The sequence below is a fragment of the Macaca thibetana genome, chromosome 1 (genome assembly GCF_024542745.1).
Source record: "Macaca thibetana thibetana isolate TM-01 chromosome 1, ASM2454274v1, whole genome shotgun sequence".
Taxonomy (NCBI): Eukaryota; Metazoa; Chordata; class Mammalia; order Primates; family Cercopithecidae; genus Macaca; species Macaca thibetana.
The window spans coordinates 144816479-144888567 of record NC_065578.1 but is presented as its reverse complement, the minus strand read 5'-3'; the positions used below and the strand labels follow the sequence as shown (position 1 = coordinate 144888567).

General features: G+C 38.6%; 1 protein-coding gene across 1 annotated transcript; it reads left to right on the top strand.

Annotated features, from left to right (window-relative positions):
- The first annotated feature begins 23603 nt into the window (after positions 1–23603).
- On the top strand, positions 23604–67972 carry RRP15 (ribosomal RNA processing 15 homolog). The gene is made up of 5 exons (XM_050780386.1): positions 23604–23797; positions 39054–39328; positions 41790–41887; positions 44192–44393; positions 67345–67972. Exons 1-5 carry the CDS (start codon positions 23659–23661, stop codon positions 67486–67488), a joined length of 858 nt encoding a protein of 285 aa, XP_050636343.1. The 5' UTR covers positions 23604–23658; the 3' UTR covers positions 67489–67972.
- Positions 67973–72089: the final 4117 nt, after the last annotated feature.

The following is a 72089-nucleotide window of genomic DNA, read 5'->3' as shown; positions in this document are numbered from 1 at the left end:
ACATTGTTTGCATTTTCTTTTGAAGTGAAACCCAGGCTAAATGTGTCCCTTTTGGTTATCTACCTGTTTTTCCTGAGAGCAGGATTACCAGAAGCTTGTCAAAGCAGTTCCTATAATTCCGCTGATCTTTATTTGACAAGAAAAACTTAGGGAGAAATCTCAAGTTTAAAGGAAAAATCATCATTGTTGAGTCTTCCAGAGTCTGAGCATCTGCTGAAGTTGAAAGAATAGTCTTTTGGTTATCTCACAGAAAAAATCAACAGTGGTCAGAATATATGTATTGCTCTATTTAGTGGGTTGCAGTACAATTTTATTATGCCCACCCTCACACAGTACAAGGCCTTTTCCATTAGTAAAAGAAGGAACAAAAGGTCATAGCTTCCCTGCAACTTTTATCCACTAATTAGAGAGACCTTTTACTAGAGAACATAATTGGGCCATTACTAAATTTCTCTGTAAAGTAAAAAATACACTATTTCATTCTTGTTGGCTGTCTTGTGAGTGAGACACAGATCATCAATGGATGCTCAAAAATTAGTAAGAATATTACTGGTGGTTTTCTAAATGTGAGATTCCAGCCCCAGGGATTCTATTAGTGTTCTTTGTATTTAAAAGTCTATTGGCTAGGTAGACATTTAGAAGCTGCTTCTTATCCAAAGCCATCCCAAATATATAATTTTACAATAGTTAATCATATTAAATGTCAAGTGCAGAAATAATATTGGCACTGAGACAAAAAATCTTTCATTTAGCAAGAACACTAAGGTTTCCTTAAAGCCAGCAATGTTTCATAAACAACATAAAAAGACCCCCTCATAAACATATGTGAGTAGACACATATAGTAACAAAATCAGTGGTACCCATTACAACCAAGTCTTGTAGGTACGTATCTGGATCAGCACATCCGAATCCAGCCTCTGAGAGCCAATTGCTTCATAGAGACATCTTCTTTAAGGTGAATCTTGCTCTAAATTCTATTGCAAATGTCAACATTCTTCTTCCATTTTATCCCGTACAGTGCCAAGGCCCTAGTGCAATGAGTTTGATGAAGTCAATACCCAATTGTGTCTAGTTTCCTTCTTAAGAAAATTAAATTTTAGGTTTTCTACTTTCATTTGAATAACTTTATCTTAAATGGCAAAATGACCAAAGTTTTTTTTTTTTTTTTTTTTTTTTTTTTTTTTTTTTTTTTTTTAAATTAGGCAATGTGCTATAGCTTACTTTGAAAGTATTTGTTGTATAATAGCTGGGCACAGTGACTCATGCCTGTAATCCCAGTACTTTGGGGGGTCGAGGTGAGAGAATCACTTGAGCTCAGGAGTTTGAGACCAGTCTGGGCAATATAGCAAGAAACCATCTCTACAAAAAAATTAAAAATTAAAAAGGTATTTATTGTAATAATGCCCATTTTTCATGTGTTGTAATAATGCCTATAATGAGTCTTGATGAAACACATGACTATCGCCATTTTTCTTTTCTTTTTTTTTTTTGCCCAGACTGGGGAGCAGTGGCATAATCTCTGTTCACTGCGACCTCTGCCTCCTGGGTTCAAATGATTCTCGTGCCTCAGCCTCCCGAGTAACTGGGATTACAGGAATGCACCACCATGCCTGGCTAATTTTTATATTTTTAGTAGAGATGCGTTTCGCCATGTTGACCAGGCTGGTCTAGAACTCCCAATCTCAGGTGGTCCACCCGCCTCGGCCTCCTAAAGTGCTGGGATTACAGGCGTGAGCCACCTCATCCATCCTGTATTTTGCTTGAGGAAAGTTCTTCCTATCAATACCACAACAACTCCTCAAGATAGTGAAGTTCAAGAAACTGGAAAGTTAATATGTCATTAGAGGCTGGAAGAAAGTCTGAAAAGGCTAAACTTGTTAGCCACAGAGAGGCAATATGGTGCAGAGGAAAGAGCTCAGACATACGAGTTAGACATGTGAGTGCTGGACAGTTCCTCCTAGGTGGCCTTGGGCATATTTGTCTCAACCCACCTGAGTCTCTTATTAATATATAGCTAAAGACTTCTCAGACATTAAAATTCTATACTTATAAGAAAGAAATCCACAAGATTACATATTTTCGTTTGGTCTTCTCTGACTTTAGTATGGTCATAAGAGGGAACAAAAAAATAAATTCCCTTGTTAAGAATAAACAAGTTTGTCTTTTGGTGATTAATTCCCTAATCTCTTTCTCACCTCAGGAGCTGCTTAACTAGATGCACTGCATGTTGTGATCCCTTTCTGTTCAGGTCAAGGATTATTCTGAAAATAGAAATGTTTTTATCTTACTCCTAGGCAGCAAGTGTTCAGATCAAGCCTGGGAAGCTAAACAAATTTCTGAATTGTCAAAACTTCAAGTTTCCTGTCACTACCCATCTGTGAATCAGAAATTCCGCCAACAGAATACCGACTTTCTTAGACAAAGAACGCTGAGGGCTGAGTGGTGCATGGTGCTTCTTGTTGAGTTGATATTTTGATCCTAGTAAGTGTAGCCAATACTCACAAATTAGATAAGAAAAAAAAAAACTGAAAAACATCTGTAGGGTAATAGCATTAGTCCTCTGTGCTTACCATCCTCTCCAGGTACTGAGAGAAAATCATACTTTAGTTTGGGCAATACTGCAGTAAAAGGGAAGAAAATCTAATGACATAAGTCCTCATCCTTATGTCGTGGTATAATGGACATTGGAGACCCAGAAGCAGGGAGAAGAGCAGGCGTGATGGTTCATGCCTGTAATGCCAGCACCGTGGGATGCCAAGGGGGCAAATCACTTGACCTCAGGAGTTCCAAACCAACCTAGGCAGCATAACAAAAGGCCTCCTATCTATTATTATTATTATTGTTAGAAGAAGAAGAGAAGCTGGGAGGGTGAGAGAGACGTGAGGGATTAAAAAAAAAATCACCTATTGGGTGAGGTCTGACGGCTCACACCTGTAATCCCAGCACTGTGGAGGCCGAGGTGGGCAGATCTCTTGAGCCCAGGAGTTCAGGACCAACCTGGACAATATGGCAAAACTCTGTCTCCACAAAAAATATGAAGACATTAGCCAGGCATGGTGGCATGCACCTGTAGTCCCAGCTACTGGGGGCTGAGATGGGAGGATGACTTGAGCCTGGGAGGCAGAGGTTGCAGTGAGCCAAGATTACACTACTGCACTCCAGCCTGGGTGACAATGTGAGACCCTGTCTCACACATATTTTTTGTCACAAAAAAAAAGAGAAAAAAAAAAGGAAAGAAAGAAAGAGAAAAAAAAGAAAAAAGAAAGAAAGAAAGAGAAAGAGAGAAAGAGAGAGAGAAAGAAAGAAAGAAAGAGAGAAAGAGAGAAAGAGAGCGAAAAGGATCACTTGTTGGGTACAATGTACACTATTGGGTTGACATTAAAAGCCCAAACTTCACCACTATATAATTCATCAGTGTAACTAAAAATTACTTGTACCCCTAAAGCTATTGAAAAATAAAATAAAATAAAAATTCTCATGTCACAATATTTAGGATATAAGTAGTATACCACAATTATGATCCATGTTATATTTAAATATAAATAAATGTAAAGTTTTTTTCTCCATAAGCAACTTTTTCAAAATTCTTATAATGAAAATTTATTATTTTATTGTTAAAAAAAATACAATAAAGGCCGGGAACCATAGCTCACACCTGTAATCTCAGCACTTCAGGAGGCTGAGGCAGGTCAATCACTTGAGGCCAGGAGTTCAGGAGCAGCCTGGCCAACATAGCGACATCCTGTCTCTACTAAAAATACAAAAAAAAAAAAAAAAAAAAAAAATTAGCCAAGCATGGTGGCACACACCCGTAATCCCATTTACTCAGGGTCTGAGGCAGAAGAATCACTTGAATCCAGGAGGCAGAGGTTTCAATGAGCCAAGATTGTGCCACTGCACTCCAGCCTGGGTGACAGAGTGAGAAAAAAAAAAAAACAATTAGTTTGTCTCAAGCTCATCTGTGGTTGGGCTCTGTGTCCTCACCTAGAATAGTGTCTGGCATATAAAAGGTACCCAACAATTTCTTTTTATTGAAAGATATTAACAAGTACATAAGATGATTTCAAATCCCAGTAATGCTGTAAAGATTCCTTATAATAACTATGGTTCTCAACACTTGCCTGAACTAAATATTTCCTGCAAGAGGAGTCTGGATAATAATTTGGAGATATGAATTTGTATTTTGCTCTCTAACCCCTCCCTCCTTTTCAGTTTTAAGTAGATAACTAGGCCTTTGTACTTCCCTGACCTTGTGACTTGTGCAGAGTTGTAAATGAGCTGTCTGAAATCTGGTACTCTTCAAGTTTTTGTAAAATCATGAACTCACTGTAAGAGATTATGTGTATGAGAGGTTTTGGAAGAGAGAAGAATGCCTTTAAGAGTGACAAAGGAGAGGAGAGAAATTTCCTGTGGACTGAGAACAGGGAGAGGGGGGTTACTCCAAGGCTGCAACACAGGGAGGCCAAGAACGTGTGGAAAAGTGCCACCCCCAAGTCATCACACCATCTTTCTCAGGTGAGGTGGCCTGGCCCATAGGCTACCATAGGATTTCATAGTTGCTTCAAGACCTCATATCTCCCAAAGAAAGATGTTCAACTGTATCTGAATTTTGATCACGTTCCACTAACTGATGATGAGATGAACTCCATCATTATTGCATTGTATTAGTCAGGGTTCTCTAGAGGGACAGGACTAATGGAATAGATATATGTATATAAAGGGGAGTTTACTAAGTATTAACTCACATGATCACAAGGTCCCACGATAGGCCATCTGCAGACCGAGGAGCAAAAAGAGCCAGTCAGAGTTCCAAAACTGAAGCACTTGGAGTCTGATGTTCCAGGGCAAGAAGCACCCAGCACAGGAGAAAGATGTAGGCTGGGAGGATAGGCCTGTCTCTCTTTTCACATTTTTCCCCCTGCTTATATTCTAGCCATGCTGGCAGTTGATTAGATGGTGCCTACCCACATTAAGGGTAAGTCTGTCTTTCCCAGCCCACTGACTCAAATGTTAATCCTCTTTGGCAACACCCTTACAGACACACCCAGGATCAATACTTTGTATCCTTCAATTCAATCAAGTTGACACTCAGTATTACCATCACATGCATCTCCCAGTTTCCGTAAATCACCACTTGAAGTCTCCTAGGTCATCCATTTTCACCCAGACACTTGTCCTCTGCTGCTTGGAAAAATCTCTAATGTGATCCAGTATTTCTACTCCCTGTCCTTGCAAACTCATCTACTATTTCCTACATCAACCAAAATCTTCCATCGGCAAATTCCCAACCTCTTCTTTCAGAAATCCTTCCACATCCTTGTTCAACTGGAACTTGGTTGGCCTTAGAGCTCTTTCACAGGTAGGCTGTTTTTTCTTTTACTGCCACACCTAAGATAGATCAACTATTCTTCATGTTTCTCTTTGCCAATCTTCTCCTCTTTGAAAACCAAGGCTTCTCTGAAGTGTCTAATCCATATTTGTCTTATAGTATCATCCTTCAGTCTCAGCACCTATTCATTAGGAATACTAGCACCTGTTGTCCACTTCGAAGACTTCAGCATTCATGTAGACCTAGGGTTCTCACCCTCACTGTACATTAGAATAAGCTGGGTTTTTTGTTTGTTTGTTTTTGTTTTTTTTTAAATACCAGTGCTAATACTCTATCCTCAGAGATTTAGACGTGGTTATTCATGAATAGGACTTGACTCTCAGTAGGAAGCAGATCTTCTCTCTGACCCATCCCCATTCTGTCCCACAGAAGCACTCTAATTTCCCTGCCCAGAAGTATTCAGGGAGAATAGATAATTGATTTTCAATTCACTGCCTAATAGAAGCAGGTAGTGCTTTGATGCTTTGATTACCCTGCCAGGTGATGTAAAAGACTGAATGGGGAGCAGTCTTCCATGCCTTGCTCTGCCAGGTGGCGCTCTAATTCCCTCACCAAGATAGTGTCAGTAGAGCCCAGCAAATAGCTGAGCCTCCACCCCACCTGGCAGCAAAAAGGCTTAGTATCACTTGGGCCTTGCACAACAAAGCTTGTGTCAGATCACCATGTCTTTCCTCCTTGGAGTCAGTATGGTCCAATAGGAAGCTGAGCTTACCCCTCTACTCAGAAGCATTTGGTGGTATGAGTCAGTGTTCTAATTGCTAGGGTGGTATTAGTAAAGTCCAGTGGGTAAATGAGCGCACACAGCTACTTGGCTCTTATGTTCCACCTTAACAGGGGGACTGTCTGCTAACGAAAGAAAATTAAATAGGATCCAGAATCTCATAATATGACATCCAAAATTTTTAACAGGGTCTAGAGTCATCATATCTAAGCAGTCCAAAATACAATTTAGAAAATCACCTGCCTGGGTGCAGTAGCTCACACCTGTAATCCTAGCAGTTTGGGAGGCTGAAGCAGGAAGATAGTTTGAGCTCAGGAGTTCGAGACCAGCCTGGGCAACGTAGTGAGACCTTGTCTCTACAAAAAAAATTTATAAATTAGCCAAATGTGGTGGTAGGAACCTGTGGTCCCAGCTACTCGGGAGGCTGAGGTAGGAGGATCACTTGAGCCTAGGAGTTTGATGCTGCAGGTGACCTATGATTGTACCACTGCACTCTAGCCTGAGCAACAGAGAGAGATCCTGTCTCAAAAAAAAAAAAAATTTTTTTTTAAATTACTCATTGTCTTAGTCTGTTTTGTTCTGTTTAACAGAATACCTGAGACTGGGGGATTTATAATAAACAGAAATTTATTGGCTTACAGTTTTGGAGACTGGGAAGTCCAAGATTCAGGGGCCAGCATCTGGCATCGGTCTTCTTGCTGTGTCATCACATAGCAGAAGGCAAGAGGGAAAGAAAGGGTGACAGAGAGAGCAAGAGGGAACTAAACTTATCCTTTTATAAGGATCCCATGCCCATGATAATGGCATTAATCCATTCGTGAGGGCAGTTTCCTCATGACTCGAAAACCTCCCGTCAGGCCCCTTCTCCCAGCACTGCCACACTGAGGATCAAGTTTCCAACACATGAACTTTGGTGGACACATTCAAACCATAAAACTTGTCATAGCACAAATGAGTGAAACCACAATTTGAATGAAAAGAGGCAGTCCATAGACTCCAACACCAAAAACCAGATGTTGGATCATCCGATAAAAACTTTTAAAAGAGGCATTATAAAAATGCTCAAACAAGTATTTATGATTTTTTGAAACAAATGAAAAAATAGAAAAATCTCAGCAAAGAAATAGAAGTTACAGAGAGAGAGAGAGAGAGAGAAATGGAAATTATAGAACTTAAAAATACAATAGCCAAATAAAATCCCAAGAAATTGTCTGGATGTGTTCAATAATAGAATAGAAGTAACAGAAGATGAATCATTGAACTTGAAAAAAAAGGAGAGAAAGGGAAGGAGATTGAAAAAAAAATTCAAGAAAATAATGGCTGAAAACTTTCCAAATGTAGTGAAAGACTTAAATCTACAGATTCAAGAAGGTGAGCAAACCCTAGTAAGGATAAACCCATAGGAATCAACTCCAAGAGACATCATAGTTAAATTTGAAAAACTAAAGACCAAAAATTTTTTTAATCTTAAAATCAGCCAGAGAGAAATTACTCATTCTATATACAGGAACATCAATTCAAACAACAGCAAGTGTCTCATTTCAAACCATCAAGGCCAAAAGGTAATGGCACAACACTTTTTAATAACTGAAGAAAAAGAACTGTCAGCTGCAAATTCTGTTTCCGATGAAAACATCCTTTAGAAATGAAGGGGGAATAAAGACATTTTCAGAATAGAAACTTAGAGAAATTGTTTCTAGCAAGTCCTTCTTTAAAGAACAGCTAGAGGAAGTTCTCTAAACAGAAAGAAAATGGTAACACAAGAAAGCCTGAAATTTTAGAAAGGGAAGAACATTGGAATGGCTAAAATAGGAGTAAATATATTAGACTATCCTCAGGAGTTTCTTAAATCATATTTTATGGTTGAAGTACAATTTTTTAAAATGTTATATGATATGGTGCTCAATGAGTATAAAGGAAATACTTAAGACAATTATACTTAAAAAGTGTGGCAGGTAAAGAAACCTAAGTGGAAGTAAGGTTTCTACATTTCACTCCAAGTGGTAAAGTTTCAATATCAGTGGATAGGGAAGTTATGTATGTCTGTTATAATACCTTGAACAAGCACTAAGAAAACTATATAATATGATATATCCAAAGTACTATAAAAAAGTCAGGAGGGAATCCCCAAAAATTTTAAAGTAACCCACAGAAAGGTAAGAAAAGAGAAATAGAAAAAAATAAGAAACAAAGAGAAAACAAATAATAAAATGGCAAATGTACACCTTTGCATATCAATAGTTTTTTTTTTTTAATTTCTTTGAGACACGGTCTCACTCTGTTGCCCAAGCTGGAGTACAGTGGTATGATCATAATTCACTGCAACTTTGAATTCCTGTGCTCAAGCAATCCTTCTGCTTCAGCCTCTTGAGTAGCCAGGAATACAGGCACGTGCCTCAATGCCTGGCTAATTTTTAAATTTTTTGTAGAGATGGGGTCTCACTATGTTGCCCAGACTGGGCTCAAACTTCTGACCTCAAGTGATCCTCCTACTTTAGCATCCCAAAGTGCTGGGATTGCAGGCATAAGCCATGGCATCCAGCCAATAGTTACTTTAAATACAAATGGTCTAAATAAACCTATTTTAAAAACAGAGGTTGACAGAGTAGGTTTAAAAATGTGATTCAATAATATACTGGCTACAAAAAATCTCAATTCAAATACTTCATATGTAGGTTGAAAACAAAAGGAAGGAAAGAGGTATACTATGTAAATATTTTTGAAAAAACCCAAAGGAGCTCTATTAATATCAGGTAAAGTAGACTTCAGAACAAAGAAAATCACTAGATATAAAGAAAAGTATTATGTAATGATAAAATAATTAATTCACCTGGAAAATATAACAATCTTAAATGTGTCTACACCAAACAACAGAGACTCAAAATAAATAAAGGCTGGGTGCAGTGGCTCACACCTGCAATGCCAGCACTTTGGGAGATTGAAGGTGGCAGATCACTTGAGCTCAGGTGTTCGAGACCAGCCTGGGCAACATGAAGAAAACCCATCTCTACCAAATAATAATAATAATAATAATAATAATTAGCCGAGTGTAGTGGCACATGCCTGTAGTCCAAGCTACTTGGGAGGCTGAGGTGGGAGGATCGCTTGAGCCTGGAAGGTGGAGGTTGCAGTGAACCGAGATTGCATCACTGCACTGGTGCACTGGGTGACAGAGTGAGACCCTGTTTCAAAAAAGAAGGAACGAAGGAAGGAAGGAGGGAAGGAAGGAAGGAAGGAAAGAAGGAAGGAAGGAAGGAAGGAAGGGAGGGAGGGAGGGAGGGAGGGAGGGAGGGAGGGAGGAAGGCAGGAGGGAAAATAAATGAAGCAAAAACTGATAGAACTGAAATCATGGCTCGGGGCATCTCACTCTTTCTGACCCAAAATATATCCTCATCTGTAAAATGAGGATATTAAGAACCTATGTATATTTCCTGGTATAGTAAGTACTCAGTAAATGCAGCACTGACAATCTTAGCTTCTGATGGCTATTGAGAAGTGTTACAAAATGGTCTAGCCCACCCGATCTGCTTTACTCAAGAAAAGCCTCTCCTCTCACCATTGCAGCAGCTAATGATTTAGGCTGCAGCTCATCAGAAAACTCAGGGCTGCTCTAGCCAGAAGCTTCGTGGGACTCCACAAAGTTGAGTTTTGGGTTCCTGGCATAGCCAAGCAAAAACAGGGCTCTATATACCCGTAAGGAGATATAAGCGCCCAGCAGACTGCCAGGTTTAGCAGTGTAGTCTCTGATCATGACAATGTGGACTTCAGAGAGTATCATGTCTGCGAAATAAGCCACCTACCACTCATAAGCTTCTGAGATAGATGAGGTCATCCCCCTTTTACAGGAGAAGAAACAGAGATTCAGAGAGATTCAAAGAATTATGCAATTCAGGAGAAGGGACTGAAAGCCTGATGTAACTCTAGGTCTGTGTTTTTAACGAACCCATAGAGGTTGACAAAAAGAGAGGAGCTGGGCATTAGATGTTGTGCTTACTTCAGTACATCTGGCAAAGCCTGGAGCCATTCATTTTATTCAATACATGACTATTGAGCACCACCCCATCCCCCAAGAAAAGCTAGGCAACTATTTATAGGTGTTCCATATCAAGAGGCTTTTCTTTGCACATCTGGTTCATTATATTGTTGGAAACTGAAGGTTTTATTTATTGTTTAGCCCTTCTACCATAACTTTCTTTCCCATTATTCTACCAGACATTTGACAAATTCCTTAATAATCTTCACTTAAATAAAATCTCATGGACACACCCCTATCCTCGCCTAGCTTGGCCTCACAATAGCATTTAACAAAATCTTTGCTTCCTTTTGAAACTTGTTCTCTGGCTTCCCTTATGTCATAATTCGTTCTGCTCTTTATGTACATTTTCATATGTTGTCTCCTCTACTTCTAAATATTGCAGTTCCTGCTAACTGGACTTTGGCTTCTTTTTCTTCTTCTTCCTGTAAAACCTCATTCATTTTCTCAGCTTTAAAAACCACCAATATGGAGGTGTCATCTTTTATACCTATTATCTCTAGCCCCGGTCTCTCCCTTGGGATCCAGTTACTTAATCAATATCTTTACTTAGATGATTCTATAGACTATATGTTTATGTCCCTCCTAAATTCATATGTGGAAATCCTAACTCTCAATGTGATGGTATTTGGAGGTGGGGTTGTTGGTAGGCAGAGCCCTTACAACTGGAATAAGTGCCCTTATAAAAGAGACCCCAGAGAGCTTCCTCACCCCTTGTGTTATGTGAAGACACAGCAAGAAGACAGTTGTCTATAAACCAGGAATTGAGCCCTCCCCAGACACTTTGATCTTAGACTTCTCAGCATTCAGAATCGTGGGAAAAATGAAAAATGTCTGTTGTTTATAAGCCACCTAGTCTATGGCATTCTATTGTAGTAGCCCAAGCAGACTAAAACAGATGTCAAGACCTTAAACCTAACAAGTCAGACACTTTTCCTTTTCCTCACAAAAGCTGTTCTTCTCTGGCCTTTCCCATACTAGCAAATTCACCATCATCCACCTAGCTGTAAAATCAAAAACCTAGGTGTCATTTTTAATTCTTTCCTTCTCATATTCAACCCATCAACAACAGTTTGTGTCAGGTTTCCACATCTAAAACATACCCTGAGTGTGTCCACTTTTATTTATCTCTGCCCTAGTCTAAGCCACCATGGTCTTCCACATTAGGCTTCCACAATGGCCTAACTGGTCTGTGTGTTTACACTCTGACCCCCACATTCTCCAACAAAACTAAGAGCCTTTCAGAAATGAGTTCTTTCCTGTCATTACCCTGTGTAAAATAGTTCCATGGCTCCCTAGGTCTCTTGGGGCAAAGTTGAATGTCCTTACCAGGGCCCTCAAGAGCACACTGGCCGTGGACTCTCCTCTCCCCTTTCCCACCAATGTGCACCCCACTTCTCCTGCTCACTATTCCTTACGCTGTCTTTTCCTCCTTAAAGGGATTCATTGCCTTCTCTTGGAAAATTCTGTCCTAGATTTTCACATGGCCATTTCAATCACACCACTCCTGTATCAGTTCAAACGTCACCTCCTGAGAGCATCTCTGACCTCCATCTAGAGCAAGAGTCCCCAACCCCAGGGTAATGGACCTCTACTGGTCTGTGGCCTGTTAGGAACTGGGCTGCACAGCAGGAGGTGAGCAATGGGTGAGTGAGCATTACTGCTTGAGCTCCAGCTCCTGTCAGATCAGCTGCAGCATCAGATTCTCACAGGAGCAGGACCCCTATTGTGAACTGTGCATGCGAGAGATCTAGGATGTGCTCTCCTTATGAGAATCTAACTAATGCCTGATGATCTGAGGTGGATCAGTTTCATCCTGAAACAATCCCTCACCAGTGGAAAAACTGTTTTCCATGAAACCAGTTTCTGGTGCCAAAAAATTTGGGGACCACTGAGCTAAAGTGTCCCACACTATTCACCCTTCAGTCCACGAAACATTCTCTATTCTACTACTCTGTTTTATCTTCCTGATACTGCTATCTGCAGCAATTTGTTCTATTTTTAAAATTTACTTGGTTATTTGTTGTCTCCCTCAAACATAGAAGCTAAGCATCATAAGAACAAGGAATTGTCTGTCTTGCTAGAAATTCTCAGTGCCTAAAAATAACTTAGCACTAGGCATATACCCGAAAGAAAGGAAATCAGTATATTGAAGAGATATCTGCATTCCTATGTTTATTGTAGCACTATTCACAATAGCCAAGATTTGGAATCAACCTAAGTGTCCATCAACAGATAAATCGACAGAGAAAATGTGATACATACACGTAATCGAATACTATTCAACTGTAAAAAGAACGAAATCCTGTCATTTGCAACGATATGGATGGAACTGTAGGACATTATGTTAAGTGAAAGAATCCAGGTACAGAAAGACAAACTTTGCATGTTCTCACTCATCTGTGGGAGCTAAAAATTAAACAGTTGAACTCATAGACTTAGAGAGTAGAACGATGGTTGCCAGAGGCTGGAAGGATTTGGGGTAGGGGAGAAATGGGGGTGGTTAATGGGTACAAAAATATTGTTAGATATAATGAATAAGATCTAGTATTTGATAGCACAACAGAGTCACTACAGTTAGCAATAATTTGTTGGACATTTCAGAATAACTGAAGGAGTACAATTGGAATGTTTGTAACACAAAGAAATGATGAATGCTTGAGGCGATAGAAACCCCATTTACTCTGATGTAATTATTACATACTGTAGGACAGTATCAAAATAGCTTATGTATCCCATAAATATATATACGTACTGTATACCCAAAAGAATAAAAAAGTAAACAATAAAGAGAACTTGGCACAAGGCTCATTGAATATTTGTCAAATGAATGAATGGCATTTTGAGGAAGGCTGGACCGTGAGACTTTATCACTGGACAAATAATCACTGGTCCTGGATCACGTGGCCACTCGACTTCAGAAGAGTGGAATAAAAAGACTGCACTCTTGAGGCCTCTTTCAGTTGTGTCTGTGGTCTATTAGGGACACAGGTTGGGGTTAACTGTCACAATGAAATGAAGTGGTAGTTCCTCATACACAACTTGGGATACACTTTCTACTGGCAGAAAGAAAAGTCTGAAAGTCTGGCGGGATAAAGGTAGTCCACTTTTCTCCTTTGTTCGCTTGGTCATTCAGAAATGCTGGGCAATCTTGTCATTGCTGATGAATACTGCCTAAAAGACAGTTAAGTCCCATAGCGAGGTGAGTTTTTAATGGAAGGGTTTTATGCAAGGTGGAATATGTCTCCTCGATGCATGATAGTACCAGTGTCACTAATGCAGGCTCTGAGACCAGGAGTCCAAGAGTAATTTGTTCAAATGAAATAAAGCCTATTAGTCTTGCCAGTATTCACCTGTTCCGTTGTTTAACACCAACCAGATGATGTCATCTGTCCCTTTCTTATTTACAGGGATGTTTCTAAAGAGGCAATCAAATATAGTACAAAGGGCTCAGTGTGGTTAGTAATAATGAGGCCACTGCCTGGGTCTTAATTATATCACACACAGGAGTTCAGTGCCAGAGGAAAGTAAAGGTAAAGAAGAAAGATATCTTTTTTTTTTTTTTAATGTTCCAAAGGGGCTTTTTTAAAACACTGTCCCTAAAACTGAGCAAATTAAAACAAATCATAGTAAACTGAATAATAGCCCCAAAGACTCCATGTCCTAATCCTTGGAACCTGTGAATGCTACCTTTTACAGATGGTCCCAGATTTACAGTGGTTCAATTTAGGATTTTTCTGCTTTATGATAGTGTGAAAGTGATATGCATTCAGTAGAAGCTGTACTTCAAGTACTCATATGCTATGGTTTGAATGTTTATCCCCTTGGAAACTCATGTTGAACCTTAATCCCCAATGTGGCAGTATTGAAAGGTGAGGCCTTTAAGAGATGATTGGGTCATGAGGTCAGAGCTCTCATAAATAGATTAATCCACTTATGACTTATTGGATTAATAGATTATTGCTTTCATGGATTAATGGGTTTTCATGGGAATGGGACTGATAGCTTTCTAAGAAGAGGAAGAGAGACCTGAGCTAGCCTCCTCAGCACGGGATGCCCTATGCTGCTTTGGGACTCTGCAGAGAGTTCCCAGCAGTATGAAGGCCATCACCATATATATCCCCTTGACTGTGGACTTCTCAGCATCCATAACTGTAATAAATAAATCCCTTTTCTTTATACATTAGTAGATTTCAGATATTCTGTTAAAAGCAACAGAAAATGGACTAGGACCCCATAGAACCATTTTGTTTTTCACTTTCAGCACAGTATTCAGTAATTTACCTGAGATTATTCAACACTTTATTACAAAATGGCTTTGGTTAGATAATTTTGCCTCACTGTAGGCTAATGTAAGTGTTTTGAGTATGTTTAAGGTAAGCTTAAACATAAATCTGTGTTGCTTTAAGCAACACAGATTTAAGCCACCAAGTTTGTGTTAATCTGTTAGAGTAGTCATACAGTTTTCTCATACTTGGTTCACGTTTGTATTTCTTATTTTGTGTAGTTCCCTAATCAATTGTATATTTTTTTACCAGCTATATTAAGGCATAACTGACTTATAGTAAAGTGCACATATTAAAGTATGCTATTTTATATTTCCTGGTATCTATCTATCTATACCGGGAAACTATCACCACAATCTAGATAACAAACATGTCCATTGCTTCAAAAAGTTTCCTTGTGCCTCATAACCCTGCCCCTTCGTAGCCCTTCTAACCCTCCACCCCTCCAGCAGCCATTGATCTTATTTCTGCCACCATAGAATAATTTATATTTGTAAAGAGTGTAAGGCCAGGTGCTGTGACTCATGTTTGTAATCCCAGCACTTTGGGAGACAGAGGCAGGCAGATTGCTTGAGCTCAGGAGTTCAAGACCAGCCTGGGCAACATGGCAAAACTCTGTCTCTGCAAAAAATACAAAAATTACCTGGGTGTGGTGGTGCATGCCTGTAGCACTGCTGTAATCCCAGCTACTTGGGAGGCTGAAGTAGGAGGATCACTTGAGCCCAGGAGATCAAAGCTGCAGTAAACCATGATCATGCTACTGCCTGGGTGACAGAGTGAGACCCTGTAAACCTCCCCCCCCCAAAAAAAGAGTTTAATACAACTGGAATCATACAGTATGCACTCTTTTTTTTTTCCTGGCATAATTATTTTCAGATTCACCTGTAGTTCCTTTAGATCAATAGTTGGTTCCTATTTATTGTTGGGTATAGCTCTCTACTGCTCTCTACTGCATGGTCATACCACAATTTATTTATTCATTCACCTATTGATGGATATTTCAGTTGCTTTCAATTTGGATGTATTATAAGTGAAGCTGCTATGAACATTTACGTGGAAGTCTTTACATGAAACTAAGTTTATGTTTCTCTGGGTCAGTAACTAGGGGTGGAATGGAATGGCTAGATCATGTGGTAAGTGTATGTTTAATTTTTTTTTTTTTTTTTTTTTTTTTTTTTTTTTTTTTTTTTTTTTGAGACGGAGTCTCGCTCTGTCGCCCAGGCTGGAGTGCAGCGGCCAGATCTCAGCTCACTGCAAGCTCCGCCTCCCGGGTTCACGCCATTCTCCTGCCTCAGCCTCCCGAGTAGCTGGGACTACAGGTGCCCGCCACCTCGCCCGGCTAGTTTTTTTGTATTTTTTAGTAGAGACGGGGTTTCACCGGGTTAGCCAGGATGATCTCGATCTCCTGACCTCGTGATCTGCCCGTCTCGGCCTCCCAAAGTGCTGGGTTTACAGGCTTGAGCCACCGCGCCCGGCGAGTATGTTTAATTTTTTAAGAAGCTGACCACCTGTCTTCCCTTTGGTTGACCATTTTGCATTCTCACGAGCAGCCTATGAGAGCTCTGGTTGTTCCACATCTTCATCCATGCTTAGTGTAGTTAGTCTTCTTATTTGTAAAAGGTGTATGGTCATATCTGATTATGTGGTTTTCTTTTTACATTTCCTTAGTGACTTACAATGTTGAACATCTTTTCATGTGTTATCTGCCATTGGTATATCTTCTTTGGTGAAGTGTTAATATTCAAGTGAATATTGAATTTGAGAATTCTTTATGTATCCTGGACACAATCTTTTATCAGATGTAGGCTTTGCAAATATTTTCTACCGTCTGTGGCCTGTCTTTTCATTCTTTACACTTTGTCTTCCAAACAGCAGTTTCTAAATTTTAATAAAGTTCAATTTAACCAGTTGTTCCTTTATAGATCATGCTTGTGGTGTTGTACCTAGGAAATCTTTGCCTAACCCAAGGACACAATGGTTTTCTCCAGTGTTTCTTATAGAAGCTTTATAGTTGCACGTTTTTTTGTTTAGGACTATTCCATTTTGAGTCAATTTTTATGTATGGAGTGAGGTATAAATTGAAATACAGTTGTTTGTAAATAGATATCCTATTTTTTTCTCTTTTCTTTTTTTTGGTATATGGATAACCAATTGTTCCAAGAACATTTGTTGAGAATACTATCCTTTCTCCATTGTATTGACTTTATACCTTTGTCAACAATCAGTTTTTCATAGATAGATGTCTTTTCTTGATGCCCTATTCCGTTTAATTGTTCTGTTTGTCTACCTTGATTTAATACTACACTGTTTTAATAACCACAGGCTTAGCATAAGTCTTGAAATCAGGTAGTGTTAGGCCTTCAAATTTGCTCTTATTTTTCAAAGTTGTTTCTTTGCTATTCTAGATCATTTAAAATTCCATATAAATTTTAGGATAAACTTATTAACTTCTACAAAGAAGTCTGATGGAATTTTTATAGGGATTGCATTGAATCTATAGGTCAATTTGGGAAGAATTAACATCTTAATAATTTTAAGTCTTCTGACCCATGAACATGGTATATCTCCATTTAGTTTGGTCTTCTTTAATTTTGCTAAGCAATGCTTTTTATTGTTTGGTGTACAGGTATTTTATGTATTTTATCCCTAAGTATTTCACATATTTTTAATGCTATTGTAAATAGCTTAAAGTTCCTCTCCTATAAGGCAACCTACTGCCTTAGTTTTCTGATGTTAGTTATCTGAAGTGGTGTTACCTGATCCTCTTTGTGTAACTGTGGGAATTGCTGACGTGCTTCTACTGCTATTGTCCAGAATAATAAATAAATTGCCCTTTATCTCCTACTCGAGAGTCTTATATCTCCTATGATATGATATAATATCATGAAATTATGGCAGGCTATCTGTTAGTTTGCAAGTATGATAAAAATCTCACACCTTCATAGTTTTTCACAGGTACCCTAACCAGTGCCTAGTGGGAATGGAGACTAGAATCAGCCCTGTGTATGCATAGATAACAACTGTTGCCTTTAATCTTTCCTCATGGTTCTTTCTCTGGCCTTGTGTAGTTTTCTCACATGTGTGCACGGGTCAGTAATCACCTAAATTTCAAAGGGAGCCTCTTTGCAGATCTCTTGAGTTCTCTCTCTCTCTCTTCTCTAGTATTCTGCCCTTCCAACTCTAGTCACCTTGGTCTCTCCTGACTCTCAGCTATATCTTTTCAACTTGGAGAGGCTTCCAGGCTCAGCTTAGGTCCCTGCTTTCTCTGCTAGGGTCTGGAAATTTTCTCAAAGCAGTATGCTGGGGTAATTGTGGGGCTCACCTGATTTGCTTTCCATCTCTCAGTGATTATTATGCTTCATTATCTAATGTCCAGTGTCTTGAAAACTGTTGTTCTATAGGTTTTGTCTATTTTGGGTTGTTTCAAGTGACAAGGTAAATTTGCTCCCTACTACTCCATCTTGATAAAGAAGTCCTATCCATGCCGAAGTCCCATTAATTTGTTATGTAGTTATTTCAAACTTGATGTTCTGTCTTATATTCGTTTATATTCTATTTACCTTTAACTTGGAAAGTTGTTTCTACAATCCAGATAAATCAGATTGTCACTCATTTTTCTTTTTTTCATACAGCTTATTTTCATAATCCTGAAATTAATTTTAGGGTAAGACATGAGGATCTAATATTTTTCTCTTTTTTTACGTGTGTTCCTAGTCCCTCGATTAGTTAATTAGTTCATTCCTAATCAACTTTTCGTTTTTTATTATTTTTTAGAAAGGTTCTGGCTTTGTCACCCAGGCTGCAGTGCAGTGGCATGATCTCAGCTCTCTGCAACCTCTGCCTCCTGGGCTCAAGCCATCCTCCCACCTCAACCTCCTGAGTAGCTGGGACTACAGGTGCTCACAACCGCACCTGACTTATTTTTTGTGTGTTTTTTGCAGAGACAGGGTTGTGCCATGTTACCAGGGTAGTCTCGAACTCCTGAGCCCAAGCAATCCTCCTGCCTAAGCCTCCCAAAGTTCTGGGATTACAGGCATGAGCCATCATACCCAGCCTCTTTCTCTTCTAATCATCAATTTTGCTAACACAATTTTTGCATAATATATTCTTTTACGTGTAATACTTCCTTTATAATATTTTAAGATTTTACATATTCTAGGATTTATTTCATCTCCATTTCTTTTTTGTTTTGATCTGTATATTTTAATTGTTGTAGCTTTATAGTATATTCTAATACCTGAATGGGCAAACTTTGCCTCAAGACTCTTTTTCTATTTTTTTAATTATCCTTTACTTATTTTGTACCTGACAATTATTTTAACAAGACCTCTCTCTCTGCTCCTTCCCTCTCAAAATTAATTCCAGTGAAATTTTGGTTGGAACAAACATCTTTAGAATATCTGGTCTATACTTCAGAAAATATCTTTTTTTTTAAAGTTTTCTCTATGTCTCCCATTATAGCGTCAAGTTAATTACATGTAAGATTTAATTAATGTATGTTAATTGTGTATGCTTCCTTTGTCTCTGAGACTATGGAATTTTTTTTTTTCTCATTGAGATGGAGTCTTGCTGTGTCACCCAGGCTAGAGTGTAGTGGCCAGATCTCGGCTCACTGCAAGCTCCGCCTCCTGGGTTCACGCCATTCTACTGCCTCAGCCTCCCGAGAGTAGCTGGGACTACAGGCGCCCACCACCACACCAGGTTAAGTGGACAGGGTTTCACCGTGTTAGCCAGGAAGGTCTCGATCTCCTGACCTTGTGATCCGCCCGCCTTGGCCTCCCAAAGTTCTGGGATTACAGGCATGAACCATCGTGCCTGGCCGATTATAGCAGAATTTAACATCAGTGATAATCTCTTTTTTGGGGGACTTTATTTCACTAGTGTTTAGGGACTTAGCACTGCTCTTCTCATAACTCTCTATCCTGATCTCTCTTTCTTGTTCCTTCTCAACTAGGAGCTCTATAATTCTGAGATGTCTTCTTTCTCTTTACTCTCTCCCTTCATAGATCCTATGTATATAGAGAATCCCAAGAATTATTCTGTAACCAGAATCTCTGTCCAGAGCTCCTATCAAGTTAGCTTTATGCTCAGACCTTCCTAGAGGACCACCCTCCTGCTCTGGATACACTGGGCAATTACCCCCTCTCTTTTCTGTTCCATGTCTATTAGTTTAGACCTCTTCGAGGCACTCTTATCAGCCAAGCTGCACAAATTATTCAGAAGAAAAATATTTTATCTGTTATTCTTCTATAAATATTGGCATTTCAATAGGAAACTCTCATACCCACCCTGCCTCTGGCCTTTCCCAAAATGAGAAACTCCCTGTAAAACTTTCTAACCATGCTGTAGGCAGGCAAAGAAGGTATGTGGGCACTGATATTTTCATTACAACACCCCTAGATTTATATCATTCAGGGCCACTTAGGAGACAGAAACTGCTCTAGTAATTTGAATAGGATAATTTAATATAAAGAATCATTAGCTATATCAGAAGGTTGAAGTAACAAGGGATTGTTAGTAAGAGGTTAAGTAAACTCTACAGAATATAGTAATAGCAGATATAAGGAGCAGTGACTATGTAACATGCAGCATGCAAGGAAGAGGCCTATCTTCCTACCTACAGCTGAGATACAGCTCTCATGGAAGAGCACAGCTGTGGTTCACGGGGTGGCAGAGGAGTTGCTGTGATACTGCCCTGTCAGAACTTGTTGAAAATTGCCAGTGGGGTGACTTGCACCTGTGGTCCCAGCTACTCAGGAGGCTGAGGTGGGAGGATCACTTAAGCCCATAAGGTTGAGGCTGCAGTGAGCCAAGATCATGTCACTGCACTCCAGCATAGGCAACAGAGTGTGATCTCATCTCTAAGAAACAAAAGCAAAACCAAAAAACTCGTTCAAAAATCCGCCTTCCTGAAATTTCCCTTTGAGGTGCTAGAAAAAGCTGTGGATGGGCAGGTGTCTTATTAGAGGCATTCAGGAGTCAGATGCTGGAGACGCCATCTGTGCTACAGGAGAGCACAAGTACACTTCAGCACCCTGATGCTGGGGAAGTTTCCACAGGAGTCTGTAGAGAAAAGCACATAGGAAGCAGGAAGATGACCGCTTTCTCTTATAATGTCACTCTAATGCCCTCTACTGACAAAGCTGAACATCTGACCTTCAGGCAAATAAAAATATTTAAGAGCCCAGCTTAATTTTCACAGAGCAGCCAAAAAGGATGAATTTAGAGCCAAGAGGCAATAAGCTGATAACTAGCATAGGTTTGTCTGTAAAATTCTCACACAAGCATATAGGTGACTTCAGTTATTTCCGGCATACAGTGGGCATTCTGTTTGAATCTTGTCAATTATTTTGGTTCATTGTAAGAGCAGAAACTATGTATTTTTTATTCATGAATTCCAGTGTTTGTTAGAAATTTCTGTTGCCTAAATCAAAACCACAATGTGATACCATCTCATGCAAGTCAGAATAGTGATTAGTAAAAAGTCAAGAAACAATAGATGCTGGAAGAGGCTGTGGAGAAATAAGAATGCTTTTACACTGTTGGTGGGAATGTAAATTAGTTCAACCATTGTGGAAGACAGTGTGGTGATTCCTCAAGGATCTAGAACCAGAAATATCATTTGACCCAGCAATCCAATTACTGGGTATATACCCAAAGAAATATAAATCATTCTACTATAAAGACACATGCACACATATGTTTATTGCAGCACTATTTACAATAACGAAGACATGAAACCCATCTAAATGCCCATCAATGATAGACTGGATAAAGAAAATGTGGGTACATATACACTATGAAATACTATGCAGCCATAAAAAGGAATGGGATCATGTCTTTTGCAGGGACATAGATGAAGCTAGAAGCCATCATCCTCAGCAAACTAACACAGGAACAGAAAACCACATACTGCATATTCTCACTCATAAGTGGGAGCTGAACAATGAGAACATATGGACACAGGGAGGGGAACAGCACACACCAGGGGCAATTGGGGATGGGTGGGGTGACAGGAGGGAGAGCATTAGGACAAATAGCTAATGCATGCAGTGCTTAAAACCTAGATGATGGGTTGAAAGGTGCTGCAAACAACCATGGCACATGTATACCTATGTAACAAACCTACACGTTCTGGACTTGTATCCCGGAATGTAAAGTAAAATTTTAAAAAAGAAAAAACAGAAAGAAAAAAGGAAATTTTTGTTGCCTATTCTGACTGTATGCTGAGTGCTAAAGCACAACCCTCTGAATAGGCAGTGCAACTCAGTGGTTGAGCAGACTCTGCAGTGGAGTGCTTGGGTCTGAATGTGATTCTGCCATGTACTGGTTGTGTGACAGTCAGCAGTTATTTACTCTGTGCCTCTGTTTCCTCATCTATAAAATGGAAAAAATAATAGTACTTAACTCATTAGTTTATTGTGAAGACTAAATAAGCTAACATAGGTATCTCCAACTTAACAGCAGTAATAAATTTCTGAAAATCAGACTTCTGGATAAAAACCTGGATCCTATTTTATATTATTTTAAAGGAAGAAAAATGTGAATGTGTAACAAATCTGCCATTCCTCCCCTCCCTGCAATTTCTTAAACTGCAGCTAAACACACAAAAATTTCTATATATACATAAACTCACATTAACATGTTAAATGCACAAAACATCACTTCTTGATCACTAAATAACACTAGCATTAATGCAGGAACTTTGTGTTTAATGTGCAGGAACATGTTTTCCATTGAACCACTGCAACCATTTTTTTTTTTTCACTTTGCTTCCTTCTCTACAACTTTCTCCAATGCATTCCCAACTTTATTTGAAACTCCTTGTTCCAATTTACATTTAGCCCTAGGCAAAAGCAAGCGTTAGCTATGAAAGACAGCAAAAAATAGGTTCCAGACCAGGACACAGTGGCAATGAAAGGATCACACTGAGCAGGATGGTGAGTGCTTCTGGGCATCAGCAGCATCCTAAAGGGCACCTCTAAAGTGCACCCCTTTTTATTTTTTCAAGAGTCAGGGTCTCACTCTGTCACCCAGGCTGGAATGCAGTAGTGCAATCATGGCTCACTGCAGCCTCGAACTCCTGGACTCAAGTGATCTTCAGACTTGGAGAAGCCAGGATTACAGGCTGGAGCCAGCATACTTGCCATCTCGGCTCACTGCAACCTTTGCCCCTCCCCGCACCCCTGCCCGCGCCTCTGGGTTCAAGTGATTCTCACCTCAGCCTCCTGAGTAGCTGAGTAGCTGGGACTACAGATGCGCACCACCATGCCAGGCGAATTTTTGTATATTTAGTAGAGACGGGGTTTCACCATGTTGTCCAGTCTGGTCTCTTAACTCCTAGCCTCAAGTGATCCTCCCACCTCGGCCTCCCAAAGTGCTGTAATTACAGGCATGAGTCACCACGCCCGGTCAATAATTGCACTTTTTAAAGGTTTACTCCAGTAACTGGGACTACAGGCACTCGCCACTGCGTCTGGCTAATTTTTGTATTTTTAGTAGAGATTGGGTTTCACCATGTTGGCCAGGCGGGTCTCAGACTCCTGGACTGGAGCGATCCGCTTATCTCAGCCTCCCAAAGTGCTGGGATTACAGGTGTGAGCCACCGCGCCCGGCGAGACCCTCTCCCTCTTAGAAAACAAAAAAATTCAAAACCAAGTTTTAAAATGTTGTATTGAGTTTTTAGGATGTGAATATATATTTATTTCCTACACAAACATCTACTGGAATATGCAGTGCGGCTGGATTCCATAACACCCGCCCCAGGGAAAGAAAGTGAGTCTATTTGGTTTGCAAGAAAGGTCTAGCGGGTTATCTTCGGTGGGGGGATATGATCGTATTCTAATTATCAACCCCCAGTGGATCTGTCCCGCGTCCTAGCTGCTGCTGCGTTCAGGGGGCCCGTAAGAGACACCTGAGGAGGACACTAAACCAACATTAAGGCAGCAGACAAGGGAAGCGGCCGAGGCGAGGAAATCAAAGTGGACCGCGCCAGGCTGGCGGAGGAGTCGGCTGAGGTCATTCAGCCACTGATTTTCGTCCTGGAACCGACTACGCGTAAACACACCGGGCTATTCAGAGCTCTCTCTGTCACATTCTGAGGCTCCGCCCCCGGAACTCCGGGCCAGACGACCCCGCCCCGGAACCTTGTGTCACCGGCACTGAATGCAGAAGTTCCTCTGGTTGCCACCGGACGCAACTGTCAGGTGACGCTTCCGGCGCGGAAAAATGGCAGCTGCCGCTGCGGACTCACGTGTGAGTGAGGAAGAAAATCTGAAAAAGACCCCAAAGAAGAAGATGAAAATGGTAACCGGAGCCGTAGCGTCAGTGCTGGAAGACGAGGTCACAGACACTTCTGATAGCGAAGGTAATGTGGTAGGGTTGAGCTTTGGTGTCTAGGAGGAAAGGCCGGGCTGAGTTCGTGTCAAGCAGCGCTTGCGACTGCATTTGCTGCTAGCCACCTGGGTTTTATCTTGGCACCACTTCAGAGGGGCGACTTTGGCTTAGTGAGGAGGCTTGGGGAAGTCGTGTTCAGAGAAGGAACGCTGTCAACTGTAATTTTGAGTTTCCACATTCTTTTACTAGGTATTTTCAGGGTCACCATTATTAATTATAATAAAATGGGTGGAACACCTGCAGCTACCGAGAAACTTACAGTAGCAAAGGGTGAAAGGAAGAGGGTACTTGAAAACAGGAGAAGAATGGGTCTCATAGGGTGTAAGAAGCAAAAGGTTAAAAGAGGTAAGAGGGAGAAGGGGGTGTACTTGACTTTTCTTGGGCGGTAGATGTGTGCATGTTTTAGAGACTAAATAATAGTGAATGAAAGAAGAGGTTGGTGGTTAAGGTCGACTAAAAACTGGTAGCATTTAATAACTATGTCTCTCAGAGACGCTTGATAATGAAAGGAAGGAACGATGTGTTTTGAGGTTTTCAACCATGCTGTGTCTGTTGCTCCTCTTTACCATCATTCTTGGCACCAACTTTTTAGGTGACAAGGAATTGCAGGTAATCCCTGACTTCCTACTGCCCAGTTACTGCTCCTTTGTACTAGCTGATACCCAAAAAACAGACAGAGCTATTCTTTTATAACGTATTTCTAATTACATCCGCTGTCTGCTTGAGATGATCCAGTGGCTTCCCATCTCAGTATATAATATCCAAGATCCTTAGGCTGTATGATTTGGGCCAGGTTGTCTGTCATAGACCAATCTGCCCCTCACAAACCACTAATTGTAATCTTGCCATACCGGTATGCTTGTGTTTGTTTAACACCTTAAACATGCTCCCACACCCTGGTTTCTTCACTGGTTGGCTCTACTGCCTAAAATAGGTTTCAAATGCTTGGCATGTCTCTCGTTCACCAGCCTCTGATCCAGTGCCTTACCAGAGAGACTTGTCCCTGACTACCCCATCTAACGTACCACCACTACTCTTCTTCCTGTCTTCCTTTCTTCACTTTTTGACTTACTGCCCTGCTTTATTTTTTCTCAACCCTGCCCAAACCATTTGATGTATGTATTTGCTGCGTATCTTTCCCAATTGGAATATAAGTTCCATAAAAGTAAAGACTACTGTATCCCCAGTTCCTATTGCCTTGTGGGTCTTTCACAGGTATTTAAGTAAATTAATGAATTAAACTGGACTTCCAGGACCAAGAAGAAAGTGTCATATGCTACTGCAATTCCTAGGTAATTAGAGTTTTCATCTCCTGCCACACTGTTAAGGAAAACAAACTATTTGTTGAGCCGAAATTAGAACTTCTGGTTCTGATATTTTTTGAACTCATTAGACTGGTTCAAACAGTTTTGTTCAAGAAGGGAAGAGTACTATATTTGGAAAAAAATGTCAGTACTGCTTACAAATTGGATTTTTCTTTTTCTTTTTGTGATAGGGTCTTGCTTTGTGACCCAGGCTCACTGCAACCTTGACCTTCTCTCCCACCACCCTCCAAAGCGATCCTCTTGCTTCAGCTCCCCCAGGTAGATAGGACTACAGGTGCATACCACTGTACCTGGCTAATTTTTTTGTAGAGATGGGGTTTTGCCAGGTTGCCCAGGCTGGTCTTGAACTCCTGGATTCAAGTGATCCACCCATCTCGGCCTCCCAAAGTGCTGAGATTACAGGTGTGAGCCAGCACACCTGGCCAAATTGGATTTTTCTGTTCAAGTACTGGATAATTCCAAGTTGGAACTGTTCTGTCTTTTCAGCATATTATTATAAATGCTGATTAGGTTTTAAGGTTCTTTTGCTATTATAGATCAGCTATGTTATGGGTTAAGAAGGTTTTTGGCTAATATGGAAACCTAATTTATCCAATTCAATTCATTGGACAATTGTTGTGTTCCCTTAGGTTCCAATCACCCTCTAGGTGTTGAGAATACAAAGGATGAATACATTTCTACATTAAAATTTCAGTTTTAGGAAAGACATTAAACACAGGACTGTAATATAGTGTATTAGGTATAATTAAAAGATAGTTTTCAAGATCATGGTTCAATTTTGGAAAGGTAAGGATGGAGACGGAGGAATCCATATCCTCTGGAACCCAGCCTAAGTGTTGCTTACTTGTATCTTACATGTATTACTGATAATATACTATGCTATCATTATATTTTAACATATCTCTCTCATTATAGAGATAAGTTCCCCAAATGTCCAAAGTATGTCTTGTTTATTTTCACAGGGTCTTCTTTGCATATTTTAGTATTTGGTAAATTGTTTTGTTGAATAAATGTATAAGGTGGCATTCTATCTAGGCCTTAGAAGGATGAATAGTTTTCCTGGCCTGGGAGTATAGAGGGCAGTTTTCTCAGACATAAAAGCATATACAGTGGCATGTGGTCTCTTAAAATTCATGGCCTATTTCAGACAAAGTAACATTCTATTATGGCTCTAGCTGTTCAGAGAAGTGACTAGAAGTAAAACTGGAAACAATGGTTAAAAGTAGATTATAAAGGGCCTTGTGTATTTGTAGGCAGCAGGGAGCTACTGAGAATTTTTAAGCAAGATGGTGACAGACATTTATAAATATTACTGCCAGATGTGTGGTAACTGCCAAAGAGTGCCAGGACAGTTTGTAGGCAATGGCAAAACTCCATGTTAGGATCTGCACTGGGACAGGACAGTGAAGACAGAGAGGGCCTCACTTGAAATATTTTTCAGCAAGAGAGTATTCAATTTTTCAAACAGGCAACTTTCATGTAAGCTTGTAGCACCGTAAGTTTTGGGCATACTACACTGTTAGAGGAATTGGATAATAAGAATAGTTATACTTTTGGAGCTTTCCTGTGTGCCTGGTTCTGTTCTGAGTTCCTTATATATATCAGCTCAGAGAATTCTGACAACTCTATGAGATGCTGCTATTATCCTCATGTTACATTTAAAAACCTGAGGCACAGAGGTTTATAACTTGCTCACTTCTGTACATAAGCAAATAAGCAAGTTGATAAATGATACAACAGTTATTGAAGTTTGACTGTACAGCTTATGTTCTTGACCACTACCTTAATACGTTTGAGGAACCAGGAGGACATAGATATTAAAAAAACTATTTGGAAAGTGAAAGGGCAGGGAGTATGAATCTAAAGAAAGAAAAGATTGGGAACAAGGAGACTTTGGTATGGAGACAAACTTTTCTCCCTCCCACTCAAGAAGATTTCATCACCAAGGGATATTTTCGTGTTCAGATTTCTATTGCACTTCCAATGTTTATGACCAGAGTATTCTTCCCTTGCTTCCTTTCTCCTAAAGTCCGTATGTTATTTCTGGAAACAAATTCCCATGTTCACTCAATTGTATCAGAGGCACCTGTGTTGGTACTACCTTTCAGAGTGACTTTGTGCTAGTTATTTACTATTATCTGCCTCAATTTCCTCATCTACAAAATGAGAATAATCATAATGTCTACTTTAGAATTGTTATAATGATTAAATGAGTTTATATATGTTAAGCATTTAATATTTGGCACATGGTACCCACCCATAAATATTAGCGATGACGATGATGTCTCTTCTGACCTAAAAAAACTGCTAGTCCCATCTCTTTTTGCCAAATAAGTTTTCCCACCTTTGGTAACGTGGTATTTGTAAGCTGGAACTCTCCCAAGAAAAGAGGTTTGAATTACTCTAGTAACCCTGTAAGGTAGCTGATGGCATTTCTATTTTACAGATAAGAAAAGAAGCTTGGAAATAGTGCTTCCAGTATATCATATTGCTTCCTAGTAGGAAACTGTTACCTCCATAGGTGCAGGATGTTATCTGTTATTCCACTCATTTTACTCCATAGTCTAACCATTAGATCATATATTTTTGGTAAAATTCAAGATCAGTGATAATGATGTCGATAACAATTGATTGTGTCTGCTTGGTTGTGCCATAGACACATTTTCTTTGTCAAAGCTGCTTCTGTCTCTAAGAAAGACACTGCCATCTACTCCCATCCAAGCTGGAAGCACAAGTGTCATCCTTTACTCTTCCTGTTGCCTCCATATCTATTTGGTTTAATTAATCCATTTATTCTGTTGCCATTACTTTAGTTCTTGCCTGCATCTCTGTCTCTCTCTCTCTTTTTTTTTTTTTTTTTTGAGATGGAGTTTCGCTCTTGTCGCCCAGGCTGGAGTGCAATGGTGCGATCTCAGCTCACCCCAACCTCCACCTCCCGGGTTCAAGCGATTCTCCTGCCTCACCCTCCAGAGTAGCTAGGATTACAGGCATGCACCACCACACTCAGCTAATTTTGTATTTTTAGTAGAGATAGAGTTTCTCCATGTTGGTCAGGCTGGTCTTGAACTCCCGACCTCAGGTGATCCACCCACCTCGGCCTCCCAAAGGGCTGGGATTACAGGCGTGAGCCACTGTGCCCGGCCTTGCCTGCATCTCTTTTGTTTACACTAGTTCATAGGGGACCTATTTGTTGGGCCTGTCATTGCAGCCCTACTCCCTTCAGTCTTCTAGGCATTGCTTCTTAAACTATCAGTGTTGAAGGACCATTCTGGTTTTTGTTTTTAATCTCCAATCTGTCATAGATAGGTGTTTAAAAAAAAAATCAATGAAAAAGAATAACTGGAAACATGACCACATTGTTGGACATCATGGTAATATCAAATTACTATAACAGTTTATAAATGCTTACTCTCAATTTATGAATTCACAATTGATTCTAGTTACAATAATGTTCAGTAAAGTTGCAGGAAATCCTGAATCCCTGAATTAGTGAACCATTGCTTTTAGGGGAAATACAGTTGTAGGCTCCTGTGAGTCTCTGGTGAGAACATTTTTGTCATTTTGTCAATACATAACCTTGTCTTATGTGGGGTTTTTTTTTTTTTTTTTTTTTTTTTTTTTTTGAAACAAGATCTGGCTCTATTACCCAGGCTGCTGGAGTGCAGTGGTGCAATCTTGGCTCACTGCAACCTCTGCCTCTTAGGCCCAAGCCATCCTCCCACCGCAGCCTCCAGATTAGCTGGGATTATAGGCGTGCACTACCCACACCTGTCTAATTTTTGTATTTTTGGAAGAGATGGGGTTTTGCCATGTTGCCCAAGCTGATCTTGAACTCATGAGCTCAATTGATCTGCCTGCCTTGGTCTCCCAAAGTGCTGGGAATACAGGTATGAGCCACCGTACCCAGCCTTATGTGTGTTTTTGTTTAAAGACAAAGAAGAGTTCCACTTGGAATGTTTTTCAGAAAGAAACCATTTGATTTTCCTTGGCCACACATCGGGGCACACATCTGTAATCTCAGCACTTTGGAGGCTGAAGTGGGAGGACTGCTTGGGCCCAGGAGTCTGAGACCAGCCTAGGCAACATAGTGAGACCCCGTCGCTACAAAAAAATGGAAAAAACTAGCTGGATGTGGGTGGTATGTGCCTGTGGTCTCAGCTACATGAGAGGCTGAGGTGGGAGGGTTGCTTGAGCCTGGGAGTTCAAGACTGCAGTGAACTGTGACTGTGCCACTGTAGTCCAGCCTGGGTGACACAGCATGACCCTGTCTCAAAAAATAAAAACTTTAGACTAGGCATGGTGGCTCACACCTGTAATCTCAGCACTTTGGGAGGCCAAGGTGGTCAGATCACTTAAAGTCAGGAATTTGAGACCAGCCTGGCTAATATGGCAAAACCCCATCTCTACCAAAAAAAAATATATACAAAAAATTAGCCCAATATGGTGGTGCATGCCTGTAGTACCACCTACTTGTGAGGCTAAGGCATGAGAATCACATGAACCTGGGAGGCAGAGGTTCCAGTGGGCCAAGGTGCTGACAGAGTGAGACTTTGTCTCAAAAATCAATAAATAAATTTTAAAAACAAAACTCTGAGATTAAAGAAAAAGGAAAAAAAAAAAAGAGAAATCATTGAATTTTCCTTTTTTTTTCTTCCCCAAGACGGAGTCTCACTCTTTCGCTAGGCTGGAGTGCAGTGGTGCGATCTCGGTTCACTGCAACCTCCGCCTCCCAGGTTCAAGAGATTCTCCTGCCTCAGCCTTCTGAGTAGCTGGGACTACAGGCACACACCACCATGCCCAGCTAATTTTTGTATTTTTAGTAGAGACTGGGTTTCAACATGTTGGCCAGGATACTCTCCATCTCTTGACCTCATGATCCACCCACCTTGGCCTCCCGAAGTACTGGGATTACAGGCGTGAGCCACCGTGCCTGGCGCCCCCTCCCCTTTTTTTTTTAAGACAAAGTCTGGGTCTGTTGCCTAGGCTGGAGTGCAGTGGCATAATCAGGACTCACTGCAGTCTTGACCTCCCAGGCTCAAGCAATCCTCCCACTTCAGCCTCCCAAGTAGCTAGGACCACAAGTGTGTGCCATCAGGCCCACCTAATTTTTTATTTTTTGTAGAGATGGGTCTCACTATGTTGCCCAGGCTGTTCTCAAACTCCTGGGCTCAAGTGATCCTCCTGCCTTGACCTCCCAAAGTGTTGGAATTACAGGCATGAGCCACTGCATCCAGCCTTCAGCTTTTCAAACAACGAACTTTAATGTAAACTCATAGCACCATACATTTTGGGCATACTATACTGTTAGAGGAAGTGGATAATAATAGTTATATTTAATGTACTTTGTTGATTCATTAACATTTGAACTCATGGCCAATAACGTGCCTGAACAAAGCTTATTCAACACATATTTTCTCTGAAAGGCACATTGCATCCTTGTGCTTAGGGACACTGCACAACCCTTCAGCATTATGCTTGGGGGCCATTTTAAACATTGCTGTAGCCAAGAAAAAGAACAGAAATGGAAATATGTGGCACTAAATAGTCTATAGGAAGAATATCAGTTTACAATGAGAAAGTTGAAACAAAGCAGACTGTCTCCTTCTTCAGCCTCAGCTAGGAGTGTGCATGTAGGGAGACTCCAACCCTTCGCTGCTCTAAACATGTCTGTGAATGACTGCAAAAGTGCCATGAGTATTGATTTGGGGTTACAAATACATTTTACTGAGTTGGTGAATTCTCCAATACGGAATCCACAAATAACAGCGATTGGCTGACTGAATCTCCTTGTGAACTGGCAACACAGTCTGCGTACCCAACCTATGTGATCTGACCACTGCTTGCGTCTCAGGCTCACATCTTGTCATTCCCTAGATGACTAGGGTCATAGCATTCTGAACTGCTTTCTGGAATACAGTCTGCTCTCTCTCTTTCTAGTCGTGCTTATGGCACTCTACTGGCATACTCTTTTTGTTCTTTACTTTCTCTTAACCAGCTTTTCTCTATCCTTTAGGTTTCAACTTAAATGTCTCTTCTACTTTGTCTTTTACAACTTATCCTATCTCTGCAATACAGATAAATAATAAAGGGTCATATATTTTACTTATTATTTTAAAACGATTTTTTTCTTAGTATTTTTTAGAGACATGGTCTTGGTATGTTGCTCACGCTGGTGTGCAGTGTGGCATGATCATAGCTCGCTATAACCTCCAATTCCCATGCTCAAGCAATCCTCCTGCCTCAGCCTTCCAATAACTGGGACCATAGGTGCACACCACCACGCCTGGTTAAAGAGTCCTTTATTTAATAAATTTAGTAATATAGGTCTTTTGGTTAATGATGGGACATTTCTTCTTTGGTTTAACTCAGAATTTGTTATTTAATATAAGAAATTTCTTTTTTCCTGTCATGAAATTAAATGTTTCTGTAAAGGTGACCCATGGAGATGGATTTTCTAGTCGGGTAGTTGTATACATGTGGTCTTGGTTAAACTAGTAAGTTATCAAAAACTTTTAGATGATAGTACTGAGAAACTATAAAGGCAGAGGCTTCAGACGTATGAGGAATCAGTGTGTAAATTATAGCTATATCTAAAGAGTACTGGCTTGTTTTATCAGGAAACTGAATCAGACACTTATCTTTGAATTTTACCTGGATTATAAAAATAGGGATGCGCCCTATATTGACAGTTGAAAAACTTCCTTTAGTAAGATGCTACTTGAGTTTCATGGAAAACACACAGATATAACCCATATGTTGTTTGAATTTTATTTTTCTGGCTTTAATTTCTTTTGACATATTATATAAGAAAGATAGAATAGTGTGCTTTCGTTAGAACAAAACTCAAAACTCAAGTATTGTTAGACTGCAGAAATTTCCTAAGTTCTGTGGGGACAGAGACCTTGTCACTGTGATGACAGCTGTGTCTCAATTTGGCATAGAGCCTGATTCATGGTGTAGTACTTGATACCCATTTATTCACTGGATAAATTGGAAATTTGTGTTAACATGATTTTTTTTAATACTCTTCTCATATACGAGATTGTCGTGGAGGTAAAATTAGCATTTATATGTATCAACTTGAATAATAGCAAAATGACTCAGATTGAATTTTTGTTGAATTGCAGTACTGTCAATACAATTTGAAATTTGATCATAGTAAAATTGAAGGGGATCATGAATTAGGGATATACAGCAGGTGAATGTGGAAAAAACACCACTCAGTGTGCTTTTCTCTGTTTTCTCACTCAACCACTCAGCAGCAACAATCATTACAGAAGACTTCTGTGATTAAATGTGTATGGATTCCTTCCCACACCCTAAGCAAATAATCAGTTCTGCAGTGGATACCAGTTGTTTGCTCTCCAATTCATCTCAATATTATCTACCTGGAGGTAGTGTCAGACCCCACAGACTGAGGGCTCAACTTCATAAGACTGCCCAAACCCTTCAGATACCAGTCCTAAATCCAGACCTCTGGAACTTCTGACCAACTGACTTAAAATTGAGGTTCCCACAGTCTTCCCGGTGGGTTTGATTAATTTTCTAGAGCAACTCACAGAACTCAGGGAAACACTTAAGTTTATGGGTTTATTGTAAAACATATTACAAAGGATACAGATGAACAGATGCATAGGGTGAAGTATAGGGTGAAGGAGTGTGGAGCTTCCATGCCCTCCCTGGGTGTGCCGCCCTGCAGGAACCTCCAGGACTTCAGCTATCCAGAAGCTCTCTGAACCCTGTTTTCTTGAACGTTTTATGGAGACCTCATTACATAAGCATGGTTGATTAAATCATTGAGGTGATCCATTTAACTTTCAGCTTCCCTCCCTTCCCAGAGGTTGGGGAATGGAGCTGAAAGTCCCAAACCTCTAATCCTGTCTTGGTGCATCTGGTGACCAACTCTGATCCTGAATCTGCTTTGGGACTACCAGCCCTCAATTATTAGCATACAAAAAGACACTCCTTTGGAGATTCCAAGGATTTTAGGAGTTGACCAAATATATATTTCACAGTATCACAGAAGGTAAAGTGCTACAGTTTGCATTTTAAGTAATATATAAATGACAAGTGTTGTTATAGAGGGGAGGGTGATGCCCCTACCTGAGTTATTCATGAACTACTCAGATTTATTGACCTGATAACTTGTTGGAAGTTTAGATACAATATATACTTGGTTCTTAAGCTTGTAGTCTTTAAAAAAACAACCCCCCAAAACAGATAAACAGCGTCCCTAGTCAGTAAATCACCTCAGATGAAAAAAATGAGAACAGTGGTTGATGATACCAAGTATGATAAAGGGTAAGATGATAGCCTCTATCTCTGAGTTATCCTTGAGCTACTCAGATTTATGGAAGTTCAGATGCAACTCTTACTAGGTTCTTAAGCTTGTAGTCTTGGGACAGGGTGCGGCAGAAGCTTCTGTTGCCTGTAAATCAACCCAGGTTAAAAGAAAGAAGCCTTGATTGTTACTCGGGCCATGATATGATTGACTCCTCCCTCATAGAATGTGCCCATATGGCCATAAAATAATAAGGAGGATCATTTCAGGTTTTCCAGGCAGCTAAAAAACCTGAATTGTTCTGGTTACGTATGTGAAAAACGGCCATCTACTTATAACACAAGACTTGATAACAATTCAGGTTAGAAGGTCCTAGGAGATATCCCTTCATTTTTGATAAACTACAATGCTGTATTTAAGATATAATAACCTAGCAGATAAATGTGCTTTTCATCAAACTGTACCTTATAGCCTCCTTTATCATTTAAGTTACTTAAAATAGCAAAGGAACATGCCTAAGAAATGAAGTATATCATAGTCCTACTTGAGTGGTTTAGCAATTTGTAAGACAGGCTCAGGAAACAGACTACTTCCAGAGTCTATCTGTTTTGGCTTGCCCAACAGCACATGTAATCACATCTGACAGTGTTTCCCATGGTAGCACTATCATTTTATTTTTAGTTATTTTTATGGAAACCTGGGGTGACTTCATTTTTTTCAAAGGTAGCTTTTTTTTTTTTTTTGAAGTTTTAAAGCATCATTTTTGAATATTCCAAATTTAGTAATTGGCAGGAAGGACCATGTGGCATGAGCAGAACAGATGATTTACAGCTGAATGGGGAGCAGTAGTTTTATAGAGCCTTGTATAAGTAGGGGGATATGTATACTTAGGTAAAATCAGAATGAGGACAGAGAGTAGACTGTTCACCTTTACTGAAGCTTAGATAGAAATTTTTTAAATTCAAACTTTATTAAACTATGTTTTAAAATATTTAATGAGTAGCTGCATTAGTTCAGTACACATTAGTCCAAATTGAATCTCTGATACAAAACTTTGTAGTGTCTCACAAGTTGACAGCCCCGTTAGCTTTGCCTTTTTGACTTTGGGCATGTTTTTAACTTTTCTAAGCTTCAGAATCATCACCTGTGTAAATACAATAATAAAAGCAACTCATAGAAATGTTGTGAAATGAGCTGGATGTGGTGGCTTACTCCTGAATCCCAGCATTTTGGAAGGCTGAGGTGGGATGATCATTTGAGCCCAGGAGTTTAAGACCAGCCTGGGCAATATAGTGAGACTTCATCTCTACAAAAAATTAGCTGAGCGTGGTGGTGTGTGCCCATAGTCCCAGCTACTTGGGAGGCTGAAAGGAGAGGATTGCGTGAGCCTGGGAGATAGGCTGCAGTGAGCTAAGATTGTGCCACTGTACTCCAGTCTGGGCTCCAAAGTGAGACCTTGTCTCAAAAAAAGAAAAGAAGTGTTGTGAAATGATAATACATAAATAGTGCTTTATAAATAGTGCCTAGCTCTAACTATGTGTTAGCTAGTTAGTATTATCATTATTTTATAGTACTTTGAAAAGGTTGTAGCACAGAGACATTGGCCACTCATGAAATAAGTGAAAGGTGGCTTGCATGATTCCCTGGCATATGAGTTATAAACTATAACAAGACTTAGGCAGCACTTTTATAACTGAAGTCACATTTATTTTCCCTCTTTTCTTGACATCCATTTTTAAGCTTTTGAGATCCTCTCTTCTCTTTCTGTCCTCTGATTGCTGATTATCATTTATTTAGTGCCTACTATTGTGCCAGGTCTGTACTAAGTGCTTTTCATGGGTTATCTTATTTAATCATCATAGCAGCCCAGTGAAGTAGTTACTGTGTTTATCGCTATTTTACTGATAAAGAAACTGAGACACAGAAGGGTTAGGTAACTTGCCCAAAACTATGCTATTAGAAAGTACTGGAATCAGAACATCACACCCCAAGTCTAATTCGGTAATCTGAGCTCTTAACCCCTATGCTATAACTCTCTAGTCATCTAAAGCTTCTCATTTAACACCTCACATGAATTCCAGATTCCCAATACCAGAGGCATTCCTTCCTTGTTTCTTTTTCCTTGTCTACCACAGCCACATAAAAATTCCCATTGTGTGTCCCTGTGAGTGTATTTCTGCATGTGCGTGTGGTGTATAATCAGCATTTAAGGGGTGCTTACTAAGGGGTAGGCACTCAAAGAACTTTATATATTTTAATTATGAAAACCCAATGAAGTACCATTTTATTCCTATTTTTACAGATGAGGAAACTCAGGCAGAAGACTTAATGTCAGAAAAGCCACTTAGATTTGTGTCTGGAGTTGAAATTGAATCCTGGTAGCCTTACTTCATTGTCCCCTACTAACTGTCCTCAATCATGTTTTTACCAGGAGTTCTGTTTGACTTAGGGCAAGTTTTAAAAGTGTGAAAGGTTAACCAATAGGCCTGCCACTTTCAGGTGGTATTTACATTTTAAAAGAAAAACTGTAATAGAGAATGTTTTTAAAAGTAGGGACTGAAGATAAGTGCTAAGAGAGAAAAAATTCCAGCTATTTGGCCTTCTATTGGAAGCACACACCTGGAGTATGAACTTTTAAACTACTTGGTTTTAATCTTGGAATTGATGTGTATTACATTTCTTGGATCATAAATCACATTTTTATGAAATCCCAATCTTACTTTCTTTATGCCCAATTTTTTTACCATCCAATTCTCAAATCTTTGTTTCAGCCAGTCTTAACTTCGTGTCATTTTGTAAATATTTCATCATCTTTCACATTCCCATCTCTTTGAACATGCTGATTTCTTCTGTCTGGAGTGCCAATAATAATATGATTATAATAGTAATTTTAATTTTCATACAGAGCACTGACTCAAATCTAGAATGTGTTTGGTTCTAGGTTCAGTGATCTTGCCATCTGATCAACTGGCTTGGGTTATGGAATCTTACTTCCTTGGCTTTGTCCTTTCTTTTTTCATTCAAATTATTGCTTTGCTATTTAAGAAACAACTTGAATATCATCTATCATCTTTGTAAAACTTTCTGTAAGCCATCTCAGATATCCCTGGTCACCCTTTCCTCATTGTTTTTCTTTTAGAACACCTACAAATTCTATTGCAATTTGGCTATGTAATTTATCCACCCTGCTAAACTCCTGAGTTCTTCAAGGAGAGAAACCTAGATTTAGATTTTTTCCTTAGTTCTTTCTTGCCCATCACTCATGAGTGCTCAGTGAATGTGGAGGGACTGTAAGTCTTCTTAAAACTTTATCCCAGGCTATGGAAAATGGCTCACTTTCCTGCCTGCAGCTAACCATTCATATCTGGGGTCAGGGAACAGATGGCAAGTTTGAAAGGGAGCTGGAGGTTTGGAGAAAAAGGCAGCAGGAGGTAAGAAGTGCCTTATGACAACTTCAGTACGTCAGTGGTTTAGCCCTGCTTTGTTCATTATGGTGGCCTCTAGCCACATGTGATTTAAATTTAAGGTAATTAAAGAAAATAAAAATTCAGTTCTTCAGTTGTGCTAGCCACATTTGAAGTGCTCAATAGGCTCTTGTGGCTAGTGGCTACTGAGCAGCTTTGATAGAGAACACTACCATGATTAGAACTTGTAGTCATTACTTCAGTAAGCATCCTTCGTAGTCCTTTAATTTCCAGATTTTTATAGTAGAATGCAAAATTAATGTTTAAGGCAACACACAGGACTTCGAAGGCATTTTTTACTTGTCTGTTGATTTCCGTCTATGCCCTTAGATACCTGGATATATCTGCTTCTGCTGTTATAGATCAGTGCGTGGAAAATTTTTTAAAAACCTCATTTGATTAGGATATAATAATATTTTGAGCCAGTTCTATTTTCTGATTTGCATAGTGATAATCTTTGATATCCTAGAAGTAAATCCTGTTTTTTTAGTATGCTGGGAGACCTCATTACTTTGCATTTTTAATTTGTTTATATTAAATGTCATCATTTTCATTGTCAGTGAATACCTGATTAAAAACTTCTGAGATAGAGCTTCTTTAAGAAAGTAATAAAATAAAAACCATGACTTAAGGGAATTCTTCTGGATTTTTTTTTTTTTAATTGGTGGGGTGAATGCAGGTTGTATAAAATGGTGCTATAAACTTTTCATGGATTTATTGTGTGTTCATATTATGCATGTTGTGGTAGTCAAGCTGGGAAGGAAATGCACCAAAGAAAATAGCCATGGTTTTGAAGTGGAGAATGAGAGTGGGTTACATCATCAGAAAGTGTTTTGGCTTGCTTTGGCTGCCTTAACGGTACCATTGAAAAACATGAAATCTGCGGCAATTTGTGTGTGAATACATCAGGACAAAACACTGGATGTCAAACACTAGATGTCAGTGTTGTAGTTTTGACATGTTCCCAGGAGTTTGTCACGATTTTTCTGCTTTTAATCACCAAGATATTTTTTATTGACCCAAACTTTTAAGCCATCTTGCCTCCTTACATTTAGTTGAATACTCACTACAGGAAGGACCTTTTCTAAGAATTATTTATTTTGTTATTAGTTTCTGTGTAATGCTACTGACTCTGAAGAGTAAAACATATATAATATTAAAATAATATAGCTTTCAGCTAACTATATTCTCCAAACTTTGTTTTCCATTGTACTTTCCAGGGTACACTGGTCCTAGGAGATGCTTCTTGGGGAAAACTTCTGTGGTCCTGGAATAAAAAAATTCAGTCTTCTATTGAATTGGTTAATAGTACTGCCAGCTTTTAATTTAGATACCTTTTTTTTTTTAGTGTTATGGGCAATAATAAGACTCTTACATATCAACTATATTTGTATGTTAAAGCCCAGAGTCACAAATGTGTTCAGATTTCTTAAATTGACCCAGTGTATAAGATACAGAAAAAGCTTCAAATTAAATGTTTTCGTTAATTTTTCTCTTTATTAAGAAATATGCAGCTCTGTTAGCATGATAGAATTGCAAGTGATTTCTTGTTTTTAACATTTTCTTTTACACTGTTGGCACTTTATGTTTTAAGATCATGCTTTTAAAAAATGTGAAATGTTATTTTTCTTTGTTATATAATGTTCAGTTAATTTTTTGAAGATACTTTAGTTTTACTCATGTTCGAGATTCATTTTTATATAGGCATGTTTTTATTTCCTACTTTCTAATTTGTCATAAATTTTTACTTGAAATGTATTAATGTTTTACATCATTTTTTGTTTCATGAATTTTCAGCACTGAAAAAATAAAGGTATTATGCCAAAATAATGCACAAATTGCGAGTATTGTAATCACCAGCTCCATGTCAGCGGTCACCATTTTGACAGCAGAGGCTGTTGGATTTGTTCCTGCTGCCTGGGTCCTGGGTTTGGAAGCCGCTGTGATATCCCCTGTCTATGTGGCTGGGCTGCGTCTCTGGGAGCTGATGGCAATGGGAAAGACGGTCCTATTGCTCTTCATCATTACTGTAGCTGTGGGACTCAGAAAAGTACCCCCCTTGCAAAAATGGGGACAGGCAGGGCACCAGGAAGGGTTCCGGGGGCCTTGGCAGCCTCTGCCTAGGAATATTAAAGTTTAATTTGCTTTTACTCTTAGGTTCTATAGGAAGCTGTGGATCGGAAAAGGACCACTTTTATTTTGATGATGATGCTGTAGAAGCTGACAGTGAAGGTGATGCTGAGCCCTGTGACAAAGAAAATGAGAATGACAGAGAATCAAGTGTTGGGACTAATACGGGCTGGGCAGATGCCATGGCTAAAGTCCTCAACAAGAAAACTCCTGAAAGTAAACCTACTATTCTGGTCAAAAATAAGAAGCTGGAAAAGGAAAAAGAAAAGTTAAAGCAAGAAAGACTAGAGAAAATAAAACAGGTGTGTTTCACCAGTTGTCTTGTAGATTATATTGTCTAGGCTAGCTCTAATCTTGATCAAACTGTTTCTTGCAGTGTTTGTCCAATTAACTTTCCAGTTTTTAACTTGCTTTTTATGTGAAGGTGGATAACTAAGGTTATGTTTAGGAATTTAGTCTAAATTATTCCATTGAGCATTTTCACTTTTTAATCATCTATGCAAAGGCAAAGTAATAGAAATGTAAATGCCGAGGAAACATCTTTTTAAAATCAAGTAATTATACACATGGTGGTGATTCTTGAGCCTATTTTATTTGTTTTAGCTGTCTGCATGCTGACTTTATTAGGTTGTGAACTAAGAAGCATGTTAGTTACTTTTTTTTTTTTTTCCAAAACTTATTTTACAATACGAATCTGTGAAGATGTCATAACTCAAGGATTGGTTGTAGTTCTGAAAATGGATTATTTCAGTGTTAGATACAAATCAGTGTTGGATAAATTTGAATTCATTATGCTTTTGTTGAACTACTGATGACAGATATTAGACTAGGTATAATCTATTAATTAAAGGGCAAAAGTTATACATAAATTTGTTGTGTATTATAAAAGCTAGACATCCATGATAAGGTTTTCGTATCACCTGTACTTGATCTCCGTCTAAAATACTTGGTTACTAAAATAAGCATTTTTTTTTTAATTAAAGAAAAATAACTTTCTACAAATGTACTGGCAACATAGAAGTACTAATTCCCAAAGTCACTTCATAGGTAAAAATGAAAGAAACGTTAAGTTTGAATTGACACGTATTTCTTTTTATGTTTACCGTCTCCTTATCTTGTTTCAAGATGTATGTTTCTTTGTTCTTAATACAGGTTGCTCTGTGTGAAAGGTGGAAATTTTTAAGTATTGCTCTTAGAAACATGGCATACTCTATTATTAATTCAATATTCTTATTGTACTTTATTTAAGATAAGTTTTGTCTTTAAATCTTACGGATAGCTTTTCAACTGAAAATTTTGAGTCTTTGTTTATTATTTGGCAAATGCTAGAAGAGGCTTCAAAAATATCAGAATATTTGATTTCCTCTGGTCCCAGAGTTCTAGTGAGGGTAAGAACATTTTGAAGCCAAGAGGAATGAGTCTGTAACTCTGCTTTAGGCCAAAACTTTGAGTGCTAGAGATGTTACTGTTTCCATAATGCATGAAAGCGCATGTATTGATACCAGAAACAAGACTTGGCAGCTACAAATGCTCTTTGTGTATATTTCTTAGAAGAGTATATGTAATTATTATTTCCTAATTTAACTATTATGGTTTTCTAATATATCAGTTACTTATTTCTAATCATAAATACAAAAATAAGTTTCAGAGTTAAAAGTGTTTCAGAATTAAGCATACATATTATCCTTTGAGTACTGAATATAATTAAGAATTGACTGTTTCAAACTTAAAAGCAAGATTTTTAAAATAAATTCCTCTCATAATCTGACAGTGAATTTCATGACCACTAAAATGAACTGTCTCGTTAGAAGAGGAATCTATTTCTTTAGAAAGCTATCAGGCTAATCTTTATATTGAGTGCAAGAATTTGGTTTTACTCTGATTAGACACTTTCATTAATACAAAATGAGAAATAGATGAGTAAAGGCAAGATAAAAAAATTTTAATAAAAACATTATCTTTATTACTGGTTTTGGTGCTTGCCAGCTTCTTGGTGATTAATTCATTATGTCATTATATTTGATACTTGGTTAAATGTTGGCCTGAGAAGGAGACATGAACAAGCAATGTTATCAAATCAGATTCCTGGGACCAGGATACTATTTAAAGATGAGTTCAAACTAAATTATGTTACCTAGGGGATTTTCTTATTTCCCACCTCCCCTTCTGCTTCTGTACCGTTTGCTATAGCTTACAACCGATTAACCATATATGGCAAGAGTATTGGTCAGATATGCTACTAGAGGAGAAATGGATTTAAATGATTTTGTGCATAGAACAATAGTCATTATATAAATATCTGGATACGATGCTGTTCTTTTAAAAGCTGATACATTTTCTTAATAATAATTCTGATGACCGAGGAAGTCATTTTCTGAAAGTAAAGATAAACTTTTAATTTTCAAAGAGGATAGTTTGGAATCTTCCTTATGCTTCCTTCTGATGATCTGGTGATGGCAGAGCAGGCATGTGGCTCCCTCACACCCTATCTTGTACTGCCTTGCTGAATATGCTGGCAGCTCTCCAGGCCCCTGCTGTCAGAAGGCCTGACAGAAACTCACTTTGTGCCTCTCGCATGACACGCTGAGTGCTAACCACAGGCTCTCGAAGCTGAACCCCTAAAATTGTGTTTTTTTAAAAGTCCCTGACAAACTAAGCCAGAATGATTTATTACCTTCACCCTTTCACAGAGTATCATACCAATGTTTGCTGCACTTTCAGAAATATCTAATATTCTTTCACATAACAATATTTATAACGCAGCGTGATAAGAGGCTGGAGTGGGAAATGATGTGCAGAGTAAAGCCAGATGTTGTCCAAGACAAAGAGACAGAGAGAAATCTTCAGAGAATTGCAACGAGGTAAGGCAGTGTTTTTGCCCTTTAAAAAATAAGTAGACTAAAGCTTTGATAGTGATTCTATTTTTGACCCCATTTGATTCTTAAGCTCAGCCTTTCTCAGAGCCAAGTGATATATACCTAAGCCTGCCTGTTCAACACTGAATTCAACCAAAGATTTTCCAGGTCTCATGAGGCAAGAATATAATGTGCTAAGTGTATATTTGGTATGAACCTATTTCAGATCAACTTGTTTTTATAGTCACGAGAACTGTGTAATCAGACCTCTTACTGCATTTCTCTTATGATGCTTGTCTAAATTTATGGTACTCGATGATGATTTTTATCTTGCATTATATTTATGGCATAATACATTACACATTACAGCTATTTCAAGCTGTCTTTTTACTCTGCTTATTTAATCATTGGCGCCAAACATTTACTCGATGCCCTCTGTGTCCAAAGACAAATAGGATATGGTGGCTGCTGGGTGGTCCTTGCCTGGTCATCTGTAGGAATTACAGTCTCTTTGAGAGTAGAATTGTGTCTATGTGTTGGGAACATAGAACAGGAGATTGTCTGGGAAAGTTTGAGAAAGCATTACAGAGGAGATAACATTTGGGCTGCTACTAAAGAATGTAGCAGTTACATTTAGCAGAATTACTTTTAAATTCTTGTTACCTAAATTATTTTGGTCATTTTCTAATCCATCTCAGTGTTACACAGTGTGATAGCGTGGTGTGGTGAATAAGAGCATCAGTGATAGAGCCAGACTGCTAGGTTCAAATCCTAGTACTGGCTCTTACTAGCAATGTGTCCCTGGGCATGCTACTTAATTTCTTTTTCTCTCAGTTTATCTGGAAATAGAGGATAATATACCTAGCCTATAGGGTTTCTTTGATAATTAAATGGATTAGTACATACACAGAGCTTAGAAAAGTACAGGCTCAGTACATGAGAGTGAGTGCCTCCTAAATTTCATGTCCTAGGCACCTCCCTTGCCTCACCCTGGTCCTGTCACTACTGTGAAGGGTCTGGAATTTTACTCTTCTTATAAGCTCATAAGCTAGCCTGTTTAAGTTTCCTGGATGCTGGTAGAAGACAAGACACTTTGGGTCAAAGACAAAGGACTTTATTACTCATGGCAAAAGCAGTAGCAGAGCTTCACGTTCTCAGTGTTTCCTTTGTCCCATAGAGGGAGTGCAGGTGTCCCAGATGGATGCCCGGACGTGCAGTATGTTGTGTTGTAAGAGCTGGAACACTGTGCTTGGGAATCTGTCACTTTTACACTGATAGGTAACAAGCCTGCTCTTTGTCTGGGGGGAGACGTTACCTCATTCCTCAAGGTTACTTCCTACAAACACAACCCTGAGAAATGGCCTGGATAAAGAGCAGTCAGGTGCATTCATTCTTGAAAAATCCAGCAACCATATACAGGGATGTGCAAGGCCCAATAATTATTGGAAGAGGCAGATTGCCTCTTATTAGGGCAAGAAAATTCATAGATTGCAGAATTTTAGAGCTGGAAGGGATCTTAATGGTATAAATCAATGCTATCCAGGAGAAATGAATGTGAGCTACATTCATTTGTAATTTAATATGTAATTTAAAATGTTCTTATAGCCACAATGAAAAATGTAAAATGAAAGAGGTGAAATTAATTTCAATAATATTTTATTTAACTCTATTCAAAATATTCATCATGTAGTCACTATGAAGCAGTTATTAATGAGATTTAAGGATTCTGTTTTTCATACTGAGTCTTGGAAATCTGGTGTGTGTTTTCATTTACAGCACATGGCAATTCAGACCAGTCATATTTCAAGTGCTCACTAGCCACATGTGGCTTGTGGCTCCTGTATTGGATGTTGCAGGTCTTAATTTTCAGAATTTATCTTTGAATGAACTCAAATAAATGCAGAATGTAGTTTTTAAAGTAAGTCTTTTTTAAAGTGGGATTTTAAAATAGTTTCATAACACAAGAGTTACAGATAACGTAGCTAAATACTTTTTAAGCTACTCAGGTATTATTTTTCCAATTTACAGATGAAATTGAGATCCAGAAAAATCTTTCCTGGAGTGAAGCACAAAGTTATGTACCAATCCACATTTGTTATCTGTTTAGAAATTTATATTCATTCATTGAAATATATATTGATTTTTCAGATGTATTTATCAAATGTATTTAACCACTTATCCAGCTCTTTGAGTACTTGTTAAATGCTTGCCTCTTTTCTAGACAGTAAAAATACATTTTTCCTATCCTCATAGTTTGTATTCTAGTGTAATTATTTAACTACATTGTTCTGGTCATTTTATATTCTATAGGGGTGTGGTGCAATTATTTAATGCTGTTCAGAAACATCAAAAGAATGTTGATGAAAAGGTTAAGGAAGCTGGAAGTTCTATGAGAAAGCGTGCTAAGTTGATATCAACTGTTTCCAAGAAAGATTTCATCAGTGTTTTGAGAGGAATGGATGGAAGTACAAATGAGACTACTTCAAGCAAAAAGAAACCAAAAGCCAAACAGGTAAAACTTTTATATAGGATTCGGTGTATAAGACTTCCAGCTCTAAAGCTAGAGTCTTGAGATGGAAAAGCAGACTACCGAATTACAGGGTTCTTTTGTTCCCCCAGATTTTATTAAAATTTCTCCATGCCCACAGCCTTTAGAGATAGGGCTTGCCTGTCTCCTGTCTGAAATCCTGCCATTTTGTGCATTTTGAAGAAGAGAAGCCTGTGTGAGCCACAGCTTTAATTTCAGACTTTACCCATAGAAGTAATTGTGATGGTGTGTAACTTATAAAATATGAAGAATCAGAGAGTTTTAGGAAATAATGGTAGAAAGTCATTCTTGCATTGAGGCATCTTTAGTGGTGTTTGGCTGAGAGATTAAGAGCATAAATACTTTCTATGACCTTTGGCATGAGAACTTTGCTTTTCCAGCCCTTTTGGCCTGTGGACCTCAGTAGTTTCTTTCTTTCTTTTTTTTTTTGAGACTGAGTCTTGCTCCCTGGCCCAGGCTGGAGTGCAGTGGCATGATCTCGGCTCACGGCAACCTCCACCTCCGAGGTTCAAGCAATTCTCCTGCCTCAGCCTTCCAAGTAGCCGGGATTACAGGCGCGCACCATCACCTTCGGCTAATTTTTGTGTTTTTAGTAGAGACGGGGTTTCACCATGTTGACCAGGCTGGTCTTGAACTTCTGACCTCAGGTGACCCACCCGCCTCGGCCTCCCAAAGTGCTGGGATTCCAGGTGTGAGCCACCGTGCCCAAGCAGTAGTTTCTTTTTAATGAAAGTGAAAGGTTTTGAAATGTGCTTTAATTTTGCAAGGGGTGGGTTTCTATTGTTGTCATTTTAAAAAGCAAAATATGTAGTTGCATTTTGATGGCTTGATTTCTGTTGCCAAAACCAAAGGTTTTTTAATCAGTCAGGACTTTTAATCAGTCAGGAAATGAGAGTTTCTGTCATAAATTTTGTTTGTATTTTGGGAAAATAATTGAAACCCGGGCGAGAAGAGCATTTAGGAATTTTATGCTAGCCTAGGGTTGGAGCATTTTTTAAAGTTTCTTGATTAAGTTGATATTTTACCTAATTTCGACAAAAGTTTTTGAATCTACTTGTCTCTTAAAAATCAAAGGGCTCAAATTGTATATTTATATAATAATAGTTCTCACTAGTGCTGCTATTTTAAAGTGTCTATCAGAAGTACTTGTAACTACATGAACACTGTGTTTGGGGATTTATACGTTTTAGTTCAAAAGCCTTAATAGGCTGTATTCACACTAGTAACATTTTACTGTAAGAGTTAGAAAGATTCAGCAGCATTGGATGGGAAAGAACTAGTGGGAAGATGAAGGACTTATTTTTTTTTCTTTTTCCTATTGATTTCAAAATACCATTTTATAGAAGCACATACTTTTGCTTTGGGATTCTTCTTTCATGAGTTATGAAAATGCACAACAGATTCTTTCCACTGGCATTGTATTTTTTTCTTAGCATTTGCACTTGCCCTTGACTTTGTTTTTTTCTACTTCAGTGATCACAATATTTGTAACTCTGGGACAAGGTCAAAAATTGCTTGAGACTTAAGCCAAAGTGATTTTGCTCTAAAAGTAATTTGTTTCTAGAACACCCTGCCCCATGCCACCAATACCTTGACATATGTGTTTTGATTGCATATTTATGGAAAAACAGATTCCTTTTTAAAAAATTTTACTTGAGTTTGCATCTGAATGACTATGAAAGTACCATACTATTCGAGATTGGATCAGTTGTTGATATAAAACATGTTTATTGGCTGGATGTGGTGGCTCATGCATGTAATCCCAGCACTTTGGGAGGCCTAGGTAGGCGGATCATGAAGTCAGGAGTTCGAGACCAGGCTGGCCAACATGGTGAAACCCCGTCTCTACTAAAAATACAAAAATTAGCCGGGCATGGTGGCGCCCACCTGTAATCCCAGCTACTCAGGAGGCTGAGGCAGGAGAATCGCTTGAACCTGGGAGGCAGAGGGTGCAGTGAGCCAAGATTGTGCCACTGCACTCCAGCCTGGGTGACAGAGCGAGACTTCATCTCAAACAAACAAACAAACAAACAACCATATTTACTAAGGACCTGTTTCTACCAGGTGTTATCCTTGTGTCCTTTAAAATCTAACAATTAAGATGGTCAATGGACAAATGACTTCAAGTAAATAAGTAAGGAAGATTAACTTGATAGTAGGCAAATTCTAAATTAGTATGTCAAGTACACGTTAACATTAGTTACACCAGTTTTAACAAAATGTACATTAAGTGGCTACCCCTGTGTGGGGGGAATTTCAGAGTAACTTTGTACTATTTATTTAGAGCATAGATCATCATATGAAATAGGTGAACTTTAAATGTAGTTCAAGGGAAGGCGGGGTGGCAAAAGTGAGCGTAGATTTGGTGTGCCAAAGTGCTATTCAGAATTGTGTCACTGATGAACGAACTAAATAAAGGAAGATATTAAGTAAGTAGAAAACAATATTTGCCATTTTTTTCTTATATTTAACCTTGTCCTAGCACCGTAGCTATTGTACTCTTTCCTCATAGATGTTCCTTCTCTCATCATAGAATGGAACAAAAGAAATCTTACTGTTGTCCCTTCCCTGGGCTGTAATGATATTCAGAGCACAGATTTTTAAATTCACTATTCCTAATATTGTGAAGTCTCTAAAATTAGAGGTCACCCCCATATAAACTAGATTCACTGTCAGCTATCAGGATACCAGTTTGGAAACACCTTCATTTTAATGATTTCAATTCTTTTTCCCAGTTAAATGTGTTACTCAGTTTTTATGTTAAAGTCTTATGTTCAATAACCAAAAGAGGCAGGAATTTTATATTAAATATGGATAGAATTGTAATAATATAACATAGGTTATATAGGTTGAGCCCATTATATTTAACCATACTTTAGGAGTGGTTTTGGTGTTTGGTTTTGGTTTCTCCTAATGTACACATGGCTTGGGAATTTATTTTAAAGAACACTTTTTAAAAAAATAATTTTTATAGAACTTTCATGTTTCTTCAAGGTATAAGAAACAGACATTGTGACAAATGTTTTTTAACTGTGATAGGGCCCAAACAAGTCATTTTTCTTTTTCTTTCCTTCTTTTTTTTTTTTCTTTTGAGACAAAGTCTCTGTCTGTCGCCCAGGCAGGAGTGCAATGGAGTGATCTCAGCTCACTGCAACCTCCACCTCCTGGGTTCAAGCGGTTCTCTTGTCTCAGCCTCCTGAGTAGCTGAGATTACAGGTGTGCATCACCATGCCCAGCTAATTTTCGTATTTTTAGTAGAGACAGGGTTTCACCATGTTGACCAGGCTGGTCATGAACTCCTGACCTCAGGTGATCCACCTGCCTTGTCCTCCCAAAGTGCTGGGATTACAGGCATTAGCCACCGTGCCTGGCCAAACAAGTCATTTTTCTTAGAATCTTTTCTGCATTAGAGTTTTATTATCAAAGAAATAGGAGCACAGTGTGAAAAGTGAATTTACGATTAAATAAAATAGCCACTGCCCTTTTCCATTCTTCTCTACACCTTGGCAACTCTTAGTTCTTTCTTCTGGTATTTACCTCCATATCTTAAATAATATTTACACTATTTCTTTATCAATACTAGATACTATCTTTTATGGAAGATAAAGTTGGTTTTTCTCACACCTCTCCACATTCTGTCCTTCCAACATAGTATATTAAAATTTCTTATACGAGATTGAATACTAGTATTCAATGTGAATATTGTTCACTGCTGAGCAAAATACTACACAATAATAATACTTACTTTCTTCAGCTTTGTTACAATTTTTATTTTCCTGGAGTTATCACTTACCTTTTTTTTTCTTAGTTTTGTATGTGCCAAAATCCTTCCACACTCTTCAACAGAACTGTTAAACCCTTCTCAGTAGTATATTTCTTGTGGTCATCCGCTGCTGCTATCTAAACTGGTTGTTCTTTACCTTCTGTGCACTGTCATTTTGCAACATTGCTTTATCCCCTTCCTGGGAATTCCATTTGCCTCTCTCCTATGCAGTATCCTCTGTTTTTTGAACTAAATGTCTTCTTTTCTCTTGGCTTTCTCCTGCATTTTAGTGATGGCACAGTTACCGGCATTCTGGGAGAGAGTATAGGTGTCCTAATTTTTTATTGATATATTGGCCTGATAAATAGCTTCCAATATTTGGAAAAAGGGTTTTTGCAGATGCAATTAAGTTAATGATCTTTAGATGAAGACGTAATCCTGAATTATTCGGGTAGGCCCTAAGACCAGTGACAAGTGTTCTTAGACACATAGGAGAAATTTGACAGATGGAAGCGGAGCAGGCAGTGTGACTGTGGAGGCATAGGTGGGAGTGATGTGGCTGCAAGTCAAAGAATGCCAAGAAACACCAGAAGCTGGAGGAGACAGAAAAGGATGGGTTCTCCCCTGAAGCCCCAAGAGGGAGTGAGGCTTTGCCAGATATGGGCATCTGGCCTCCAGAACTGTGAGAGAGTAAATTGCTCTTATTTTCAGCTACCTAGTTTGTAGTAATGTGTTATGGCAGCCACAAGAAACTAGTAGAACATAGATGTCCATGTTGGAAAGTAATTTTCTCTCAGAAGCTTGAGAGAAATTTTTTCTTTCTGTCTCCTTCCTTCCTTCCTTCCTTCCTTCCTTCCTTCCTTCCTTTCTCTTCTACTTTTTCTTTTTTTTTTTTTTTTTTTTTGCCATTGAGAGGTTCAGTGCTGTTCTGCTTTCTGATTCTTTTCTTTTTGGAACCTTTTAAGACCTTCTGTATCCCCATTCTTAAAACATTCATAGTGACTGATTGGTAGTCACTAATTTTATTTTATTTGTATTTTTGTGAGATAGGGCTATGGAAAAAGATACTGTTAGTGGATGTGAGAAGACATAAAAAAAGAATGATTCTTAGCCAATAAATAGAACTTTGGGGTAAAGTGTTGAATGTTAAATTCAGTAGAGATTTGGTTGTATGAAATGAATCAGATCACCACATATTTCATTTAGAAACAAGAGAAATCCTTTGCCAAGTTGTTTTAGTAGCTGTTCTGGGTGGTACATATATTGCTCATGAAATTAGAAAATCGTAAAGTTGGAAAAATTGTGATGTGGGGATATTCATAGGAAATGTGATTCTCAGGGGCAATGTACTTTAGAAGAATATAAGAAACTTAGCTTTGATTTTTAAAATGGCGTGAAGTAAACATGGTAAGAGGGAAAAAGCCTGCCGGTTCTCTGGTTTTTCAGATTCCTTATAGTTTTCTTTCCTGTTTTCTTCCATGGAAGTTGGAATGTAGGATGTTTGCTAATGAGTGGGGAGTTAGAAAAGGAGATTCTGAGAAAGTAGGTTGGCATCAGATTTGAAGTCTTCTATCTTCTCTTGAGGAATCTGGACTTTATTCTTTACACATTTGGAGGCCAGTGCCATAAGGTAAGTGATCTGGTCAGATTTGATTTTTCTGTCTTTCTCTTTTGATTTATTTCAGCTTTTATTTTAGTCTAAGGAGGTACATGTGGAGGTTTGTTATAAGGGTAATATTGTGCAGTGCTGAGGTTTGGGGAATGATTTAATCTGTTGCTCAGATAGTGAAGATTTCATTATTTTTAAGGAAAAGAAAGGGCTGAAGGATGGAAAAGTTAGAAGACCAATTAGTGGAAGACAATTGCCATAATCAAAGCAAGAAGAGAGAACGTGAACTAAGATTGTGTGGGGTAAAGTGGGTTGGGGTGAAGGGAAAAGAGGAATCAGATTGGAGAAGCAATTTTAAGGTATAGATGGACTTGATGTGCGATTAACACATGTAGAGGGATATGGGAGAGGGAAGAGTTGTTAATTAACTCAGAGGTTTACAACTTGAGAGACTCAGAAAGGGTGACCACTTTCACTAAAATAGAGAATATAAAATATGGAACATGTCTGAGAGGTAAAGATTTTTGGAGGCAGTGGCTGCTCCAGGTTATATTCAGAAATGAGAAGGATGACAGTAAAGATCAGGTTAACAGCAACAGTGCAGGAGAAGCGTTTGGTTAGTGCAGGAAATAGCATGGCTAGAAACAAGGAGGCAACCAGAATAGCAGAGTATGGTGAGGCCACCTGGGGCAGGAGCTGATGAGTCCTGTATGTCTTAGTAGGGTTCCTGAATCTTTAAGAACAATTAGCTTGTTTACTGAGTCAGGGAAGATGAATAGTCTATTTTAGAGAGTTTTTCACATGAATAAATGTAATATCTTCTAGATTTAAAGAACTAATTTTCAGTTATCTGGAAGGAATTACCTAATCCAGAAGCTGTAATTCCTCTCTTGGATTGAATACAGGAAGCATCATCCCAGTTATATATCAACATGTGGCAAGGCATATTGACCAATATCTTGATGTTGACCCCGAGTGATTTTTATTTTATTTTATTTTATTTTATTTTATTTTATTTTATTATTTTTAAAGAGATGGAATCTTGCTATGCTGCCCAGCCTGGTCTCGAACTCCTGGGTTCAAGCGATCCACCCACCTAGGCCTCCCAAAGTGCTGGGATTGCAGGCATGAGCCACCATGCCTGGTGACCTTGAGTGATTTTTAAAAATATTACATTGTATTTAGAACACTGTTTAAGGAAGCAACAAAAACATATTTTTTAAGAAAAGTTTTATAAAAAATTTAAGCTTTAACTCTTAAAGGATTAATACCTCTGTTCCTCTATTCAAAACATGTTCCTATCTAGAGTGATTTATTTCTCAGTATGTTAATCAAGATTTTATTAATGTAGAGGCATTAATTTTTTTTCCTTAGCTTTCAAAGTCATAATTATTCCTTTTGCTGTTTTCTTGAAAAGCCGACTAAAATTCAATCAGATTTCTTGGAATTTAATTCTGTTACTCTAAAGACTGGACAGAAGCAGACGTGATGTTAAATCTATGAGTCTCTAAGGAGAATATATTGGCTGCTGTTAGGAAAGCATTGGCTATATGGTACTTGTACTCTTGAATTATAGACTTTCTACAAGGTTTTCATTTACTTGAAAGTGCCAATATATCAATTTCAGGGTTTTTTTTTTTTTTTTTTTTAAATAATGAAACTGAAATTATAATTTTATAGTAAGGGAAAATGCTAGTTGGTTTCTATTAGAAAGTGATTTACTGGCCAGGCGCGGTGGCTCATGTCTGTAATCCCAGCACTTTGGGAGGCCGAGACGGGCAGATCACGAGGTCAGGAGATCGAGACTATCCTGGCTAACATGGTGAAACCCCGTCTCTACTAAAAAATACAAAAAACTAGCCGGGCGAGGTGGCGGCGCCTGTAGTCCCAGCTACTCGGGAGGCTGAGGCAGGAGAATGACGTAAACCCGGGAGGCGGAGCTTGCAGTGAGCTGAGATCGCACCACTGCACTCCAGCCTGGGCAACAGAGCGAGACTCCGTCTCAAAAAATAAAATAAAATAAATAAAATAAAATAAAATACAAAAATTAGCTGGGTGTGGTGGTGGGGGTCTGTAATCCCAGCTACTTGGGAGGCTGAGGCAGGAGAATCACTTGAACCCAGAAGGCAGAGGTAGCAGTGAGCCAAGATTGCGCCACTGCACTCCAGCCTGGTGACAGAGCAAGACTCTGTCTCAACAACAACAACAAAAAAAGAAAGTGATTTCCTTAGTGATTGCTGGACAATAGTTTTCAATAGAAGTCCCTAGGAAAAAGAGTTACCGGAAAAGTCCAGGTACTTATTTATTTTTTCTGATTTTTGTGATATGAGCACTTTAAATGTCAAACATAGAGATAAGGTAGGGTACTCCTCTATTTCTCATTTATTTATCATAAATGGCAACCTCGTAATTTCTTCATAGGTAAATAGTTAGTGGTGAGAATGCTTCCGAAATACCTGGCCTCTTAGGTATCTTGCAACTTACACCCAGACTCCAAATTGCTATGTACCTTTGAAAACGTGCATTTCTTCTGTTTCTTAGATCTGCTGAATTCTTGCTTCCAAAGACAGAAGCCTGGAAAAGGAGGAATTCCTCACTCAGGTCCCTTCATGGGCCTCCGGCAATTTTCAGGATTTACTTTTGGTTTTATTGAGGCAGGATCTCACTCTGTCACCCAGGCCGGAGTGCAGTGTCGTGATCTTGGCGTACTGCAACCTCTGCCTCCCATGTTCAAGCAATTCTCATGCCTCAGCCTCCTGAGTAGCTGAGATTACAGGCGCATGCCACCACACCCGGCCTTTTTTTTTTTTTTTTTCGCATTTTTAGATGAGGTTTTACCATGTTGGCCAGGCTGGTCTCAAACTCCTGGCCTCAAGTGATCCTCCCACCTCTGCCTCCCAAAATGCTGGGATTACAGGCTTGAGCCACCGTGCCCAGCCAGGATTTAGCTTTTAAATCAAGTTGGGGTGTGGAAGACAGGCGAGCGGGTAGAGAAAGATGCTGTCCTTAGATTGCCCCTGTATTGCAGGACAACGGTGTTTTACTCTCACGTAAAGCTGCTCTAATAGGAATATGTGGAATCCTAATTTTGTAAATAATTCAGCTTAATGTTTGTTTACCGAAAATGCCTAAATAGAATTTAGGCAAAAGTGAGACTCCATGTTTGAAATGAGAATGAGCAGGATTGTACATATTACTGTTGATGGGAACGGTTTTAAGCCAGTTTCTCATTGTATTTATGTCTTTTAAAATATGCTATTTAGTTTTAATGTAGGGTGGTTTCTGAATTGAACAATTTTAATCAAAATGAACTTAGGTTTGGCAATATGGCACATGCAGCATTTTGACTTATGGAAAATACAGATATTAGTGAAGAATAAGAACTGGTTATTACAGAACAGCTGTAGAAATCTTTAGTTACTGTTAAATTAAAATTAATGGTGCCATGCATCTTTTTGCCCCTATATGAAGAAATGTGCTATTTGAAGTCGCTGAAGTGGCTGCCTGTATTCAGTTTTCTTTAGTGAGGTTAAGGCTTTAAAAAAAAATTATCCTGCACAGATGAGTCTTATGCATTTGACTTTTTAAAATGCATTATATTAAGACATCAGTCTTACGTGTTAGCAAGTATAATGCATTTTTAAAAATCAGAATAATATTTTATTGTGTCTTGGTAAAAATTAGCATTTTGAGTAGTAGGCAGTTGAGACCATTTGTGGGGATATATAACACATAGTACTAAAGCCACAGATTCTAGAACCAGACTGCCTGAGTTCAAAATGCCTGTTATGTATAGTAGTAATAACAGTCCCTACCTCATAGGGATGTTGTGAGATTCAGTTGAATTAATATACATCAAGTGCTTAGAATGATGCTTAGCGCATAGTAAGTGCTATATAAAGGTTTGCAATAATTTTTGTTTTGCATTGCATGCCATTAAAACGAGTTCCTTATACTTAGTGCTTATTTTTTCTCTAAAAATTATAGTCAAAGATGAGTTCCAAAGTTGGAAACCAATTTGAAGGGGAACTATTACTACTTTTTGTCTGAATTATTGAATAATCCAAAAATCTTCCAATAATTGGATTAAAATTATGTTTAGATTTGGACATTCTCACTCACTTTAGGTGTGATGGCTCTAATAATGCATAATCCTTAGAAAATCTTAAACTAGATTTGAAGGAACTAGAAATGTGTCTACTTTCTCTTGTTCCCCATTTCAAGTTATGGTTGAACTAACTATATTACAAGAATTTACTTATTAGGATGTTTGTCTTTTATGGGGGTGCTGTCGTACTATTTGAATGTCCTCATCTTTGTGAATAATGTGCAGAACATCATTAGAAGATCATATGTGTGTCCTAGGTTGGGGATTATATTATGCACAATGACTTGGCATCAGCAACTAAGGATAGCGAGTAGAAGGACTGAGAGGGCACTTACTAATGTGTGCTTTGTGCCAGATGCTATGGCAGATGTTTTTACCTAATTCCATTTCCAATAGGAAACTTTTCTTCCTTCTCTCACCCAGATGAGCTGGAAGAACTGTGGCTGGCTGATGAGCCACAGTACCAGCAAGACTCGGAAGAGAATGGTGAAGGAAGCAGCTTGCATTCTGCTTTTTCCTAGATCTCACATGCCCCATGTAGAGCATAATGAAGACTGACACATTTTAAAATCTGATTTCTCAAAACTGTTATGTAAGATAAAATGTTAACCATAGTAAGACATTTTCAAGTTATGAAACTCATAACACTAACTTAGAAAATTCTTTATAAAGTTAGAATTGACTTTCTCTTGATTTGTCAAGGAATTAAAATTTACTAGAAATCAAATGCATCATGTATTTGATGATTGTGTGTTTAATATAGATTTTAGAATCTTCCCCCATGCCCCTCGTTTGTTTGTTTGTTTGTTTGTTCATTTTTAATTAAAGACAGGGTCTTGCTGTGTCACTCAGGCGGGAGTATAGTGGTGTGATCATCACAGCTCACTGCAGCCTCAACCTCCTGGACTCAAGCGATCCTCCCTCCTCAGCCTCCCGAGTAGCTAGAGCCACAGACACCGTTAGGCCCGGCTGATTGTAAAATTTTTTTTCTAGAGATGAGGGCCTCGTCATGGTGCCCAGGCTGATCTTGAATTCCTGGGCTCAAGTGATTCTTCTGCCTCAGCTTCCCAAAGTGCTAGGATTACAGGCGTGAACTCCCAGCTCTTTTATGAAAATTTTTCAAACAGGAAGAAAATTACAAAGAATAGTGGTATAAACACCTATATTTCTGTATTTCTACTTAGGTTTAAAAGTTGTTAACACTTACTGTGTTTGTTTTAATAGCTATCTGCCTTTCTCTCCATCTAGTTTTTGTTTGTTTAGGTTGATTATTTGAAAGTATTAACCACATGTGCCCCAAAGATTCTCTTTTTTTAAAAAAAAATCAGCTTTATTGAGGTATGACATTCATATACCATACAATTAAAAGATTTTTTTAAATAACTTTGAGAACCAGAATTCATTTAAGGCTCACCCATTACATTTGATTCTGTCTTGTTCTCTTGTATTCCAGACCAATCCCTTGCCTTTCTTTTTTTCTTGTAAAGACTAGCTTTTTAAAGAGACAAGCCAGTTGTCTTGAAGAATGAATAATGAATCCAGGTTTATGAATTTGTCTGATTAATTCATTATGGTGTCATTTATCTTGTTTTATGCCTTTTTCCTGTAAGCTAGAAGTTAGGACTAAAGTCTTGCTGAGATTTAGGTTAAACTTTTTTTGCCATAATTATATCATATGTGTAATAGCTTATGCTATGTACTTGATATTGTAACACATCAGGAGACCCATTATCAGAATGTCTCATGCTAGTGATGCCAGTTTCCACTTGGTTAAAGTGATAGTAAATACATTTTTTTTATATATTAAAGGTACACCCTCCCCATTCCCCAGTTAGAAAGTAATTTCTGGGGCAAATAGTATTATACCTGTCTCCATCTTTTGCCTTTTACCATCAATTAGTGATCCTTGCCGAAACAGTTAAGTGACGAGGTTACAGAATGGTGATTTTCTCATTTGTTTTCTAATTTATTAGCTGACATTGTTCAGGAGATAAATTAAAGTTCCTAAAGATGGGGGTTGATGTTTCATCCCTTTTAATTACGGTTTTCCAGAGTAAGGAGTTTAATAGTCACCTCCAGTGTGGGCACTTGAGCTTTCCTCTCTTTTTTCTTCTTTTGTTTGTCTTTTTTTTTTTTTTTTTTTTGAGCTGGGGTCTCACTCTTGTTGCCCAGTCTGGAGTGCAATGGCGTGATCTTGGCTCACTGCAACCTCCACCTCCTGAGTTCAAGTGATTCTCCTGCCTCAGCCTTCTGAGTAGCTGGGACTACAGGTTCCCGCCACCATGCTCAGCTAATATTTGTATTTTTAGTAGAGATGGGGTTTCACCATGTTGGCCAGGCTAGTCTGGAACTCCTTACCTCAGGTGATCCGCCCAACTCAGCCTCCCAAAGTGCTGGGATTACAGGCATGAGCCACCGTGCCTGGCTTGTTTGTCTTTTTAAAATGTCATGGACACAGGGATTTTTATTCATTCAGTGTTTACAGTCAGTGAGTATCATTGTACTTTTTGTTGCTTAAGTTTGCAGATGTGGCTGTGAGAACCTGTGTAAATGCTCATGTGTCCTTTTGGCATGACCTCATTTTCTTTGAGTGATTCCTTGCGTTCTGGGACAAGATGTCCGGCCCAAACCTTGTGCTTTCTGTGTCCCAGACCTAGAATCACCCGTTTCTCCAAGGGGGTCTGATGGGACCAGTCTATTGTTTGTTGAGTTCAGTAGATGGATAGTGTGCATATTCCTTACTAGATGCAGCTTTATTTTGTTTGTATAACATTTCATAGTTTTGCAAAACACTTTTACATATGTTTTCTTATTCAAGATTTTTAGCAAATTTGTGATATCAAGAAGACATTGGTATCTGTTTTTCAGCTGAATTCACAGCTCTGCTAATTTATTTATAAATCTGGATTTTCATTTATATGCTGTATAATGTAGCAGATAAAATGTGCTTTAAGAGACTAATTGGCAGAGTGTATCTGAATATTTCAAACAACTAATTTACTATGAAAATGAATAGAGCACTGTCAAAAGGCTCCCTGAAGTGTTGCATTTGACTTTTCAGGTAATTTAGTTAGCTTTAACTTACTTAGAGTTCTTAAGAGAGTTTAAATGTTGAGGAAAGTCAATGTTGAATTAAGAACTAAATGTATGGATAACAAGATGTATAATAATAGAAACCACCAAATAGAACCACTTTGAGCAAGGACATATGTATTGAGTACATAGTAAAACCAAGGGCAGTAAATGAAATTAAAACAAAAAAAAATCAGTGGGTGAAAAAAATTGAATCCATAAAGTATGTTTTTAACTACAATTGCAAATATCTTACTGAAAATTTTTAACAACAAAGATATTAAGATGAATTTAGTCAATGTTAAGAACTTTTTAAAATTTAGGTGAAACTGAGTAAAAATGAAAACAACTTTCTTGTTAGGGAAAGCAATGAAATCAACTATTGTTGATTACTAAATATAGATGAGACTATACTGTTTCTTTCTTTATGGTTTGATTTTAATTATCCCCCACCCCAGCAAATGAAATGCAGTTAACTATCTCATTGGTGTTAGATGCATGTGTAATTCCAAACCTTATTTTTCAGTGTTCAGTGGCTGCCAATGTATGTTTGCACTTTGAAATGAAAGCTGATTAACATTTTTAAGGGTTGTCTTCACCTTCAAAATGGACACAGACTCCTTCTGTATGGTTTTGATTCAATATTTGTGTAAAACTAGGCCAAGGAACGTGGGGACTGTTTGTTTCCTTGCATCATGAAGTTTTCATTAAGTTCTTGCATTTAGTCACTTTTACTTTTCATTTGATATAAGCAGAAAGAGTTATATAGGTTGCTTTAAGTCACTGAATCAGTGCTGCCTTGCAGGAACACTGAAAGACTCTAAGTTGATAAAATTTGATTATTTCAGTTTATACTTTACGATTTATATTAGTTAGTTATATTTAACAGCTAACACAGCTTCCATCTAATGATAGTAAATACCTGGTCTAACATGTATATTATAGTTAACTTTATCTTACATTATAGCTATTCCCAGTTAATAAAAAATAATAAATTTTTTATTTCTTTGAAGGGCTGGACCTCTAAAACTTTCTAATTTGCAGTATTGGAGTCAATGGCTTATCTAAGATTCAAATCCAGAACTATTTTTTTATTCCTTTTGTGAAAAGAATACACCAAATTGCTACTACTTCTGTTTCACAAACAAAACCAAAAACCCTCCATTCTCAGGATGTCTTAACATTTAATGAAATCTATTCAGGGATCACCCCAAGCAAGCTTTTCCAGTGAATGACACATTTAGAATTTGCCTCAGGCTTTTTTTTTCTTTTTTCTTATATTAATCTTTGATCTTTTTTTTTTTTTTTTTTTTTTTTTTTTGGTGGGTGCTGCAACTTTTTATACTTAATGGTAAATCATATTTATGGAAAAGATATAGCAAATTGAAATTATGTCAATCCAGTGTGTAATGTAATTTACCCCAAATCTTTTATGGAAATTACCTTAAGCATATTCAGCATTTTGCATGTATTTTAGTACTCGTTCATAGGTTATAACAGGTTATATAAGAACAAAGTATATTACTGTATTGTGTTCATATCATCGGTTAAGTTTTAGAGAAGTTTAGTATTGTGGAAAGAACGTGGGCTTTGGAATCAAATGGATCTGTGTTTGTGTATAGACTCAGCTCTTTATTAACTCTGAACTTGAATACTTACTTCACTTCTTTGAGCCTTATTTTTCTTATAAGGTAAGCATAATACTTGCTATCTGGCCAGGAATCTTAAGAGAATTAAAAATAAGGCAATATTATATAAAGTGCTCGACACACAATGACTTCATAGTATACTTACTGTGTTTGACCCTTTTTCATTTATTGTTAGAAAGTAAAGCAGAATCATCATTGTTAATAAAACCAGAAGGATTTCTTAGGGTATTTTTGGGAAGATCTTGATAGAAAAGAAGCTTGGGAAACTTAGGATTTGTGGAAATGGTTTAGATGTTACTTTTTTTTTTTTCTGTTTCTTGCTGTCCTTTTTTTTTTTTTTTTTTTTTTTTAATTCTTATACATGTAGTTTTAAAAGCCACATTTTGCCATAAACGTTTATCATAAAATAAAGTTGTTTTCCACCCCATTCTGCCCACCCTTCATATCTCCTACCTCAGGGGCAACTAATTCTTATTTCTCTAGCTAGTCCTGCTGGCATTTATACATCTCTGTATTCCTAATGTTACAGGATCCTTGGGTGTCGCTTCAGCTGGAAACCTCTGTGGTCAGTGGTGCCTTTGCCGGTTTTGCTCGGTCCTATGGGCTCATTTTGCCGACTCAGCCTGGCAGTCTGCGCTTGGCTTGAGCTACCGGCCTGGATCCCATGCCTGCCAAAGGCGTGGGGTGTATGAGCGGGCATGGGGTCCTGCCACTGAACACAGCCAGGCATGCCAGCTGCAGCAGGGTGGAGAGCTCCAGGCACTGGCATGGGTGCCGGCTACTTGCGAGGCTGCGGCTGGGCCAGGTGTAGGTAAGCAGCTTCCATGGCTGACACTGGGGAACGTCGTGGCCGTTCTGGAAGCTTGGAGATGCCAGTAACTGCAGAGCCCTAAAGAGATGTCACAGCCCTGGCTCAGGGAGCTCCTAGATCTGGGCTTCCCGAAGGGCTGCAGCTCTTCTCTCCTTCTGTCTTCTCTCCTTGTCACCTGCAACATGGTGAGCAAGGGACATATTCAGCCCTGTTTGTGTTACACCTCTGTTAGCCCGAGTTAGCGGGTCCCGAGTTCTTGTGCTGCATCCAGGAAGAATGAGGTACACAGACAAGTGGAGGATGAGCAAGATGAAGAGGAGCTTTACTGAGCAATGGAACAGGGGAGACCCTGCGGTGGATAGCTCCTCCCTACAGCTGGTGGTCTTGTTGTCTCTGGGTCTGGCTAAGTCAGGAGCTTTTTATGGGCTTTAGAGGAGAGGAACTGAGTGCCAGTTGGTCCGTGGGCTATCATGGGTTGGCCCGGAAAAAGCACTACAAGTTCCCACTCTGGTCCACAGGACTGGCAGCCAGGTCCACAGGCTTCGGGCCCTCCCTGGCCTGAAGGTGGGGCCTCACCGGGGACCCTCCCCCTTCTACCCGGCAGCCTGTGTGCTTCCTGCCACTGCTCATGGCGCCCAGAGTGTCCTGGCCAAGGAGTGCCTGCAGGTCAATGCTGAGCTGCCCTTAGCCCCACCTTGGCCTCCCTCTCATGGTTGTTGGCACCCAAAGTCTGGAGGGGGCCCAGGGGGCCTGGCGTGTCAGCGCTACCCCGAGTGTGCGTACACTCAGCCGGACTGCAACAGTTCTGGGTTCTGCTCCAGCCTTGCTCTGAGATCGGAGCGGGCACTGGGAACTGGGAGAGGCCAGGCAGCGGGAGAAGATACTTCCGAGTCTGCAGGGGCAGGGGGCACCTTGCTGGCCCCTCCACTCCAGAGTGCAGCCATACCTGGGTCTGCAGCCGGAACTTGGGTTGCTGCAGCTATGCCTGCGAGGGCGGGACTTCTGCCTGCTCCCAGCTCCCACCAGCTCTATGGAGCCTGGCACCGTCCCAGGCCCAAGTCCTCCTCTTGGTCCCTCTCAGCCTGCCCTTCCGTGCCTGACTGTGCTATTCCGCCGCTGGCGGGCGGCTTAGTCTGGCCTCATCGCTGTGGCTCCCTGGAGCGAGCCTGGGAACTGTTTGCCTACTGTATGTTTTCCCTGCAGGTGGCACGGCCCCTGCCAACCCCGTACAAATGACCCCGACACTCTGGGGACTGGCCCCTTAAGTCTTGGCTGCGCCTTTGGCCAGCTACTCCCGGGTTCCCAAATGCGGCTGGCAGTGAGATTGAGGCCATGGCAGAGGCTCCCGGCCTGGGAGCGGATCCTGCCTGCCTGTGTGAGCGTGGGTGTGACACAATTGTCTGCCTCGGGACGGACGCGGGGCACAAGGGTTCCGACGCCTCCACTGCTGCTTCTGCTCCTGCTACCACTGCCTGCACCTGCCTGCTGCAACTGGTATGATGGCAGCAGCCACTCCGGACGGGCGGCCGCTGCCATCACTAACTCGTGCATATATACAGTCGTATCTTTTGATGAATCAGTTTGAGGCATTATCTATCAGTTTTCTATTATAGTAGGCAAAGATTTAATTATCTTACACAATCTCTTCTCCTTTGTCCACTCAATATAGTTAGATTACAATTATATGTTGTCAGTATTCAGCATTTATTATTCATGTGAAAAAATTATTTATAGCTGAATGTTGTAATATTCCATATTTATGTTTCCTTTCTATTTGTTTTTCCTGAAGTTAATAATTGTCTTGACTTTTCATGTTTAATTTCCTTTATTTAGTTTTTCAAAGTCAAATGATCTCAAGTAACGTATCTATTGTAATTCTTTCCTCTGAGACTTCCTTTCCTAGAAACCTCTATTTTCCTTTGTATCCCCTGATTGCTTTCTTGGGTTGCTTCACTGTTGTCATCTAGGACTTAAATTTTCTGTGATCCTTGGAATTTCTCCTGGATTGAATTCCCTATTTCTGGGTTCTTGGAGCTTCTTTATTCTTGGTTTACTCTCACTCTTTTGGTAAAGCATATTCTCCGGTGGTTTTGTCAAGTTAAAATAACATACAGTGACAGATGTCATGGTAATGACCGTTTTCAACATGCTGTCCCACGGAGTCACTTGGCTGCAGGTTGTCCTTCATGCTTGATGTGTAGTTGTTATTTCGGAATATCCATTCATTCTCATCCTGGCCGTTTCTTTCTTTTTCCTTTGGTGGGGCTCTATTTTCTCTATCCCATGTTGTCTTCTTTTTGTTTTACTCCATCAGTTTGTGGAGAACATCCTCAGTGTCCTGAGAAAGGCTGCGTTGGAAATAAACTTTTGGGGACCTCATATGTCTGAAAATACTTCTGTTCAGTATTCACATTTCAATAATAATGTGTCCCAATATTTAATTTTAGGTTGGATATTATCTTCCTTTGACATTTTGAAAGTATTTGTCTGTTGCTTCCTTGATTCCAGGATTGCTATTGGAAAATCTGAATCTTTTGATTTCTGATTATGGGTATGTATGTGACTTTTGTTTTCCTGAAAGCTTATGGAATATTCTTTTAGTTCCTGTTGTCCTAAAATTTTACAATAATGTTCTCATTGTGTTGTACTGGACACTCGAGGGCTGCTTTTAATCTGGAAATGTGTGTCCTTCACTTTGGGAAATTTTGTTAAAGTACTTCATTAATTTCCTCCTGTATATTTTTTCTCTGTCTGTAGAGCTCGTGTTATTTGCATCCTGGGCCACTTGGACTGGTTCTCTAGTTATCTTTTTCTTCTACTTTTCATCTCTTTTAGTCTATTTTCTGGGCAATTTCCTTACTGTTATCTTCTCACTTTTGTAATGTGGTTGTTTTGTTTTGTTTTGTTTTACTTATTCCACCATATTTTTAATTTTAAGCGCTTTGTTATTCTCCTAATGTTTCTTTTAAAATAGCAACTGTTGGCCAGGCATGGTGGTTCAGGCCTGTAATGTTAGCTCGGAGGCCAAGGTGGGTGGATCACATGAGATCAGGAGTTCGAGACCAGCTTGGCCAACATGGTGAAACCACATCTCTACTAAAAATACAAAAAATTAACTGGGCGTGGTGGTGGGTGCCTGTAATCCCAGCTACTCGGGAGGCTGAGGCAGGAGAATCGGTTGAACCCAAGAGGCGGAGGTTGCAGTGAGCCGAGATTGCACCATTGCACTCCAACCTAGGCAATAAGAGTGAAACTTTGTCTCAAAAATAAATAAATAAACGAAGTAAAATCAAGTAGCAACTGTTCTGATTTTATGGATGCAATATATTTTAACTCTTCAAGGATGTTGATGATATTTTTCCCTAAATTTTTTTCTCTTGAATTTTTTTTTCTGCAAGTCACTTTTTACATTTTGTGTTTGTGTTGTTCTCAGTCTTCTTTTTGATAATCGTTAGTTGTGTGTTCATGATTAGATCAAATAGACCGAAAAATTCAACTGGAAGCTATGAATATACGGATGTCATCCACCTTAAATTTCACTGTAGGGTTCTCTGGGTGAATTTATTAGCAACTGGTCAGATTTTCAATAAAGTAACTTCCGATCTCCTACTTAGAAGAAAAAGGTCTGCCTACCAGCATTTTGGGAGCCCAGTGTGAGAAGAGAGCTGGGATTCAATATCTGGTTGCTCTGTGTGTGTGTGTGTAACTTAATCCCATTTTCAGTTCTATACCTATGCCTTCATCTGTGCAAGCCCATTACCTCTTTAGAAGTGAAACCTCCGGGGTGTTATGTCAGCTTATTGTGGAATGGGATGGGGAAGTTTCTCAAAACATATCTTTCACCCCGGTTCTTTTTATTTTGGTTCTTCCACTTCAACCCTTAACTTCCAGAAGTCCCTGATACTTACTGCCAGTTTCTGATTCTTTCACAGATTCTGCAGTGTAAATAGGGTTAGTTTTGTCGGTGCAACAGTTACAGTCTTAGGATTTAACTTTCCTGGTGTCTTCTGGTCCATCACCTTCACCTTCAAAATTTTGTTGATATTGTCTCTTCTGATCTTGTCCTTCTGAGTTATGTCTTTAAAACAACAAATCACTTTTCTGAAGTTTTATTGAGTATTGCAATTGAGCAAGACTAGTTGTTTATGTTCAAACTGCCACTTTAGCATGTGCCCTCTGCCTTTTTTCTTTCTGCGTAAGTCTTTAGCAAATGTAGGCATTAGAATTTAAAGAGTCATTCTGCTGCCTTTAAAACGAGGTTTTCTTTTTTTTTTTTTTTGAGATGGAGTCTCACTCTGTTGCCCAGGCTGGAGTGCAGTGGTGTGATCTCAGCTCACTGTAACCTCCTCCTCCTCAGTTTAAGTGATTCTCCCGCCTTAGCTTCCCCAGTAGCTGGGATTATAAGCCTGTGCTACCACGCCTAGGCAAATTTTTATATTTTCAATAGAAACGGGTTTCACCATGTTGGCCAGGCTGGTCTGAAACTCCTGACCTCAAGTGATCAGCCCGCCTTGGCCTCCCAAACTCCTGGGATTACAGGTGTGAGCCACCACACCTGGCCTAAAACAAGGTTTTCTTGAGCTGCCATCTTGACAGATGCCATCTAACATATCTGTTTTTAAAATGTATTAACCCGCGCTTGTTTTTATACATTTTCTATCGTGTCTTTTTTTTGTTTCCAAATTGTGCTTCACAGTGTAAAAATGCTAATGTAATGATAGCTTGAGTGATGTCCATACTTACGGCATACAATGCTGAATCTTATATTAGATTTACAAAATCGAATATTGGATTTTCTAAAATCTTTCCTTCTCAGCCATAAAGTGTACTTGGTCTTATAGCAGTAAACACAACTGTCACTAAGAAAAAATGTTTATTTAAAGCAAATAAATAATTGTCTCTAACATGTACCAGAATCACTGACTGACTTATAAAAACAGATTGCTAGGCAGCATGCCTAGAGTTTCTGATTTAATAGGGCTCGAGATTTTGAATTGCTAATAACATATTTTCAAGTTATGCGGATAATGCTGCTGGTCTAGAGATCACACTTTAAGAATCACTGATACAGACTATATTGATCCTTGAAACCAAGAAACAAAAACATCACCAAAATCCCCCTGTAAAGCTCTTCTTGTTATTCTTTACATTGGACAATTGAGCAAAACTTTGAACTTACTCTGTTGTTGCTCTTCTTGCCTAAAATAGATGTTTACAGCAATCATCTTCCAAGACAAACATATGATATAGTTAGTGTCACCATTTTAATTAGTGAATTCCTTCCTTTGATCTACTATTGTTCCTTTCTTTCTGAAATACATGTTTAAAGTTTTGTCGGCTGGGCACGGTGGCTCACACCTGTAATCCCAGCATTTTGGGAGGCTGAGGCGGGCGGACCATGAGGTCAGGAGATCAAGACCATCCTGGCTGACATGGTGAAACACCGTCTACTAAAAATACAAAAAAATTAGCCAGGCGTGGTGGCATGTGCCTGTAGTCCCACCTACTAGGGAGGCTGAGGCAGGAGAATGGCGTGAACCTGAGAGGTGGAGCTTGCAGTGAGCCGAGATGGCGTCACTTTACTCCAGCCTAGGCGACAGAGCAAGACTCCCATCTCAAAAAAAAAAAAAAGTTTTGTCCACCTTCCCTTTTCTTCTTCGTTCTTCTGTTGCCTGCGGGTTTTCTGGTGCTACCTCGGAGAGGAGTAGAGGAGTAGCTCAGTCCAGCTAGAGGTTGGTTGCCAGGGTGAGCTCTCTTATAAAAACACTCTGTGTTGAGTCAGTCATGTGGCATCAGTGTGCTCTTTTGGTAACGTGTTGATGGCATTTTGGGTGTACTTGCCTAACATAGAGGCTTCACACTGAGATTGCACTTGTTCACATGTAAACTCAAATACCAAAGTCAGGATAGGTCTTTGCTAGTCAGCAGTTTGGATATGGCTATACACTTTTCTGAATTTAATTGAAAGCTTTGAATTCTTACTTTGACAGGAGAGATGTTACAATTGTTGGTTCTAAGTGGATTTTTGTTCATTGTGAACATCAGTTTTTTATTTAAAGAAAACCTGGGTTGACTGGGGTGTGGTGGCTCTCACCTGTAATCCCAGCACTTTGGGAGGCTAAGGCGGCAGGTGGATTGCTTGAGCCCAGGAGCTCGAAACCAGCCTGGACAACATGGCAGAACCCTGTCTCCACAAAAAAAAAAAAAAAAAAAAAAATACAAAAATTAGCCAGGCATGATGGTGTGCACCTGTAGTCCCAGCTACTCTGGAGGCTGAGGTGGGAGGATCACTTGAGCCTGGGAGGTCAAGGCTTCAGTGAGCCATGATAACGCCACTGCACTCCAGCCTGGGTGACAGAGTGAAAATCAAGGAAAATGGCCTTTTATCCAGCTAGCTAACTTAATCTAATAGAAGTAGAATTTCAGTTTTAAGAGTAGGTTTGATATTGTAGAAATAAGAAATGAAAAATTGTTAATATACTCGTTCTCTTCCTACATTATTGTTCTCCTATCATTGTGGCATGAGAAGCAATGGAACTGTTTTATGTTGGTTTTTAAATAGCACAGATTTTTTTATTTGTTTCTGTATGTTGGGTCAATTAAGTGTGCTGATGTTTGACATACTAAGTCAGTTCTGAAATCTTTGCTAACATTTATATCCCATTCAGTCTTCAAGTTATATTTAAGCACAAGCTTTGCTTGATATTTTGACCTCAAGAAGACAAGAGTGAGCCAATAGGACAGTTTTCTTATTTGCTTGTAATAGTGTTCAATTTATTATTTTTTTTAATGGAATGAATGTTTCAGGGCTATCTTTTTTTAAATAAAGGGAAGCTTCGCCTGTTAGGTAAGTAATCTCTTGTAACCTAGCAAATACCTTATATAAATATATTTTTTTTAAAAATTTTTTTTAAAAACTGTTTTTTACGTAGTTGATGACTGCATAATGATAACACTGTTTTCTAACCAAATGTCATGGGTTCTTGTGCCTTAGGTTTTTACAAAATTTTGTATTTCTGTGATTGACATAAATAGATATGCATAGACTGTTAGCCCCCCCCAAAAACAGGGGCTTTGGTTTGTTCATCACTATGTTCCTAACATAGTGCTTGATACACAGCTAATTCTCAATAAATATTTGTGGAAGGAATGAAAAATTTTGAGTGCTGCATCTATTGTGTTACTTAATTGATACCACAAGGTGGTACTATTGTACCATGAAATGAAAGCCTGTAATTCTTAGTACCACATAAATCCTGTGACTAAATGAAATGAATTGACTACCTATTATGTTTATTGCCTGCTTCATTTATTTATAATTTCAACATGCGATTAGTCTTTGATTACATGATTGGGTCAGGCAGTGAGCTCATAACCTAAATAAAGAACATTTGGTTCAAATTTTTATAAAAAGGTTAAGTGAGATAGCATCTTAAAAAACCTAGCATAGTACCAAGGTAGTTTCTTTTTCTCACTTTTATTTACTTTGGGTTAAAGGCCTTTGTTAAATTGTTATTTGTGGTGAAATAATTTGCCCCAAATTTTCTAGTAAATTATCACTGAAGGTTAAATAGTATTATAAGTCTGTTTTGGTTGTCAAAAGTGCTTAAAAAATTAATATCAAACCTAGATTTATATTTTTTTTCCCTCACTTCAAAAAAATTTTTTGTTTTGCTTTCATGTTTCTTTTATGGAGTCCATGCAATATTTTATTAATGTTTAGTTCTTTATTATACATTTGTACATAATCATAGTGTATAAAGTAAGTCAATTTATAATTTATCTTGGTTTTACCCCTATTTTAAAAACTAAGCATTGAAAAGTTTGTTTTGTAGCTTGTACCTTTTTGTTTCCTGATGATGGAATTGACTTTGGAATATTTTGATTCTATAATTTTCCTCAGACTGAAGTGAAATCAGAAGAGGGCCCGGGTTGGACGATCCTACGTGATGATTTCATGATGGGAGCATCTATGAAAGACTGGGACAAGGAAAGTGATGGGCCAGACGACAGCAGACCAGAATCTGCAAGTGACTCTGATACATAAAGCATCATAAGAAATACAATTGCAGTCATTTTATTTTTTTCTAGAGAAATACGTCATCCTCTGATAGTTGGTGAATTATAAGGATACCATTTGTAAAAAAGTCAAAAGACTTTTGCTAGATTTCATATTTCCCTTTTTATGTACATTTTATATATACTTCATTAAAATTATATTTTAAACCCTTGCATAATTTTAAGCATTGTTCCTCAGAACATTTGTAAAAGGATATATTTCTGCTTGACTAGCGAGATACGCATTTTGCCGGGATCATATTGGTCATGTCTATTGGTGTGTTATTTCAGTATCACCAATGTTTTCAGAAATACAGTACTAATTCATAATTAAACTTTTTGAAGTTAATATTTCTTTGCCTTCTAACTTATAGACCCAACTATGTATCTGTAGTTTTTGGGAATGATTGGTGTCTTATGGTTTGTGTTGGGAAGTTATTGAGAAAACCTGTATAATAAAATTTAAAATTATAGTTTTTCAGATTTTGGGTGGTGATTTTAGTTTTGGGTAATCTGGAAGATATGATTTAAGCAACAACAGATTTTAACTTATTATTATTTATTATTATTATTATTATTATATTTGAGACGGAGTCTTGCTCTGTGGCCCCGGCTGGAGTGCAGTGGCATGATCTCGGCTCACTGCAAGCTCTGCCTCCCGGGTTCACACCATTCTCCCACCTCAACCTCTCGAGTAGCCGGGACTACAGGCACCCACCACCACGCTCGGCTAATTTTTTGTTTTTGTATTTTTAGTAGAGACAGGGTTTCACTGTGTTAGCCAGGATGGTCTTGATCTCCTGACCTTGTGATCCACCCGCCTCGGTCTCCCAAAGTGCTGGGATTACGGGCGTGAGCCACCAAGCCCGGCCCAGATTTCAGCTTTTATTTTCTTTCCTTTTATTTATTAAATAATATAAATAATGACAGATTTATTTTAGATGTTAGGCTATTTTTGCAGGAGAGATTTACAGAGGTGGAAATTCTCATGCTTATGCAATGAGACATAATTTCACAGGAAGCATGTTTGACATGTTTTAGTCTCTCTCTTCTTTTTTTCCCTCCCAAATATTTGAGTTAGCTTAAATTCTTTTTATGGACTGCCCAGCCAGTGAAATGATGCAGTTAGGCAACAAATAATCTGCAGCAGAATATTGCATTCTATTTGAGACTTGATTCCATATTATTGCCTTAAAAGCTATTAAATTGGGTGAGTTTTAGTATCCAGCTATTAAAAAGAGGAAAGACTGTTTAATATCATTCCAAAATTTTTGTGAAATGTGGCCCAAGATGTAAAGTTTTTAAGGGAATTATTTAATAAATATGATCTGTCCCTTTTTGAAAAGAATCCATCCCTTTTCATAATAAAAATGGTTCCCTCCTACCACCCAGTTGCACATACTTGCATCTGTTACATATTGAAGGATAATCTTCCCCCCAAAAAACTATGCAAGAGCAGAGATGTTTATATTTTGAAACCCATTTGAGTGTTACAGTATTATATGACTAAAGCTGAATCAGTCTGTGGCCTGGTATTTGTTATCATAAAGGAAGATGTACACCTAAGATATCAAGTAGTTAAAACAGCAAAGTATAAGACGCATTTTTGTATTTATTCTAACTTTTGAACATTAGTGTCTTTCAATATAAATAAATGTGAACAAATATGCCTCAGTAGTGATACAGGATAACTAAATATCCTGCTATAACTTAATATGGATAAATATTTCAATATGACCTAACAAACACATAATTTTGAAAAAAAAAATATGTGCAGCAACTTAAACACATTTTTCTCCCCAGAACTAAGATTACACTTAATTTAATTTAATCTGTTTCTGGGTTATACTAGAGTTTTGCAGGAATTTTTCTGAATAGTACATTCACATCATAGATATGGATAAGTAGCTTATTTACTGTTTTGAAACATAATATAGTCCCTCATTTAATTTGAAAAAATTTGACAAGATTTTCACATTGAAAGTAAGGAAGAGAATATTTGCAGATTTCCTTTGTTCAGAAATTATTTTATTCCAAAGCAAAATTGAGTTGCCACTATCAGGGAAAAAATTGTATCACTTTTGTTAGAAGGCTATGAAGTATATATGAATTATATGACAATTTTTATCATATAGATTTGATATCTTCTATGTATTAGTATTTCTGCCTCTTGGGTATTAAGCAAAATATCATTATGTATAAATATGAAACCAGGAATGTGCATATTTTAGAAACTAATTGTATATCTTAAGTGAATATTTGAGTTTAGTTCTGTCACCTCTATTCTAAATATTTTACCTACAACATTTACATTATTCTGATATCAATCAGATAAATAATCCAAGTCTATTTCATCTTTCTACATTGTCTTTGTGGTTTTTGTTTGTTTGTTTTTGCGACGGTCTCACACCGTCACCCAGGCTGGAGTGCAGTAGTGCAATCTCAGCTCGCTGCAACCTCCGCCTCCCGGGTTCAAGCGATCGTCCCATCTCAGCCTCCCGAGTAGCTGGGACTACAGGCGTGCGCCACCATGCCCAGCTAATTTTTTGTCTTTTTGATGGAGATGGGGTTTCACCATGTTGCCCAGGCTGGTTGTGAACTCCTGAGCTCAAGGGAGCCTCCTGCCTCTTGCCTCCCAAAGTGCTCAGATTACAGGTGTGAGCTGCCATACCACCTGTCTTTGAATTTTTTAATGAGGGGAAAGAAAACCGCAATTCCTGCCTCCCCATTTATTTAAACGTAACACTTAGGATTTTATTTTTGGTAACTACTGAGAATAATATAGTAGGTTACTTTTCCTCGGTTAGAAAGAACTATGGAAAATAGGAACCAATAATTTGGAAGCATTATTTGCTTATTTCATATATAGAAATAATTATCTTATTTCCTTATTTCATATATAGAATGTTCTAGATACTTGGATGGCTGGGGTTAATGTTCTTAGTCTTTATCATAGTTTAGCATTGGTTGTTAATTATTTTTAAGCATCAGAATTTGAAAGCCAATGATAATACCTGACTAGGACTGAAAATAGAATTATCTTAGAAGTTTAGCACTTTTTATAGTGGAGTTGGAGCACTGAATTTATTTTCAAATTACCTAGAATTCTGCATTGCTCAAATATTACTCAATTAATTGCAAAATATACCTTGTAAACCCTTTGGATAGAATAGTTCAGAGGGTTACTAGTACTTAAAGCCTAAAGTCACTCAGTAGGAGGTTCTAGAAGGTCTATTTGAAGGCAATCCAATTTCTTTAAAATAAAATATTTTTTGTCTTTCAAAACAGACGGGTGAAGAAAGGAATGTATAAATTCTGGGAAACCTCTTATGGTTTCCTTCCATTTCCTTCCACATTTCCATTAATGTGCTAACTTGAAGGAATTTAACTTCGAGGAAAGTTGACTATTATAGTGAATATTATAATTTGTCAATACTTTATTGATAATTTAGCTTTGTTTTTATTTGGAAACATTTTTTCCAGTTGACCAAAGCAGAATTCATTCTGTTCTTCCTTCAAATTCATCAATTAGGATCAATGTGATTGATATTTATCTCCACTCTGCATGTCAGTGATATGGTATAGACGCTGGTAAGCCCTGTAGATATCATGAGTATGAAGACTATTTGAGGTGAATTGGCAGTGAGAGCAAATTTTGGAAACAGGAGAGAGAACTACTTCGTGCCTACAAAAAGCTCTCTCATTCCTTCCCCAAGAAAACAGGAGTCTGAATTTTGGCCAGCTGGGTGTTTGAATCTTACTGACTATTGCAGCATTGGTAGTCCTGGTACATTTTTTCAGTGAGCAAGCTTTTCTGACATTTGATTAAACATATTGCTCAAGGGAATCTGTGAGCAGATTTAGAAGTAGAATGTTTGAGGTGGTTGACAAGACATTTAAAATTGTGATTAATGTTTTAATAAAATGCTAAGTTAGAATGAATCTAATCACAGTTATATAGATGGAAGTTATATTCTAACAGTTCTTAAATAATTTTAGATTCTCTAAATTTAGACTGTTTTCTAGCTTAGAGAGCTGTATTAATATTTTTTACCTAGTCTACTGAACATAATTTCAGGGAGTTAGTATTTAGGACTTTTTACCTAGAGATGCAGTAAACCTTTTAAATTTAAGTTTGCTTTCTTAAAATACCTGTTCCAACATTGCTCACCTTTCTTCTCCCTCCTTTGTGCCCTCTCCTTCAGTGGGAGGAGCACATATTCAGCTTTCTGTTAAACGCTCTTTGGTTTTCAACTGAGTAAGGCGAGCAAGGATATATGTTAGAAGAGTGGGCATAATACCTTATAATAAAATTATAGGGACTAAAAGTCTAAATCATTGCTGTCAATAGGACTTTTTGTGATGATGGAATTTATGTCTGTGCTGTTCAGTATGGTAGCCACTAGCACAAGTGGCTATTGAGCATTTCACATGTGGCTAGTGATATGGAGGAACTGTTAATTTTAGTTTATTTAATTACTTTAACTTTTAAGTTACATGTGGCTAGTGGGTCTATCCCAACTATGAAGAGGATAAAGCTTCAGAGCATATATCTAGTCTAATAAAACAATAGTGAAATTGGGAATTGTG

What these genes read in the sequence shown, in the direction of transcription:
- RRP15 (XM_050780386.1), top strand. Translation starts at nt 23,659, where the DNA reads ATGGCAGCTGCCGCTGCGGACTCACGTGTGAGTGAGGAAGAAAATCTG. An exon ending in GACTAGAGAAAATAAAACAG is followed by an intron (nt 39,329 to 41,789) that starts GTGTGTTTCACC and finishes TTTATAACGCAG; the next exon opens with CGTGATAAGAGGCTGGAGTG. An exon ending in AGAAACCAAAAGCCAAACAG is followed by an intron (nt 44,394 to 67,344) that starts GTAAAACTTTTA and finishes AATTTTCCTCAG; the next exon opens with ACTGAAGTGAAATCAGAAGA.